Below are 72,089 nucleotides of genomic sequence, written 5' to 3' on the forward strand. Positions count from 1 at the left end.
TTTCGCTGATCCGGTGATTGACTTTTCTGGAACTTCATTTGAGAACTTGCTTTTCTGCATTTGGAACTTTGCACTCTTTTAACCTTTTATCATGTCTCTACTTGGAGATGCACCAGTTGAAGCTGTTTTTGACCTGAAGCAATTGGATAGTTATAACAAGGCTCAGCTAAAGCAGTTTTGTAAAAATGTTGGTTGTCCCATTAAGAGCTCTTCCAAGAATGAGCTGAAAAAGGCGCTGAGGGCCTGGGTGACAACCAGAAGCACCGGAGGGCACACTGAGGATGAGGAGGATGAGGATGAGGAGAGAGAGCAATCAGTACAGAATGGTATATTGGGGGGGGCTGTTATTCCCAGGGAAGGAGTCTCTAGGGCAAGTAGCAGTGTATCCTCCAAGGGTCTGACACCTGAAGAGTTACAGGACAGACAGGCAGAGAGGGAGTACCAATTGGAGTTGAAAAAGCTCAGTTTAGAGATGGAACAGAGAAAGCTGGCCATTGAGGAAAGGAAGTTAGCCATGGCTCATGAGCTCAGTTTAAAAGAGATAGATCAGAGGAGTCAGTCCAGTAGAGATGGTGGCAGCAATCCTACAGTGCAGCCTGAGAGAAGGGTACACATCCCAAAAGACCTTGTGAGGGATTATAAGAGGGATGATGATATCTGCTTGTGGTTCAAGGGTTATGAGTCAGCTCTCCACATGAACCTGGTCCCTGAAGCTCATTGGGGGGCAGCCCTGTGGAAGCATTTTGAGGCAGAGGGGAGGGAGACACTGACAGCCTTAGGGGATGCTCAGGATCTCACCTACCCTGTCATGAAGGAGGCCTTACTTACCAGGTATGGTCTCACCCCTGAGCAGTACAAGGAGAAGTGTAGATCCTACAAGAGAAAGGAATCCCAAACATGGTTGGAATGTGTTGATTCTTTTTGCAGGTCACTGGATGGTTGGGTGAAGGGCAGTAAGGTAAACACGTATGAGGGGCTTTACAATTTAATTGCTTGGGAGCACTTGTACAGTTTATGTTTTCCAGAGCTGCGCCAGCACCTCATTAATAGCAAGCTGACTGACCCCAGGAAGCTTGCACAGGAAGCAGACCGCTGGGAGAGCACCAGGGTCCAAAAGAGGTATGGGGGAGACCACGCCAAGGGTGGGCAGGGTCCCTCTCAGAAGAAAGGGGGGGGTAAGGGCAAACAGGGGGAGTTCTCTAAAGGGCCCCAAACTGATTCCCAGGGTAAGGATTCCCAACCCCCCAGTGAAAAGAAGCCATGGTTGTCCAAAGGGAAGCCAGTGGCAGGTGGTCCCCCACGTAAGTGCCATGCATGTGACCAGGTGGGTCATGTGAGGGGGGACCCCAAATGCCCCAGAAGTACACCGGCACCCACTGGTGCACCGTCCCAGGGTTTGGCCAGTGTAGCGCTTGGGGAGGAGTTGGTTTCAGGTGGGTGGGAACCAGCAGAAATGACCCTTGTCTCACTAGGGGACAGTGAGATGGTCCAGAGAAACCTAGTGCCTGATAACACTAAGAAGTACAGGCAATGGGTGACCATCAATGGACAGAGGGTAGAGGCTCTGAGAGACACAGGAGCCAGTGTGACTACAGTGAGGAGTCACCTGGTGTCTGAAGAGCAGATTGATCCCCGGGTACTTCACCAAGTAGTTGCGGTAGACAACTCTGAGCGCCTCTGCAGAGTGGCGCAGGTTCCCTTTGAATGGGGGGGGTCTCAGGTGCCTCAGGAAAAGTAGCTGTGAGTCCAACCATGCCTGTTGATTGTTTGCTGGGCAACGACCTGGAGGATTCCCCTTGGAAGGAGGTGGAACACAGGTCTCACTTGGAGATGTTGGGTCTGCCTGGGTGGGTATGCGTATCCACCCGGTCTATGGCAGCCAATCAGGGTAGTCAAGAGCCCCTGGAGCCTGAAACAGTGGCCCAGGGGACCGCCAAGAAGAGGAAGGGCAGGGGGCGCGGGAAACCGGCCCCAGAAGTTCCCACGGTCCGGGAGGAGGCAGAGCCTGAGGGTGATGCCCCGGAGCCTAGAGGGGAACAGGTGGCTGAACTGGGGGAGGTCCCTGAGCTGTCACAGTGGCAGCAGGAAGGGGGACCCACCAGGGAAGCATTCTGCACAGCGCAGAAGGAGTGCCCTACTCTTGAGGGGCTGCGGCAGCAGGCTGCAGCCCAGGCGGATGGCGAGGCGCCAGGTACTCACCTGATTTACTGGGAGGATGGCCTCCTGTATAGTGAGCCTAAGGTTCCTGAGCCTAGGTCAGCTCGTATGCTGGTGGTACCCCAGTGCTTCAGGGCCTTCCTACTGGGTTTGGCTCATGATGTGCCTTTGGCAGGACATCTAGGGCAGGACAAGACAAGAGGCTTGTCTCCCACTTTTACTGGCCCTTGATGCACAAGCAGTCAGCTGCTTATTGTAGGTCTTGTCAGACTTGTCAGGCAAGTGGCAAGAGTGGGGGGAAATGCAAAGCTCCCCTCCAACCTTTACCTGTAGTCAGTACTCCCTTTGAAAGGGTAGGAATTGACATTGTGGGGCCTCTGGATCCCAAGACAGCCATGGGCAACAGGTTCATCCTGGTCTTGGTGGACCATGCCACGCGGTACCCAGAAGCCATTCCTCTAAGGACGGTCACTGCCCCCGTGGTGGGACGTGCCTTGAGGGGAGTTTTTACCCGTATGGGGTTCCCCAAGGAGGTGGTATCTGATAGGGGTACAAACTTCATATCCACTTATATGAAGTCTCTGTGGAAGGTGTGTGGGGTAACCTACAAGTTCACCACCCCTTACCACCCCCAAAGTAATGGTCTGGTTGAGAGATTCAACCGCACCTTGAAAGGCATGATTCAGGGCCTGTCAGAGCCCTTGAGGCGTAAGTGGGACGTCCTCTTGCCATGCCTTCTGTTCGCTTACAGGGAGGTGCCTCAAAAGGGACTTGGCTTTAGCCCCTTTGAGCTCATCTATGGCCACCCTGTGAGGGGACCGCTCAGACTGGTGAAGGAGGCTTTGGAGAAAGCTCCTAGTAAACCACCCCAGGATGTATTTAGCTACATGCTGGCACTAAGAAACCAGACTGCCCGCTTCAGGAGTCTCGCTCAGGAGAACCTGGAAGCAAACCAGGAGGATATGAAACGGTGGTACGACCAGAATGCCACTCTGGTTGAGTTTCAGCCTGGACAAAAAGTGTGGGTCATGGCACCAGTGGAGCCTAGGGCTCTCCAAGATAAGTGGACTGGGCCTTTTGAGGTGGTGGAAAGAAAGAGCGAGGTCACCTATCTGGTAGACTTGCAATCCCCCAGGAACCCTTTGAGGGTCCTACATGTCAACCGCCTCAAACCACACTTTGAGCGAACTGAGCTATCCATGCTCCTAGCGACAGATGACGGGGTGGAGGAAGAGAGTGAGCCTCTTCCTGACCTCCTGTCTGCAGGAGAGAAAGATGGGTCTGTGGAGGGAGTGATCCTCTCCCCCTCCCTGACTGAGGAACAGCAGAGGGACTGTCGCCACGTGCTGGGACAGTTCGCCTCGCTGTTTTCCCTGATCCCAGGAGTCACACACCTGTGCACACATGATGTGGACACTGGGGACAGTACACCTGTTAAACATAAGGTTTACAGGGTGACTGACAGGGTCAGGGCTTGCATTAAGGAGGAAGTCTCCAAAATGTTAACCCTAGGGGTTATTGAGCGCTCCAGCAGTCCTTGGGCCAGCCCAGTGGTCTTGGTCCCAAAGGCTGCTGCTCCTGGTGCCACTCCAGAACTTAGGTTCTGTGTGGACTACCGGGGTCTCAATGCGGTCAGCAAGACTGACGCACACCCCATCCCCCGAGCTGATGAGCTCATTGATCGGTTAGGAGCTGCCAAGTACCTCAGTACGTTTGATTTAACATCTGGGTACTGGTAGATTGCCTTAACTGAGGGGGCAAAGGAGAGGTCAGCATTCTCTACCCCAGATGGGCATTTCCACTTCAATGTGATGCCCTTTGGGATGAAGAACGCTCCTGCCACCTTTCAGAGGTTGGTCAACCAGGTGTTGGCAGGACTGGATGAGTTCAGTGCTGCCTACCTGGATGACATTGCTGTGTTTGGTTCCACATGGGAGGAACACCTGCAACACATCTGGAGAGTGTTGGAGGCCCTGCAGAAGGCAGGCCTCACTATTAAGGCGAGCAAGTGCCAAATGGGGCAGGGTTCTGTGGTGTACTTAGGACACCAGGTGGGGAGTGGCCAGGTGGCACCCCTACAGCCTAAGATTGATACAATTCTGGCTTGGGAGCCTCCCAAGACCCAGACTGAAGTGAGAGTCTTTTTAGGTCTCACAGGATATTACCGGAGGTTTGTTAAGGGATATGGTACCATTGTTACCCCCTTAACTGAGTTGACTTCCAAGAAGCAACCCAAGAAAGTGATCTGGACAGAGGCTTGCCAGAACGCTTTTGATGCCCTGAAGGCTGCCATGTGCACAGCACCTGTGCTGCAGGCACCTGACTACTCCAAGGAGTTTGTTGTGCAAACAGACGCCTCAGAGCATGGAATTGGAGCAGTACTCTCACAGCTTAATGAAGAGGGCCTAAATCAACCCGTAGCCTTCATTAGCAGGAGGTTACTACCCAGGGAACGTAGGTGGAGTGCCATAGAACGCGAAGCGTTTGCTGTGGTCTGGGCACTGAAGAAGCTAAGACCCTACTTGTTTGGGACTCACTTCCGAGTTCAGACCGACCACAGGCCCCTCAGATGGTTAATGCAGATGAGGGGTGAGAATCCAAAACTGTTGAGGTGGTCCATTTCCCTACAGGGGATGGACTTTACGGTGGAACATCGTCCTGGTACAGAGCACGCCAATGCTGATGGTCTGTCCAGGTTCTTCCGCCTTAGTGATGAGAACTCCCATGAGGTTGGGTAGTTGCTCCCCACTTTTAGCTGGGGGGGACACGTGTTAGACTTTTCACCCTTGGCGTGGTCTCCCTTAACTTTTTGCCTCTGTTTCCCAGGTTGTTGATGTGTGCTGGACTCTGAGTTTATTGTGCTTGTTACTCTGGGCACTTTACCACTGCTAACCAGTGCTAAAGTGCAAGTGCTCCTGTTTAAAATATGTACGTAATTGGTTCTCCATGATTGCCATATTTGTTTTACTGTTAAGTCCCTAGTAAAGTGCACTAGAGGTGCCCAGGGCCTGTAAATCAAATGCTACTAGTGGGCCTGCAGCACTGGTTGTGCCACCCACATAAGTAGCTCTGTAATCATGTCTCAGACCTGCCACTGCAGTTTCTGTGTGTGTATTTTTACACTGTAAATTCGACTTGGCAAGTGTACCCACTTGCCAGGCCTAAACCTTCCCTTTTCTTACATGTAAGGCACCCCTAAGGTAGGCCCTAGGTAGCCCCAAGGACAGGGTGCAGTGTATGGATAAGGTAGGACATATAGTAATGTGGTTTATATGTCCTGACAGTGAAATACTGCTAAATTCGTTTTTCACTGTTGCAAGGACTGTCTCTCTCATAGGATAATATGGGGGCTACCTTTAAATATGATTAAAGCGTAGATTCCCCTAGAGAGTAGATGGACATGTGGAGTTTGGGGTCCCTGAGCTCACAATTTAAAAATACATCTTTTAGTAAAGTTGATTTTAAGATTGTGCGTTTGAAAATGCCACTTTTAGAAAGTGAGCATTTTCTTGCTTAAACCATTCTGTGACTCTGCCTTGTTTGTGGATTCCCTGTTTGGGTCAGTTGACAGTTGGGTTGTTTTTCACCTCACACCAGACAGTGACACAAAGGGAGCTGGGGTGTAACCTGCATTTCCTGATTAGCCATCTCTGCTAGGAGGGAGGGGTGGAGTGGTCACTCTCATCTGAAAGGACTGTGCCTGCCTCTAACAATGCCGGCTCCAACCCCCTGGTGTGTGTCTGAGGCCTTGCCTGGGCAAGGCAGGATTTCACAAGTAGGTGTGAGTCCCCTTTGAAGAAAGGTGACTTCAAAGACTAAAATGGGTAAAAGAAGGGCACCCAAATCTACAGACTTTAGAAACACTTCTGGAATCAAGAGGAACCTCTGCCTGGAAAAGAGCTGTTAGCTGAGGAGGAAGTGCTGCCCTGCCTGTGACTGTGCTTTGTGGAGCTTTCCTGCAGTGCTGCTTCTGCCAGAGTAAGAGGGCAAAGACTGGACTTTGTGTGCCTTCCATCTTGAGAAGAAATCTCCAAGGGCTTGATCTAGAGCTTGCCTCCTGTTGTTTGAAGTCTCAGGGACAGCAAAGACTTCTCTCTGCCAGCACCTGGAGTCTCTGGAGAGACTCCTACTCTGCCCTGTGGTGCCCATCCAGTTCCTGGGACCCTGAAAGGAGAAGCTGGCAGCCTAAAGACAAGAAAATCCACGCACAGAGCGCCTTGCGTGGAAAAGATCGACGCAAATCCGATCTGCGGCTGAAAAACGACGTGCCGCCCGCTCCGCAGCTGAGAAACGACGCTCGCAGGAAACGTGACCGAAGAATCGACGCACGGAGCAGGAGAAACGACGCGCAGCATCGCTGACGGAGGCTGGGAGATCACAACCTGCGCGGCTGGACCTTCGACTCATTGTGCGGCTGGATTTTTGACTCGAGTACCGCCGTGCGGAGTTATTTTCGACGCACGCCCGCCCGTGCGGGGTTATTTTTGACGCACACCAGGTACATTTTCATTCTAGCAGCGATAGTGTGTTTTTAAAACTACTTAAAGACTCTTTTTGATTTTTAATTAATAACTTGACTTGTGTATGGTGGATTTTTGTCGTTTTGGTCTTGTTTTGTTTAGATAAATATTTCCTATTTTTCTAAACCTGTGTTGTGTCATTTTGTAGTGTTTTCATTAAGTTACTGTGTGTGTTGGTACAAATACTTTACGCCTAGCACTCTGAGGTTAAGCCTACTGCTCTGCCAAGCTACCAAGGGGGTAAGCAGGGGTTAGCTGAGGGTGATTCTCTTTTAACCTGACTAGAGTGAGGGTCTTTGCTTGAACAGGGGGCAACCTGACTGTCAACCAAGGACCCCATTTCTAACAGTATCATTGGAGTATATGAGGTATTTGTACTCATGGTTTGAGGAGTCAAGACTCCCAAACCTGCTTGCTGCATTGCCTCAAGAGGTGCCCCTATTGGACTGAGGTCCATTAAGGGTCTTGATCGCTCAGAAACCTGACCTCCCTGGGCCATTATTTGTGGAGTTCTAATAGACCCTCCTCTTATGGCTTCATGGGTCATGACTCCCTGTTCACATGTCCTTGTTCTCTCTTGGGCATATAACGGTAGTGGGGGACCAACAGTGATAGGTAGTGATATTGCGGCAGGTGTCTGACCTGATCCCAGGCTTCTAGGAGCTTCAACACCATAGGTCTGCTCTAATAATCCCGGTGCAGGTTCTTTCAAAGGACCCGCTACTGGGTTATACCCCGGTATCAGTTGTGGTGGTTGTGACACTAACTGTGGGGTTGACTCGATCTGAACCAATCTTGGTTTTGTATTTATCGGGTCTGGCGGCACCACCAAGTTCGTAGTAGTCTCGAGTACTGGAACATCGGGATAAATTCTTTTTATCTGTGGTGGAGGTTGTAACTGTATCGGTACGTCTGGTGCAGTAGGTACACTGTCACCATTCTGTATCAAAGCTGTATCACTAGTCTGTACTGTATCAGTAACTCCCTTCTCCTGTGTCTGGTTCCCAGGATCCAAGCTAGTGCTCGGAACATTGTCACTCACCGCATAAGGTGGTGGTCGGTCATGCAGTAACCTATCCATAAACTCCTCATCCTCTGAATCATCCTCTTCTTCCCAGGTCCTTTTTTATTCTTTAACTTTGTCTGAGTCTTTGTTAGTTTTGCAAGAAGCTTTCTTTCCCTGTGTCTCTTATCCCTGTGTTTAACGCTGGAAACAGCTTTAACCCATCTACGATTCCCCGTCTCCACATCTTATTCTCGTTATCCCATCTTGCTTCTGCATACGATTTCTCTGCTCTTGTCAATCTCCTGTGAAACCTTTCCTGCCTATGTTTAAGAGCCATCAGATCCCAGATCGCTAGAGCCTTGTATTGTGCCGGTCTCGGAGGTGGTTTCTGTGTACTTAACATCCACCTTACGTTTTCTAATACCTTTTGATTGAACGTCCCATGTTCCGGAAACGCTAGACACCCTTCTTTTTCTGTCAACTTGCGCCATTGTTTTAACCACAAACAAGGTGCAACACCTTTTTCCTCCATAACTGTATAAGCTGGAGTACCCTCGGGCGGTGTAGATTCCCCATCTGTTGCAACGATGTACACATCTCCCCTCAAATCGCTTTTGAATGCCTTAACAAAATTCATTTTATTTTAGATTTAATCAGGAAACGGCTTAGTTCCCAGGACACTCTTCACCTGCCCTTTGCTCACCCTATTGCCTCTCACGAACGGCAGCCAATCCGTGCGCGACCCCTCTCAACATCTGACCTATCCCAGCGCGGCACCACTGACGTCACACTCATACACACTGCAGCTGACAAAGTCTTGCGGCTTGTCCACACCTCACTAACTTCTTATAACTCATGCAAACTAATGCGATTTATTGCAGACACCTTAAATGACAATACAAATCTGCCAATTTACTACAGGAAGGGTAACACATTCGCTTCAGAACTTTACAGAGATTTCACTTGAAGCCTCGGCCGCTACTCTCTCCTTCTCAGTTCCCTCATACGCAAGCAGAATTCGACCCGCAAATCCTACTCTCGACTTGTCAATGACTCCTTCTAGTGCACTTTAGAACTTGTCAAATCTCCATCGAAGGTTTCACACATACGTTGTGACACAAACTTCACTTGTCAACCACACCCGATTGACCTATTAAATCGCACAGATTACAACATAAACCATATTTTTCATCCTACTCCGGAGTCTTAGACCTCAACAGGCCTGTACCTTCACCAACCACGTGGATAATTTTGAACAATAAGCGCTGTATTCACATGAAGTACGCCGACTTCCCTACTCTCATACTGTGGAGTACGCCCACTCCTGCTAAACGACACTTATTTTGGCCTAAATACACACACTCTTCACAATCTCCTGCAAGAGGCATAAGCTTTGAGCAAGCGCAAAGACCCTAACCACACATACTATGGCGCCGAGAACATTCCCAACTCATCTTAGGCAGGCTCAGAGATCCCAGGAAAGCCCATGGTGAACCTAGCCACTCATCGTTTTGCCAAATTTCATTATCACAGAAAACAAAATTAACAATGAAAACTCCATCCTAGGGCCCCCAAGGGCCAAACCGTCGCTCTGCTACCAGAACTGCTAACGCGTCCGTCTATGTTAAATTATACACATCAGGACTCCTTTTAGGTCGATGAACCTTTTGACCCAGTGGTGAGTCTCCGTAAGACGAAATTACCAACCATCAACATATATTTCACAAAACCCATTAAAGAATCTTCGACGCATTCATTTGTTTTCTGACTCAAATAACCACACCTCGAAAGAAGAATTTGTGAATTTTATTCCCTATTGATTACAATCTAATAATAAACGTCTTATTCTTAAAACCAAGAAGCATAAAAGCATAATCACAAAGTGGCAATCATGATGAACTTTCAACAATGCGATGATCAGAATCATAGAATAGATATGTTAGAAGAGAATAGACCATAGTGCATGATAAACAACAGAATATCAGTCCAGCATAGCTACATGTCAGTCACGTCAGTTCCGTCCGTCAAATGAATACCTCATCTAACCTCAGATTAGTATTAGCATGTTGGGCTTCATGCAAAACAATTTAGAACATCAATTTGGAAAACATCTAACTAAGATACCTAATTAAACATACAGCAGTTGGTACCTAGAAAGAAAGGCATATAGATTCTGTTAGCATTAATAATTACCCTCCTCGAGTTAAGTCAGCATACAAGATCAGTCTTCGTCTTCAGGACATCAGATGGTTCACCGTCAATCTATCTAAATGGAATCAAGGGACACTCTCCTCATATGGAGGAAAGTATAATAGGGCGGGTCATGGGCTATGATAATTTTATCTAAGTCTCAAATCACCAAATAGAGTGACAGAGTTTCTGGATGCAATTGATGTCATCTCTTCCTAACTGAACTTCGTCTCTTGTGTCATGAGTTTTTATCCCTTTTTCCATAATACATTCCCCTAAAATTCTATTGGTTATTAACTACACCCCATCATTGGTAACCAATCAAATTATTCATTAAGTAATGCATTTGTTATTTCTTGATATTGAATTGTCTTTCAATTGGTCTTCATAATCAGCATTTTTCGTAGGTGGTACGTCGGGGGTTACTTCACCATCTTGGCACACGTCTCGGGTCAGGAGTTCATTTCCCCTCGTCTCATCGTCCTTGAGAGTGTCCATTACTGTTTCGAAGCACATATCTTTTATACTAAAAACTGCTAGCATGCGGATGGGAAGATTTCTTCATGTTTCAAATTAATACAGAAAGAACAATAGCTGGGTCATAGTCATTTGCGAGTCCGCACACAGAAAAAGCAGGAAAAATAAGCTTTGAATGAGAGTTACACGGCTAGTTCGCAACTCATGCTAACTTAAGACATACACGTTTTAATGAATACAGTTTTGATTGTAATAATGCATATATCTTATTATTATTATTATTATTCAACATTAGTGTTCATAAATGAGTAAATCTTCACGTTTATTAATGCATTTTATTTATTATTTATTAATATTGCTTTGCCAAATGTAAGTGTTTCATGCCTATATGATATTTATACTACGCTCTCTCAGTGGCTTTTCAAATGTGACTTTTTCGGCTGCCATTTTGATACCCATGAGTTCCGATTCCTCAAAGTTAACCAAGGTTGGTTATGTGATTCTAGAGTATGCATTGACTTTGTAAAGAAGTGAAAGTTTGCTCACTGCAGTGATACTTATATTGGTTTCTATATATCTAAAAAGGTCTCCAGTCCCTGAAACGCTGATAAGCTCAGGGATGAATTGCTCCTCTCCTGAAGGAATATACCATATAACAGGATTCTCCAATAAGTAGCTTGTGAGCTACTGGTAGAACTCCAGCTCTCTGTGAGTAGCTCTGCTTTATACAGCACAGTCTACCAATCTAGACGTTTTTGGTTGGTTTTATTATTCATTTTTTTCCAAAAATGAAAGCATGTGAGAGGCCAATGTGTGTTGTAGGCCAATATTTAAAGAAAAATGACTGAATTTCTAAAATATATTTAAAGCTGACACATGAGTGATAAACCATGTGTCATTGGGGAGACCTAATAGTAATATTATTACCTTGGTGTCAGGGCCTTTGCAGCTATTGCTGTTATGTAGTGCCTTGGTAGAGGTATTAGCAATTAATAAAGCCTTTTTTGCATTGCTGCTGGCAACAATGTTTGATGCAGGGAGATGATTACTGCTAGCAATATTGCATGAATTAGCCACTAGTGTATTCTTGTCTGATGTGGTCATTATGACATAACTAATAATATTAATAGCTGGAAATGATTTTCATTGACGTTCTGTAGCTCTTATTACAGAAAAGGTAGGAGATCCCTGCTATATACTGATGGACGACCATGTATAGGGTTAACGGCCTGATATAATTTAGACCTTGTTACGTCACATGTGAAGTCTAGTTTACGTTATGCATCTTTTCTTTGCTGCTAGAGATAAAACAGTAAAGAAATCAGTCACAATCTACACCTTTATTCGAATGCAACCTCTTGCCGCATTAGTGGGCTCGATTTTCCATCGTTTGAGGTTTGCTGAGTTCTGTCACAGTTCACGTCAAACAGTTATCTGACAATGCGCATACCTATGCCATTTAGCAAATATATACATATGCTTTTATGATTGGCAGAGCTATTAACTGTAAGCAAAATTAGGCATACGAGAACTGGCAGACTTCGGGATTGTGACAGTAGCAGGCTGTTGTCATTGGAGGGCTTCTACTGTGACACATCCTCCTTCTTCTGCAGACTTCAGGGAATTAAGAGATATCTGCACTTCACAAAGCTGACTCATGACTTCCTGATCTGCTGAGAGGAGCCCGACGGGACTGTACGCAGCTGCTTCTGACATTATCTATTGCTTCCATTAAAGTGTCCATTAACGTATGATGGAAGTAATGTTGTTGAAAGTAAAATATTGGTGTACGCAGAAGTGCTTTAGCATTGCTTTAAAGTAAATTTCATGTTAATTTTAAAGTTTACTGAAACCTCCAATGTTTCCGTTTTTGTAATGTGCTGTCACTGAGTACACTGGTTTTAGTGCGCGTCAAAGAATATAAATTATTAGTCATAATTCTCTTGCTCAGAACCAACTCAGCAAACCCCCTGCTTTCCCTGTGTTACACCAATTAATCAGAGGATACAATAATTTCCGGCCTGATGATAATTTGGCAAATGACCTCTCAATGAACTATATATTGAACTAAGCAATCCTCGAAAATCCTTCCCATCGAATATACCAGATGTTAGTATGTCATAGGGAGTGTCGCGGTTTAGTATGTGATTTTGTACACATCTTAGTCAGTACGTGGGCGGTATACCCAGCGCACACACTCATGTTTCACATTTAGCCCAAAGGGGAGAAAAAACATACGACCTGCTATCAAAAACGTGTGTCCATAAAACCTTGCTAAACAAAGCAAAGCATTGAACAGTGAACCGAAATTAAAATAGCATCACACTGCCGTTGCGCATTCTACCAAAAAAAAGACCGAAGTGCTCCCCGAAACAGATTGAACTGAAACTTGACCTTCTGTGTACCACTGTTACAGCCTATTCAGGAGAACGCCTGAATACCTTCATGTTTTCCTGTGAAATCAGACAAAAGGTCAGAATAGTATGAGTGGAAACAACAATTACTGAACACAACACTAGTGCATTCCAACTAGGTGCAAAGCACCAAAACCTCAACACAGCTTTGGATGCTTTGCCAGACCTCAGGTAGAGAAGAAAATGAATACATAGGGAGAGGCTTTAGGTCAGCTTCCTTCAGCCATTCCTTACTGAAGTGTCATCAATATTTTAGATCAGCCCAACAGAAATAGAGTGGGCCAATAGTTCAGCCATAGCTTTGTCTGAAGTATCTATCATTCATATTTTGGATCTACCCACAAGAATGTCACTCAGTATTTTGAGTGTCAGTCATTGTGAGTGGTGCCATGCTGTATGTTCATGTCTGAGTCCACATATGGAAGGGGCGATAATTTAACAAGCAAAGGAGTCCTTACCAGGCAGCAGTGCAATGCATCATGGATGCATCATTTGGTGTTCCTTAAAGGGGCTATGTACTCTGTCAGGCTTACTGGCCCATATGTGATGAGGGCCTCAGAAAACAGTGTGTATTGATACATCAAGGCACGTCTATGATAACGGAGTCAACTCTGAGATTACAGTAGATGTTGGTGACTAAGGTCACTCAATTGGATATCAAGGATGGTGTTTGCGTTACTTGAAGATAGTTTGGGGTCTCTCAGATGTTGTTATTGCACCCAGGAGTCTCTCTTTGTTTTTCATTTGGTGGTCACACTAATGTCATAGGAAAAAAGCACACAGGCCTTTGAATCGGATTTAGTATAGGGCAGTTGCAATATGAGGCTATGGGTCACTACTCAGTTTAGACAAAAAATGCGGTACTTACACATCAAAGATAATGCAAACCGCAGTAGCACCGAATACATCATTCACCTATGATGCTCATCAGTGATCTAATCATCAGAAGAGAATGTCATTCTTTTTAAACATAAAGCTGAACGAAAAAGAAACTAGAAGATGCAGAAGGTAACGAAGAGAAAATGCAATCAGTGATAAAGGAATATTGGCTAAACAACAACACAGAATCTACAATGCTCCAAGCAAACAGGCCAAAATATTTCACTACTCTGATTGCATCTCAAGTGCTACATGGTCAACCAAAAAGCAACTCTAATTAGTCTCTGATTTTTGTAACCCAGTCTGCATCACAGCAGGAACGAAACACATGCAGCATCTCTCTAACTCCTTTGCAGACACTTCATCAAAAAACAGATAATATTGACTTGGAGTTTCTCCTAAAAAACAGACATTGACTGGTTTCCACTGCCAATACCCCAAATCATGGTAACACACAGCCAAACTATGGATTCATTACCCCCAACTATAAGAGCCGCAGATAACTTTCTTGTCTTCTGAAAACTACTCAAGAGTTGGCTCTTTCCTTCATAACCACCTTATTCAAACTACTATGGACTGCATATGCCTATGTTGATAAATATTCTTTTCAGATTATATGTATATTTCTATTTATTTATAGTTTCTTTAGAAAATATGTATTGCTACTATGTCATAACAATAAAATACACACACACTCATTAAACCTGTTTGACTAAGTATTTTTTACCCATGATTCTAAATATGTATTGTATGTGCATATGTGTGTGTATTCATGTGTGTGTATACATATGTATGTATGTATGTGTATATGTTATTTCTGTGCTTGGCATGTTCGTGGATCATTGCATGGCTCCTGGGTGGGTTGTTATACTAGATATCTATGAATTCCTGCTCTCATCTTATCACACTTATCTACTCATCACTCTTATGTCATGTCTCTATTAAACTATACTCCATTCCCACTCTGACTCATCTCAAATCCCTTCTACCACTTTCATCTCCTAAATATCTCTGCCTAAGCTCTTCCCTCCGCTTCCACATCTAACTCACCAAACCTCACTCTACTACTGTGACCTCCCACACAACCCTACTAAATTCTCCTGCATTTATCTCACCCTGCTACTATGCTCTCCCTAACCCTTCCACATACTCTTCCCCCTCCGCCCCCCTTTAATCATCCCAAGACTTTGGTTTGAGTAAATGAAGGATATACTCCCAATTAACACTTCTGGATTTCTTTCCTCCTCCACCCCTCCATTACCCCAGTCAATCTAACTAACAAACTCTCATATCCGCGGCTCAAATTAACTCATAATAATACTAACACTGTACTCATTATTTAACTATACTAATCCATCACTAATTCTTGTTGGGTTCCAGAGTAGCGTGCTACTCATCAAAAAGCGCTTCAACGCCTCGTCAGGGGTAGTAAGCGCTATATAAATATGATTACAATACAATACAATACATCACAACTTGATATAAGCTTCTTCAAATCCCTAATGATAAAAGGAACCAAATGAACTAATGAGATCGATGGTCAGGATTTTCATCAGACCTATGCTCATCAGACACATTCAAAAGCATCCTCATTTCTTTCCTGCCATCATAATAGCCAGGGAGATAATTGATTCCACTTTTTGAACCGGAGTGTCCCAAACGACCTAAAAACATACTACATTAAGACCATCATAAAAGGACTTAATTGGTCTCCCATGACAAAAGACAGACTAGTACCCAACAGATCAGTCATACATGTGCGAAGAAGGAAGTGTCTCTCTTGTTGCTGTTTGAATAGTAAAATACAGCAATGATCAGGGTTCAGTAGGCCGCTCTGGCCCATGGACCTGATGCCACTGCTTCTATTGCACCAATGAAATGTATACCACTGATTAAGAAGGCAGCTATGTTTCAAATCTCTACATTACTTGAACAAAAAATGTTTTTGAACAAAATCCTCTGAGATAGACAAACAAGATTTAGGCCTGAATTAAGTATAAAATCTGCCCTGTCCTATCTGGGATGCCCACATGAACACCATTCCTTCTAATGGACTCACTGCATTACTTCTACTCAACCTATCAGCATTTGATACTGTAGACCACATGCTACTAATACCAAGAATGAGCAACTATGGACATCCCTTAGAGCCCAAATCCTGAAGTCACCCTGCACTGCTCAACCTGATTCACATCTTAGGTGGGGTACCCCAAGGGCCACATTCACACCATATTTGTCGATGTATATTTGTCCCAAGTTCTTATACAACTCCCTCAAACTCACCAGCAACAACTAACCTGAAAACAACCAGATCATCTTAGTCTTACCTCATTCTTCCTTCATCTCTGCTCTTGTATTGCTGAATGTATCTTGGAAGTAGACCATTGGATGTACAGAATAAACGCAAGCGCAACTCCTGCTAAAGAGAAACACTTGTGTGGATTAAGGTAAAACTACATCTCTACATCTACATGAGAGAAAAATGACCCCAACCACATCAATTTAAGTGAAAAACTTGGGTTGATCATGTGATCAAATCTCTCACGCCAAACCCAAGACAACAAATGTGACTAAATGTATTTTTTATACAATTATTACATATCTTCTATTACATATGCTCTTCCCAAAGGTTATGGGATGCCATGTGCTGACGTGTTAGTTTTCTGTACATACTTTCTATAGATCTCAATTGAAAACTACAAACAAAAAAGAATCCTACAGTCAAACAAGTTCTAAACTCGACCAATAGGAGCTCACAATACTGTGCCCTAAATGTATTGAACTAGCTATCAGTTGCAAGGAAAATCTCCTTCGCAGCTCTCTACATTGCTGAGTTTGATACACAGAATAGGAAAACTCTTACTACAATCCAAACTCAATATCTACAGGTGAAAGAAACACAGCTGATCCTGAATTGATACACTCTTGATCATTTTAGTCTTTCCAGATGAAGCTCTTTCTCTCTTTAAATTTTTTTAAAATGGAAGCTCTGTAATATACTTCCAAAGTGAGTATCATCAGTCACTTATAATTCAGGAAAGCAGTAAAGACTTGGATGTTCTCAAATGCTGGAAATAATTGATTTAAATGCTACAATTCTTACAGGTTTGTATACACAACCAGCAAGACTGTTCTTTATTATCTTCTATAAATGTCAATTAATGTTTATGACTCAAATGCATGATTGTGATACACATTTGAAACCTAGGTCTGAGTTGGTCAAAACAAAAACTTCATAGGAGACTCATCAACCAATACTCTTCTGATCATCCACAAGTAGACACTTACTAGATTCTCCAAAAAGCACTTTGGGGATTTTTGAGTACTGAAGAGGCATACCACTCTATATAAATGTTAGAATACAAGACATTACAACCTCTACTAATTATCCTTATTGAAACCTGACTGATATAAGTTCTCGTGTCTAATCAGAATTGCTTGACCTACCTGAATATTGTAGGTACTGCCTGCATAGAATAAAGAAAGCAAGGTCCAGATTTTAGTAATTCAGAAAATCTCCATAAAACACAGGTGTCTTATGCAACAACTAATGTGCAACTTTCCAATGTTTATCTATTGAATAAAACAATTTGACACAGCCCTTATCGAACTCCATGTCACCTGCCAAATATCTAGTGACAAAAAACATTTGTGAAAGAACGAATTGAACTTCTCATTTAATTGCTATTTACTATAGAGAGTTTTGTTGCCTTGGGGGACTTCAATCTCCACCAGGTTGTCGTAAATACTGCACAGTATTGCTTCTTTTTTCTTGCATATGTGGACACTTTTCTCACTTATGTTCATCTCCCAAGTTCACAATAATTCTAAATTCCGGACCACCTCATCATGAAAGAAAGAGGTCATTATGATCCATTTTCCATACATTTCTTTTTGGTTATACATTTTCCTCATCCATCTCTCTATAAATTCCTCAAAGTTGTAACCACTGATCAACAAAGAAAACACAATCGGCATTGACACTCCCATACAAGACTGAAGTAGCTCACATATTATAATCAAAATCTTCAGAGAAAGAAGTCAACAATCTTACAGATATTTGTATAGGTGGCTAGCCCATGACAGAAAAATTGATCATGTGGCAAAATAAGCCAGCTGGAGTTTGATAGAGATTTTGAAGGTAACTTACAAATATTCCTGTCCTTAAAGGAGCAATTGCATGCTTTATAAAACTTTAGGTATTGTTTTCTTTGTATTACCTTGAAAGATCTTGATGCTGTATTTTAATTTCCTCTGTCTATTTTGCAGTCAAACGTAATTAATATGCTTTACAGGCAGAGAAAACAGATGATTTCACAATATTGTTTCTGCACTTGATAAGACTCCTACTTCATATTGGTGTAATCAGAGGCAGGCATGTAGAAATGTTGACAAAGCGCATCTGTCAAATTAGTATTTGTCCCCATAAGTATGTTCTGACCACATTGTAGTAATGTTTTAAATATTGTATTCAAAGTTTGCTGTGCATAAGTACAAGTTACGTAAACTCTATACAAGTGAAAACTGAAATGTATTATGAAACTAATCTAGGTAATTGCACTCTATCTTTAAAAACATTAATTGAACAACCAACATCATCATTCTTTGGCTCCATTTCCAATCTACAAACAGGCTACTGTTAAAAACCTAGGCTAATTGCAGAGGAATATACACCTGCAGCATGCTGTCTTTTATTGAAGGCATTTGGGGGACATGAATGCTCTTGTACAATGAATACGAACATTTACTCGGAAAGCGAAATATCCAATACAAGGGAAGCAGCCTTCATCTTGCCTAAGAACCGAAAATAAAATCACAAAACCTTGTACTGCTAGCATTGTATTTTATGTGTGTACATCATGTAGATATGGAGTAGCATGCATATGACAAGAAATCCATCTATAGGTATAACCACCATATTTTGTTTTCAGTTATGGAGGTAGTGCTTAGGGCGCCCTTTTAGTAGAGTAATTTTACTGGAGGTGGATACAAATTTTACGGACAACAGAGATGGAACAACGAAAACACAGCCTTTGAAAGTATGCATTGATATTAATATAAAAAATATGAAATGTATAACAAATCATGCATCCCAACCCACATATTAAAGCATACAAGATGACAGAAGCAAATTAAGGCAAAGGGTTAAGGAAAACTTAGAAAAGAAATTAAGAAACGGAAAACGATGTCAAAATAGTACATGAAATGCAGCTGCTATCCAGACACAAAATAATTAGAGTTAAATAGAAGGAATTCTATTGGTTTAAAAGATTTTTGTGTGACTGTTTCACACACAGACCTATTTTGCATCCAAACTCGTTCCATCCTCAAAGGGTGTTCCACAAAGCTCAGTAGTCTCCTGGTAACTTTTAATATTTACGTTGCCATCCTAGCTATCATCATAAAACTATTTCAATACCTACGTCGATTATGTTTAGCTTGTTTTCAATTTCCGGAGCGTTAGCTTCAGAGCTAATGATGTCCATCAGTGCCTCCTATGAATAAGACAATGGGTGGGGATCCATACTAGCTCAAATCTACCTATGGACTAAATGGGGATACTGGTCGTTTTTGGAAATGCTGACCTTTAGAATCCGGCACACTAGCCAGTAGATGTGTGCCGATTTCCCAAACACGGCAGGATTGTCAATAATCTAGGCATTAAGGCTAATGTTGCATTCTAACTAGAGAATGTACGCTCATTTACATTAAAAAAAATATTAACCTGCTTCAGCTATGAATGCCAATAGCATTCGGTAGCAATAGATAACAGATCTTTAAACGCTCTCCAAATTTTTCAAAATCAAACTGCTAGACAGGCGTTTAATGTCTATGCAGTCTCCAATTCAATTTAAATTTTGTTCAAACCCCGCTAGCTCGCTATTCGTGCAAGGAACTATTTTAAAGGGATCTGTCTCGTACATAAATCTTTCTTTGGCATATCAGAGATTTCTTTTTGCAAACGCGTATGCCAGAGTATTTCATTTCCACGAAAGGAGAACGTTTTAAGTACTTGCAGCTTCCTTATGGAATTCTCTTCCCTTAAATCTGAGGAATACCCAAAGTACTCTCATTTAAGAAATAAACTGTAAACATATCTTTGTTTTCACGCTGACGCATACTGAGCCACAGTTTGAATCATTCTAGTTCAGTTTTCTTCTTACCAACTATTAACTTGATTGCTATTTTGTAACCCCTATAAAAGACATCTAACATAACATTACATAAAATAGTAAAAACTACCAGGAAAATACATTTCATAATTAATGCAAAAAAATTAAATAATAAAAAAAAGAATGGCAAGTGCTATCAATGAAATATATTATTAACCAGTCAACTCTCTTTTTCTCCATCTACTGGAATCACAGCCACATCTTCAGACCATCCCACTTCCTGATCAGCCTTCCTCCTCTCTCTTTGTTTTTTCCATCGTTCCATCCTTCCTTCTGCAACTGCCTGCTCATACTTGGGGCCTGATTTTGAGTTTGGCGACTAGGGGACCGCCACAACAGACGTGGTGGTCCGACCGCTGCAGTGTTGGCGGTCCAACGGCCATATTACGATACATGCGGTTACATAGACGAAAGACCACTATGGTCCTGCCCACACCACCTGCAAATCTAGAACGTCATGTTGGTGAGATAGGCCAATGCGTCTATCTGAGGGTGAGCCGCATGTCCAACTACCATCCCAATCACAATGTTGCTTTCTACTGACGAGAGTGTGGCGGTCCACACACTACACTTGAGCAGGTGGAAACTGAGGATATAAGGCTGTAAGCAGCGTCACACATCATGTGTCGCCATGGAGCCAATCCTTTATATCCTGCAGCTATTTCTGCTGCTTAATGGTGAACAAAATCCGCATTGTCGTGGATGCAACCAACAATAAGCCAAACACCTACCCATTCCCTCCAACTCCACAGCAAATCAAAAGACTGCCTTTGAGGGGGTATGTGGGCTCAGCCCTGTGGACCAAATATATGCCAGGTACCCCGACTTGGAGTTGTACACAATGTATGTCCCAATCACAGCCCCATTGTACTCTCTTTGGCTGAGTCAGTAACACTGCACCACCACACTCTACAAAACTTGATATGTGTGCACATCCCAGTTTCAGGGATAGTGATGTGTTCATAACAGTGTGTCACACAACAGCAAATCCACATCAATATCACACCTATAAATTGAAGTGACACCCTCACATTGTTCACATGCTGTGGCCTGTCATGACAGAAGATATACATCTGCATGGATGTGTCATTGAACCCAAACACATCTTCCTTACACAATCCTTGTAATGGACTCACACATATCACCCACATTGTAAGAGAGTGTAAGGTAAATGGGATGCAGAATAATTTGTGTGACAAATATCCAAAGCACACAATGTAAACAATCACTGCAGAGTAGGGATGACAGCTTCAGGGGCACCCCAGGAAGGCTGCTACCCTGGGCCACATTTCACTTTGCACATACCTCAAAAATACTATTTGCACAGGAACTGTGGCCTGATAAATATCAGGACAAACCAATAGTATAACCAAGTGTTATGTCCATGTGGTAAATGTGTAAGTGCAAGTCTAGCAAGCAAATACACCAGTAACAGCATGGCTCACACATTTAGATAAAGTAGGTGTAAGTTACACACATTAAAATGGACACATGTCCATTCAAATGTATAGGAATGTGTTTGTTTGTTACACACATTAAAATGGACACATGTCCATTCAAATGTATAGGAATTTGTTTGTTGAACACTCTCCATGTGTGAACAAACAAACCTCTAGCTTGCATACATTAAACAAATGTCCAATCTACATCAGGGGGAAAATAGAACCTAATAGATGTTTCCATTGGTCATAAGAAATACTTACCATAACAAACAACACCCAATGCAATGGCAACCCAATTGGATTACATCCCAAACACCCATCCATTGAACATTTCCCCTTGTCCTGGGTGACTCCAGCACTGGTTCCAAAGTGAGATCTTACCAACCTCATCAAATGGGTCATCAATCTGGTCACAACAGACACAACTGTGGTCATATATCACAAATTATTCATGAACATCAAAAAGGTAGAGAAGTATTGGCAGGACCAATGTGTAGCAAAGCAAACAACTGAACTCTATTTACAACACTCCAAAAATGGAGAAAAGGTGAATGGCCAGTCCTTAGTAAAAAGTGTGCTGAGTACACTGCTGTGCCCCAAAACCAGCCTCACAAATCACTGCTGCAGGAACCTCCACAGGAAGGGGCATTTAGTGGGCATTTCAGGCGCTTCAATGATCACCTTTGGGTGGGGTGGGGCTTTGGATGGGTGGGTTTGGCCTTGGGAGGGGTGGGCTTCACTTTGGGAAGGTTTCTTTTTGGGTGGAGTATGGCTGGATCCAGTGGGCAGGTGTCACAGGGAGGACTTGGACATGGAAGGGATGGGTTAGGGTGTGGATAGGGTCTTTTTGGCTTTGGGATGGAGGTTCACAGGGAAAAGGGCAAGGCCAAACAAGAAACTTCCTTTGGGAAAATAGAGGGGTGTACTGGAACGATAAGGGGTTGGGAGGTTGAGGAAGTGCTTGTGTCAGCCTTGGATTTTGATGTTGTTGGTGCTGGTGTGTGTGTGTCTGAAGTATACTTGTGCTTTGTTGGTATCTGCTGCATGTGTGAGTGTGGGTGTTTGTGACTTTTGGTGGGCTGTGACATGGATGTGATGGGTAAGGTGGGAGTGGTGGATGTGTCTGTCTGGGTAAGAGTGCTGTCTGGAGGTATGGTATAAGTGGGGGCTGTGTCTGTGGGTGTTGGGGTGGTGTCTGGGGATTCAGTGGATATGGTGGCTGTGGGTATTGGGTGGTGTCTGGGGGTATGGTGGAAGTGGTGGTGCTGTTTGTGGGTTGTTTGGTGGTGTTTGGTGGTATGGTGGATGTGGTGGCTGTGTCTGTGGGAGTTGGGTGGTGTCTTGGGGTATGGTGAATGTGATATCTGTGTCTATGGGCGTTGGGGTGGTGTCTGGGGGCATGGTGAATGTGATGGTGGTTGTGAGTGGGGTGAGTGACTGTTGAGTGCTTGAGTGTTTGTGTTTATGTGTGCTGCTTGTCACTGTTTAAGGTGTGTAAGTGCTTATGTGTGAGTGTGGTTTGGACAGGTATGGCAATAGGGAATTGGATGGGGAAGTGAAAGGAGGAGGGGAAGGTTTGTGGATGGTTGAAGCCTGCCATGAGGGAGGAGGCCAGAGCTTGAAAAGATCTCTGTAGGGCAGACATAACACTGTGAATGTCCTCCAGGTATGCAACTATCTGCTGGAGCTGGGTGCCCTGCACCTGGATGGCATTCTGAATGGCAGTCTGACCCACATAGATGGGGGGTCCATAGTCTCCTCACTCAGGGCAGCAGAGATAACAGGGGCAGGGGTGCCTGGCACGAAGGAGGCGGCTACACTCTTGGGGGAACAGGCCCAGCCAACTGGGTGGGAAGCAACAGGGCGGGTGGAGATAGAACTGGGGTGGTGGACAAGGCTGGAGCAGATGTAGGTGCTGAGTGTTCCACCACCACTAGGGAGTGTCCACTGAAGGCCAGCTCGGAAGAAGATGATGCGATCTCCTCCGTGGCACTTCCCCCACCCTCTGGGCCACTGGGTCCATCCAAGTCTGATGTTTCCTGACCGGAGGTACCATGGGCAGCTGCTTCCCCACTGAAGTCGGCCCTATCTCCTCCACTTGCCTGTGATGATGCTGAAAGTTCGAATACAAGTAGGGTCAGTCCAAGTGCCCGAACACACTTGAACAACAGCTTTGATTACAAAACATTTCCATAATGTACAGTCGCCCATAGCCACAAGGTCCTCCAAAGTGCTTTCAACATTTGCAATACCACATGCATGCATGCTACATGAACTGTAAACATTTGCACACAGGAAAATCAGAATCACAGACAACTTCCATTGCATGAGTAAAGTTCAATCACAATACCCATGGATCAACTAGGAGACCTCGTCATCTTGAATGGAATGGCTCTTGCAGCACCCCTCACTAACCTGTTGGCATAAAGTATAAAGGCAATGCTAAGGACATTCTCACAGATTCCACACAAGGTCCTGAAATCAGCAAATGTTCATATACATAATTCCACATCATGATGAAGTGATGGAAAAATAATCCAGCCATGTCGCAGGAAGAAGTACAGTAGCCCGAAGAAGGTGACATGGAAACACCCATGTCACACTGTAAAAACTAACCCATGGTAACTTCACAATATGTACATTGTCTAAATAGTCTAATGGAAGTTGTACTAATGTTGCTTTACTAGATATCACATCTTGCACAGAAAAAGAAACTGGAGACAATCTGGTCAAAATATCTGGGAAATTTGTCTACAAATATCCACAGCACAATGAATCAACTAGTTGTAGGGAAATCACTTGTTTCAATTTGTTTGGCTAAGAACACCCTTCTAACATTGCATAGCTTAAAGGCAATAGTCCATTGAATGTTCTTGTCGCTCTGGGAATCTCCAATATCTGAAGAGGGCCTTTAACATGTTTCTAAATGGGAAGGCACATCGCTCTACCTTTTTGGTCATTCAAACATAGATTCCACTGGATTAATGAATGTACACACTCACACATGATTCCAACATTTCTGCATGTCACTCCCTGATGCATGCCAACAGTCAGATAATGAACCTTCAACATTTGGCATGTGCAAAGCACTTAGCCAAATAGTTCAACATCAATGGCATGACAATCCACAATGTGAGTAAGTAGTGTAGGTCTAACTGACGTCCTTCACTGCTTCTGCAATTATTCCTGATAAATGACAATGGGTCAGGGTATGTATGACCCAAAAAGCAACGTTGACACACTCCTGTCTGTGGTACCACATGAACCCCCTAGTATACAACTATAAGATTTTTTGCCTTGCACACATATGTGATTGAATGAGGCATCATCCCATGAAGACAAGTAGATTATGTATGAAACAGTAGAGGAAATGAAATTGCTAGGGTGCAAGGTACACGTTGGGCATAAATACTGATGCCAACAGTGACGTTACCCAAATCATTTAGCTGTACATTCCCTGCTTACCAGGGAAAAGTACTGCTCAGTGACTGCACATAAAGGATAATGTATCCTGTGTCACATGTATGATGGCCACCATCACATGAGAGTAGTAAGGCACCAACACTCTTGATATACTGAAGACAAGTGGCCTGGATAGATGGCAATATACTCTCCTGAGCAGACACATGGCTGAGTACAGTGATTTATTACCTCATGTTTTTTAATGTTGGGGCTGACACACTGAAGGCAAGTGGACTGTTGCGTACAAATGACACCCACAACATGAAACAACATGAGACGATTGACCACTGCCCTCAGCCATGTGTCTGGTAGTGGACTGTACTATATTGTGTCCCAGGTCACTAGGACAAGAGGTAAGGCTCATCACCATACACCAACTACCATAACTCATCTTGTGTATCGCACATTGGCAATCTCCAATAGTTGTGGGGAGATGGCTGCCCCTAACACACCAACCTGGCAAAGAAACACGTATGAATCTGCCCAGGACTCACCCCTTTGTAACGGCTGTGCTCCCCTCAAACACCTATCAAACAGGGGGTAGGCTGCCACCGGTATGTGGCCCATCGGGGGGGGGGGGTCAGGGTCTGGGGTGCGCACCACCCATGTTGGGAGGACAACACCAGCTGGACCTCTGCGATATTCATGGTCCTGACACCTTTTTTGACAGTGAATGCTCTGCTAGGGATAGACCCCCTCGGGTCAACACCTTTCGGGCCACTGCTCTCAAAATCCCTTGCTTCTGATGGGCGTTGATCTGTATGGATGCAATAGACAAATGAAGAAGTCACAATTACACTTTTTAAGGGTAACTGATAGTTTAACACACATTTAGGAAACACCTAGCACAAGCATTTTGTAATTGTCAGCACACACCTTGTGTAAAGCACACATGGATATAAGTACAGGGACATAAATGCACACTTTTGGAGTCATCTGTGGACTATCCGCAAACCTTGCCAAGGCCTACCCTGAATAAGCAGCCCACTGACATTGTATAGCCCAGGGATAAGCAACATGTACTGTGATGTGAGCAACTAGAAAATACAATGCACCATTGTGACCTTCTGAAGGGTAAACTACGTGTGCATGATTGTACAGACACCTTTGCATCCAGGCACATTGACTTGCTGAACACGGTCCATACGGGCAACTACAATGGTATAGACTACACCGTAAGGCTTATATGACTATCAAAGGGCTGGAAAGGGTGTCACTGAATGCTTCTTCTCTGTGGATGTGTGAAAATGTGGTCTACATAATAGAGTCTCATTCCACTTCTGAGTGGGATTGTGAGGCACTCCTACTGAGATGGCACTCAACATACCAAGGTATGTTTGGTCTGATTGGTTGCATATACCAAGCTAGTGATTCACATGTCATGATCTCCTCTGCATTAAACAACTATCTGCTCTGTGGGTTTGTAACTTGTGCAATAGGCCTGTACTATACAAACATGACTTCTGGAAAGGTGACAACAGATGTGTGGGAGTAAAGGGCCTGTCATTACAAAATGGCAAACATTGACAATAAGGATGAGTGGAAATAAGTACCACGTCAGGTGGTTACCTCTGTTCCCATTCCTAAGTGGTCAATGTAAAAGCATGCAGTCCAAATATTGCTTCTGAAGACTAATTTTGGCCACATAAAGCATCAGAAGGTCTACAGGGAGTGGGCTAAGTGCCTCAGTTGCATAGCCACAGTTACTGTGCACCAGCCTGGGCTATGTCACATACTGTAAAAAGGCTTTGATCAGCCTTGCTCTCTGCAGTCTTCTCATACAGAACCCACATGGCAACACATATCCATCACTTTTATGTGTGACAGTACATCCTGTGGTCATCTTATATGTGAGCTCAGCGTTGTGTGGCACTCTGAAAGGCTTAGTGAGTTTTACATTAGTCTCATACCACAGTTTGTCAATGCATGATCTGGGCATTTGTGGGACTTTACACATTGCTAACAATATCCTCAACTGACTCTAATAGTATACTTACACAGCTCATGCTGTAATGAAAACACATTTATTGTGTTATTTACTATTATCAGAATATCAGATATATCATTGTTTGGCTGTAAAGTTTACTTTGCATAGATACTTGAATGCAACACAAGGAGGATCTAGGGCTTATCACACACCACACAACACAATGGGCATTTGAAATACTCAGAGTGCAAGGCTCCGCAATCCACAACCTGTAGATTCTATGTATGAACCACAGATTGTGACTACAGGCACCCAAGTAATTCACTGGGACTCAGAGGCCCATTTTAGCCTCTGAGTAAGGAAAGGATGATTTTGAACAGTCATACATGCAGGTTAGCTAGTTACCTGTTCTTCTGGTAAGCCATAGAGCTTACTATACAGAGGAAGGACTTCTTTAACAAGTTTCTCCAGCTCCTCTGGAAAGAAGTCAAGGGCCCTTTCACTTGCTTGGCCTTGCATGGTTGCTTCCAGAGGCAGCATACAGCAGCTGAAGTGGTGGAGGTGTTAATAGCTGCAGTGTCAGGAGGCAAGTGTCTTATTTCCCAACCCACTGTGTACATGTATGCCACGTATGCAGTCATCACTATCGGGAGACACAGCCATTGGGCCTCGACCTTCACAGTCAATAACGTTAGCCTTTGGCGGTGTCAGCAATGGTTGGAACTACCCACTGTGCGGTCTAATGAACAAGGTCAGGCACCCTCTACCTGTTTTGGCAGTTGAAACCACAGTTTTGGTGACTGTTAATGTGTCACAACATCTATTAATGTGTAGTAACATCTCAATAGATGTGAAGCTACCTTGATATGTAGATTCTCCTACACAATCATCAGTGTAGAGCGTTGCTGGTTACAGATGCCATATAACTGTGGTGCACTGTACCCTGCCTGTGACAGTATTTTTGGTGGTCAGAACATACGTTACATTATCAAGGGGCACAAGAGGAGCAGATAAGTGTGTTATGTGTACATATTTGTTGTAGACACATGGGTATCATAGCCAGACCCTGAATAGTAGACAGTTTTGATGTGTAATGGGTGTAATGTATTTCCAGTGAGTAATGTTTTGTCACATGACTTTGGTCTTACCCATCAGGTATGTTGGTCTGGACACAGTGACTAATGCTCCAACTCATCTCATTCCACAAATAGGTACCCTGAGAGAAGGAGGATGCAACAACCTCCAGTCTACCATCCATTTCCAGACCTCCAGACCATGGAAGAACGTGACATAATAAAGCAGTTCTGTCTGTAATAGGCAAACAATCCAAGATCTATGTAGTCAGTTGGAGCCATATATAATGCTTAAAAACAAAATCCAACATGTATGTCACCCATTGCGCGACTCATGGCAGTATTACACTTCCTGGCCACAGGGTCATTTCAATATACAGTGGCTATATCTGGTGGTATGTCAAAACCTATGTTCAGTGGTGTTTTAAAAGACGTGTTATGAGCAAAGATGAAACACATTGACAGCTATATCAGGTTCCTCACACGTGAGGATTTAGCCAATGTGAAGGTTGACTTCTATGGATCTGGTCATCTCCCACATGTTGTGGGAGCCATTGATGGCACTCATATTACCTTGGTGCCCCTGCATGCCAGTGAACAAGTCTATCCCAACAGGAAGCACTTTCATTCAATCAATTTGCAAGTTGTCTTCTTGTCAGATCTATACAGTTCAAATGTCTGTGCCTGGTTCCCAGGTTCAGCCAATGATTCCTTTTTTATGTGGAACAGCACCATATCCTAGCTGATGTCACAGTTGCAACTGGAGAGAGCCTGGCTTTTTGGTAAGTTACATCTATCATGATCTTGTGTGCGCAAAGTCTGGCGCTACAATGAGGAAGTTTGTGACTTGTGGCACTTATGTCTCATTACAAAACAGGAGACTCAGCATATCCCAACTGTCTTTCAACACTGCTGAGCAATCCAACTATGACAGGGAAAGTCCGCTTCAATGAGGCCCATTGAAGAACACGGCAGCCAGTTGAGTGGGCTTTTGGGCTCCTGAAGGCCAGATCTCACTGTCTGGACAAGACTGAGGGAGCCCTCCTCTACTCACCCGGGAAGGCGTGTCAGATCACTGTGGCATGCTCCATAATATCACTATGCAAAGAAACATCCCTTACATCTCAGAGGAGGGGGAGCCTGCGGTGCCACTGGGTGAGAATCTGAAAATGACAAATGAAGTTGATAGTGAAGAGGAAGGAGCTGACTTGCGACATGATCAACAGCGTCTTCTCATGAGTTTAAGTGTGTCATGAGATGTCATGACTTTGACTGTAAAATTAACTCTTGTTGTTATGATGTGAGGAGTATATTTGTGGTAAAAGTTCAGAAGCTGAAGCTCTGGCAAACACAGGCAAAGTGTGTCTGATGAGAAATCTTTTGACACAATCACATTTTGGAGATGTTGCTTTGTTTGTGTGAGATTCATAACATGAACTGCATTCTTCAAATGTTTACTATGTGAATTGTGTTATATGTATTATTCCATACCTATACACCTTGTTTTCGCGTTTGTTCAGGTGCCTTCACCATGACATCTTCATTGGGACATTTTCGAGTTGTGACATTGGCAGGTATATGTTGCTGTTCGGCCTTTCAAAGTGGAGATGGATTGTTCCTGGAACTGCAGTTCACAGACTTTGGGTGTACAAGACCTGTGCCAAGACAGCTTGCACAGTGATAGGATGGACATTTTGAAAACTCCTTTGGACTTGTTCCTTGTCGTGTGGTGGACCTGATGAATCATGTATGTCATCATGTGGTCAGAAAATATGTAGTCTTAGGCGAAATTCATGTTAGTTTCCCTTCAGGTTGGCTAAACACTATTTTTGTATGAACTATATGTACCTGTTGATGTGCTTCATCATTGTAGGCCAAAGTGCCTGTGGCACAAAACTGGAATTTGTTTGCGTCATACCACCAGCACTGGATTGTAATGACCCTGTGAACAGAAACTATTGTAATGCCATCCATCCATCTGAGTCTTGCACCATATGATATTGGATTCCTTTTGTAAGGTAGGTGATATGGCTTCAGCTGATAATATCAACCAATTTCATATTTGCCTGTTCTACAGGACAACTTCTGATATATCCCTTCCTTCTATGGTCTGAAGGTCTGTACCTGTAAATTTGATCAATTACCCATGTATAATTTGCTATGTTTCAGACATATAGACAGCCTATGAGTTGAACAATGTAATACAATGTTTTCTTTGCCAAGACACTTGTATGTATGTGTTTGTGTGGAATGGTTATAATCTTGAGCTGGACACTGTGTACATGCAACATATCCCTGCTTTCACAAGTAGTGATGACGCAGAAAAAGAAGGTCCGACATATATTCATGTATACCGTGCAATCGAAAACACATAATGAAGTGTGATTTTAGTAAAATAAATAATGTACGAGGGAAATTGTGCCCTCGGGGTAGTTCGCCATCATTATAAACAAGCTTTATTAATCACAAAGTATTAAAATTTTACTAATCCGTCATAATCGCAAATGTATGCCATGATTTCTTGTTTGAATACTGTTTTGCTTAGCTTAAATTTAGTACAGGCTTTGGCCTAGTTGCTTGGTTTCAAATTCTAACTGCGTGATTCTTTTTTTTCCTTGAATTAATGAAATATATTCTTGCTTGAAGTTGTATTTTTCCAGTAGAAACTGGCTGGTACACTTATCTCCAAGATTTCGTGCTAGGCCGGTTACATCCCCTTTGATACAAGGTCAGTCTCTGCAGGTGCGGACAATGGAGGTACAGATAGTAAAATAATTGGCAAACCATGATACAATTTGTGTTCCAAGGCTCCAAGGACAGTGTATGCATAAATGGGCGCTAGTAAAAGACAATTTTTGATTGGACAATTTGAAGCCAACCTATGAACCCTCCAATGGAAGACCCTACAGAATTTGGAATGTTTCTTACTTAAACCCACCGGACAAAGAGAAGTCAGCCATTTTCCTCGATGCCAGTTTGAAGCCTGATGCCAGACTCCATTTTGGATGACACCCTGATGCCCTTTTCTCTATCTGAGAGAAAGAGACTTTAAGAATTCTCACCCTAGAGACTTTAACTTTGATTTGCCCCCGTCTTGCCCATGCAGTAACTTTGCCCTATTCTCCTTGCCGCTGCAAGGAAGCCTGCCCTTAACTTTGCCCCTTTTGAAATTTGCCCCATGCTGATCAACCGGTACCTGAAGGACGAAGACTTTTCTTGAATGCTGATTGTATTTGGTAAATATGAAAGGATAAATGTATTATGCATTGTGTTTTTCCTTTTGGGTACTGTCGCGTGGGCTCTCATTATCCTAAATGAGACTACTGGATTTCTAGGCAGCAGGATCGATAACGGTGTGGGGGACTGAGTCTGACCCACGCGTAAGGAACTCTGTCACCCTAAATCCGGTTGTTGCTCCGGCTGACTAGCAGTGCCTCATTTCTCCCACGGGGAAGAGATGATTGGGCAGCCGAGCGCATGACATCTATGGAACTTCTCAGGGAAGTCGTGGTCACTCAGATCCAAACCAACTCTCTCATTCACAATATGGTCTCATATACAAATGACAAAGACAGTATAAGTTTTATATAATGTTTTAATAAAACAACTGTATTTTAGATATTAAGGCGTGAGCCGCAATAACCAGAACAATACAACATAGTAGGATTGATATAGTAACCAGGAGAGTAAAACATAAGAATAACGCTATCATAATTCCTAACCGTTTCTACTCTCCCTCTGCTTGTTCTATTTAGAGCACAGCATGTTAAGCTTCTAGCTTGCCTTTCTGTATCACTAGGGAGACGGACACACTCATACCTGAGCAAAGGCCTGTGATCTGGTTCAGCATCTGCAACGAGGCAGTCAGTGTCTAGTTGTGGTTCCCTGGTCGGAATCTCCCTCTTGCATGTATTGGGACAAGGAAGTGATTTTATAACTAACATGTCATTGTGATCACAAAATGGTCCTACGCAGGAATGGCAAGTCTAGACTCCTACCACGTCTATCGGCAATGTACCAGACTGTATCCTTGACTAAAGCACAGAGTGAATATGTTATGAAGAACTCCAGTGCCGAAGTAGGCAAAACAGTGTGATATCAATAAAAAACAACACCGTAGAACTGGCTATTCCGTAAAATAACAGTACGAAGCCTAATAGAAAGCATTTAGAGTAAAGTGCACAGAGGCTCTAAGCTGTTAGAAAATGAATAAAATATATTTAGGGCAAAGTGCACAGAGGCCTAAGGCCTGAAGCTAATGCGCAAAATATACGTAAAACTGACCACACTACAGTACCAACTGCTACTTTGATAGGATCCTAGCTAGAAGTTTTCCAAATTTGTGTTGACTAAATTCGTTTTGCATGAAGTCCCACATGCCAATGCTAATTAGAGGTTAGTCGAGGTTTTCATTCAATGTATCATGAAGAATTGAAATCTTGTTATGCTGACCGAATGTATGCAATTAGTCAAATACAGTTAGTCACATTGGTGATTTGCATTGCTATAACAGAGTGTATCATCATTCAGATTTTACGTAGATTGCGTTTCTTCCGCCGTTATGGACAGCTAGTAATGTTCATATACATATATCAATTGGTCTTGAGACATATATATATCGTGCTAGCTTTGTTAATATAGGGAAATAAATTCACTAACTTTTAATAAACTGGTGTGGGTATTCATGACTGAAAGGTCATGGTGCGCCGAAATACCAACTGTTATTGATTTCTGATGTGTTATATTGATCTATTAATTGAGTATTGATTACCGATTAAAACAGTTATTGATTATTGATCTGAGTGACTCGACTATTGAGGATGAGGAGAGCCCGACTCGGTTAAAAGATTCACCGACCTCCAACGTGTCCAGGTACAGGTAATTTATAAGGGCTGGACGCGTTATCAGTAGATGGTAGCAGAGATTGATGGTTTAGCCCTTTGGGACCCCATCCGAACAATAGACAGAGTCAGGTTAGAATTTTCTTTGATAAAACAAGTTGGAGAGATGATGATGCCCTAAGTCCCCGATGACTTTCCCGGGATCTCGGAGCTTGCGAATGAGGAACATGCAGGTATGAGAACGGTCTCAGCGTTTCTAGTGACGGTATGAGTGAAGTTAGGGTTTCGCGCTTGCACAGCTTATCGCCGCAGATTAATTGAGAAGTTTGGGAGGATTTAAGGAGTTAAAAGATATTAGAGGAGTGTTCCTCCAAAGGTGTGAGAGTAGGGAAGTCGTCGAACTTCACGTGTGTGTAGCGCTTTGAGCAGAAAATTGTCCACGTGGTTGTTGTTGTTGAGACGGGCCCTGCGAGGTCAAGAGACTCCGGAGTATGTTGAAAAGTGTATGTGACACTTGTTTGATGTTGTGATCTGGTCAGGTTTAATAGGTTGATCGGGCGTGGTCAACAAGTCGGTATGAATGTTGCAGAGTGAAAGAAAACTTCGACTTTGAGATTTGACGAATTCTAAAGTGCACTAGAATAGTTCATTGATCAGTTGAGAGTAAAGTTTGTGGGTCAAATTTTTCTTGCGAAAGTGGGAAACCGAGAAAGATGGAATAACTGCTGAGGCTAGTGAAAAATCCCTAAGGTTTCTGAAGCGATTGTAGTACCTTTCCTGTAGTAAACCGACAGATCTGTTTTATTCTTTTGGTTAAGTGCTCGCGTTATATTGCAGAAATTAGTTTATGAGTGAAGCCGAATGAAAAGAGGACAAGCCGCAGGACTTTGTCAGCCACAGTGTGTGAGTGTGACGTCACTAGGAGCTGCGCTGGGATAGGTCGGTTGGTGAGTAGGGTCGCGCACGGATTGGACGCAGTCCGTGAAGCGCAATTGGAAGGGGAAAGGCAAGCGAAGAGTATTCCGGGAATTAAAGTCACTTATTGATTACATATTTTAGAAAAACAGAAGACGGAAAGATGAAATTTTTCAAAGCATTTAAGAGTGCCATGAGGGGAGACGTTTATATTAAAGCAAATGTGGGAGAAGAGACACCGCCTGAGGGTACACCAGCTTACATCGTCATTGAAGAAAAGGGTGTAGCGCCATGTCTATGGTTAAAACAATGGTGTAAATTAACAGAGAAACATGGAAGTGTAGCGTTCCCTATCCATGGGTCGTTTAACCTAAGGGTTTTAGAAAATCTGAGATTTGCGCTATACGACATGAAAGTACCTCCAAGGCCAGCACAGTTTGAGGCATTAGCAATTTGGGAGCTAATAGCTAGAAACCAACAACAAAAGAAATTTGAGACAAGAATAAGAAAAGTAGAAAAGACACTAGCGGATGCTAGATGGGACAGCACACAAAAGGTTTGGAGATCAGACGTATTGCAGGGAATTAAATTGTTTCCAGCGATTGCAGAGGAAGCGGAGACGGAAGGAAGGAAAGCCACCTGTAAGACAAACAGGAGTCAGTCCAGAGAGGGAGAGGGCAATAGAAATTCGAAAAGGGGAGACGAGTCAGATGATGAGGAGTTCATTATACAATTGCTGAATGATCGCCCACCACCATACGTGGAAAGCGAAAAAGGCTCAAGTATTAGTACTGCCCCTCCAGAACCAATACAGGGTAATGTAACACCAAATTTGAGAATATCTCAAAGGCCGAGCAGCTCTAACATGCCTTTCTCACCACGAATACCACGGATTCAGAGAATGTACCCAGACGTGCCAATATTGAAACCTGCTGATAACTATCAGCCACAGGTTCAAAGGCTCTGTTGCGATGAGCCTAATGTGGGAATGACTTCCGATTCAATGGCGCAGGGAGGACAAAACTATCGGAGACCGACATTGATTCAAGCTGAATCAACACAGTTCTCGATGCCCCAAAAGCAAACGCAAGAAGCGCGAGTAGTAGAAAGCCAGTTAGGTATGCCAGCAATGATGAACCACAATGTGGGGATTAACATGCCACAGAATTCGGGGAACAGACAGAATCCAGATGCAATATCTCTACCTATCACTGTAGGTCCACCAGTACCACTGTACATACAGGCAAATTCAAGCACCAGCGACCAAGGGTTAATGATACAGAATGGGACAGGGAGAAGATGCATAGAAACCACTCCAGAGACAACTCCGATAGCGGCACTGCCAAATGGATCTGGGTCCTTGTCGGAATTTAGTCCAATTCCAATTTGTGCTCCGTCAACCGTGGTAAGGTCACATCCACCACTATTAGTACCGTTAACCTCACAGACTGAAACATTACAGAAACCGTCGATGGCAGTTGATGTAACTGCTACATTGATGGGACTGAACGCGCAACAGTTGACACAATGGTTCAACAGCCTGAACTCCCCACAGAATACATCAAGTGGGAAGGGAGAAGAATACCTGAATAAAATAAGGTTGGGTATGGAGGCAGATGAACTGGTAAAGGGAACAATGGGTTTGAACAGATTGGAATCATACACAGAGGAAGAACTGAGATACATGTGCCCTAGGATTACAAGAGAAGTGAGCAACATACATAAGAAATTACAAGAAATTGCAGACAGAAACGAGATCGATATAGGTAAGACCAAACATCTAAGCAGAAGTTACAGGTTAGACTTTGAGACAAAAGATTTTCAAAACATGAGATCCGCAGGGATGAAAACACACCTTAAAGAGATACTGCAGAGTGCACAGGTTTGGAGATGTTTAGACAAGTGGGAAAGCAGGTGGGTCAAGAAAAAGGATAAAAAGAAGGAAAATACTTCAGAACGAAGTGAGAAAAAACAACAGAATGACGATCTGATAACCATGTTACCAATGAGAGAGACAGCAGGGGGAAAACTTGTGCATGTACCATGGCACAGGTGCGATATTCAATCCTTTACGGATGACTTTCCCAAATTAAGAGAGAAGCCGATTGAGTGGTATCAACAAACGGATAGATTTGTGAAACTCGCGAAGTGTCTCTGGGAAGACCTGAATACCTTATTTGAAATTGTGGTTCCGGCAGATTTGTGGGAAGATTGTAAAAGGGCTGTAGGTTGGCCGACGAGTGAACCAGAGAGAGATAGGGACACAGGTGCGCCATCACCTATGGTAATGAGTTTGTACCACAAGTTGATCGAGCACTTGAAAACCAAGGTTGCGTCGAAAAATGTGGATTGGCAAAGGATTGACAGGACCGCTCAAGAGATTAAAAAATCTATACATGCGTATTATGAGAGGTTGTTGAAAGCGTTTAAAAATTACAGTGGCACGGAAATGATTGAGCCAAAGGACATGCTCCATTTTGTGTTCAGGTTTGTGGAAGGGCTGAGACCCGAAATTAGCCAGATGATTAAATCGCACTTGATTTGTTGGCAGTCAAAGTCGATCGATGAAGTGTTGAATTATGCAAAATACTGCAGTGATGAGATTGAGACAAAGCAGAAAAGATTGAAGGAAAAGGTGATGGTGATGCAGCTCAGAGCAGCTCAGACAGGTTTACAAGGTTTGCAAGGTTTTCAACAACAGATGCCGCAGCAGCAGCAACAGGGAAATGCTATGTTTCAGCCGCAGATGAGAGGCAGAGGTCGAGGAGGTTTTGTGAATAATGGTCCTGATTTGAATACCGTTATGATTCCAAATGGTATACAGGCAATGAAGAAGGTGATGCCATGTCACACGTGCGGAATCGTCGGGCATTGGAAACGGGAGTGCCCAATGATGGTGCAGGAAGGTGTAGGTCAGCAAAACAATGATGTCAATGCATTTCAGACTATGAGAGGACCGAAACTGAGAGGTCCGAACCCAAATTTTCAAAACAATATGAACCAGATGCAGGGTCTACAACCCATGCAACCACAACAGGTGCAAATGCCTCGTGTGCAAATGACACAATTGCAGCCAATGCAACAGCAGTTTCCTATGGTACCTAATCAGCAAATGCAAATACCCTTAGCACCAATGAATCAGCAACAAGCAATGCTTCCTCAACAGGTCACGGGTCAGGGAATGAGTCAAAATGACACAGTACACCAATTCCCACTACACAGCGAGAATGGAATAAACGATGCATGGGAGAATGAAAGTTCAGATGAGGAGGGAAATTGTGTGCTTGCAGCATCTTTGGAAGTTGATCAAAAGGGTCCGTATGTAGAGGGAAGAGTTATGGGTCATCGAGTTTCATTCTTGGTTGACACAGGAGCTACACGTTCCACTGTCAGGAGCATTGAGGTACCAAATCTGCCACTTTCAGGGAGAACAGTTCAAGTAGTGGGAGTAGCAAACAGGTACCTGACGAACCCAATCACAGACCCAGTACAAGTCAGAATTGGTAACTATCAAGGGTCACATAATTTTGTGGTATGTGACTCAAGCCCGATATCACTGTTAGGGAGAGATCTATTGTGCAAATTGGGATGTTCAATTATGTGTTCGAACGATGGAATTAGAATTCAGACGAGCAGTGATGGGGAAGAAGAGGACAGTGTAGAAGGGGATGAGATGGAGACTGCCAATGAAGAGTATCCTCTGATTACCCTTTTTCCGATGATCACTGAAGCAGATATTCCAGCTGAGTTACAGGAAACAGTCGGAAAAGAAGTGTGGTATATGACATGAAAAGAGGTGGGATTGGTGAAAGGAGTGGAACCAGTGAAAGTGACTGTAAAACCCAATGTAACCTTTCCCCAGACCCCACAGTACCATATGGCACAAGACACCCTCATGAAAGTCGCCCAACTCATTGATGAGTTTGTAAAGCAGGGAGTACTGAAAGAAGTGTTAAGCAGTCCATGTAATTCACCAATTATGGGACTAATAAAGCCAAGTGGAAAGGTACGAATTGTGCAGGACTTGAGGAAAATAAATGACATAATAATTAAATGCTGCCCTGTAGTACCAAATCCAGCTGTGATAATGTTTCAAGTCCCTTGCGATGCCGAGTGGTTCTCAGTCATCGACTTGTCACAAGCATTCTTTTCGGTGCCTCTTCATGAGGACAGCCAATTTCTCTTTTGTTTCAAATTCTTAGACAGAGTTTACAGTTGGTGTCGAATTCCTCAAGGGTTTTCGGAGTCACCGTCAATTTTCAATCAGATTCTAAAGAAAGACTTGGAAGCGTTAGAATTGCCATTCGAGTCAACCCTAGTACAGTACATTGATGACTTACTGATTGCATCCAAGACAGAAAGTGACTGCACAGCCGACACCATTGCCCTATTGAACCATTTGGGAAGGAATGGACACAAGGTGTCTCCTTCAAAATTACAGTTCTGTCAGAAGAAAGTGAAATATTTGGGTCACCAAATAGAGAAAGGGTCACGGAGAATAATGAAGGAAAGAATAACAAGTGTACTTCAAATGAGTCCACCAAAGACGAGGAGGGAGGTGAGGAAGTTTTTGGGAATGGTGAGTTACTGTCGCCAATGGATTCCCAACTTCTCCACCCTCGCAAAACCTTTACTGGAACTGACCCAGAAGGATGCATTGGATGAAATTGAGCTGAAAGGAGATGAGATGGATGCTTTTATTGAATTGAAAGAATGCATGTGCAGGGCTCCAGCTTTAGGTATGCCTGACTACACAAAGCCTTTCACATTGTTTTGTCATGAACGTGATGCATGTTCCTTGTCTGTCTTGACCCAAGCCCATGGTGGCGTAAACAGACCGGTAGCATATTTTTCAGCTACTTTGGATCCGGTCGCAGCAGCACTGCCAGGGTGCTTGCGTGCCGTAGCCGCAGTTGGTATCAGCCTCACACAGAGTGAAGGAATAGTGATGGGACACCCTTTAACAGTCATGGTCCCTCACTCAGTCGAGATACTTTTGACACGTTCCCGAACACAGCACATGACTGGTGCTAGACTCACAAGGTACGAAACAATAATTCTGGGATCACCTAATGTGCAGCTGAAAAGGTGCACTACGTTGAATCCAGCAACCTTGTTTCCCAGTGAAAATGCTGAAATTGAGAACGCTGAAGACATCGAGCACGACTGCCTTCAGGTGACTGAATTTTGCACCAAACCAAGACCTGATATCAAAGATACCCGATTGGAAGAAAATGATAAAATTATTTTTGTTGATGGTTCATGTTTAAGAGATGCACTGGGTGTATTGAAAGCAGGGTACGCTGTATGCACAGTAACAGGTGTTTTGGAAGCATCTTGGCTCCAAGGAGTTTACTCTGCACAGGTAGCAAAATTGGTAGCCCTTACTAGAGCTTGCCAACTATCTGCATTGATAAAAGTTACCATTTACACTGACAGTCAGTACGGGTTTGGAATAGTGCATGATTTCGGACAATTGTGGTCACAGAGAGGCTTCATGACCTCTTCAGGATCGCCAGTGAAAAATGGCGAAAGAATAAAAGAATTGTTACATGCCATCCAACTACCAGGAGAAGTAGCAGTGGTAAAATGCAGTGCACATTCGAAGGGACAGGATTATGTTTCTCTGGGAAATGGATATGCGGATCAAGTCGCAAGGTTTTGCGCATTGAACTGTATATTGCTTAGGGAGGAATGGAATTCGATAAGTGAACCAGAACTCGAACCAAGCGAAATATTTGCTCTAAAGGTGATAGATACGATGGACGAATTGAAATCCTTACAGAATGATGTCAGTGAGGATGAGAAACTTTCGTGGACCAAATCACAATGTGTAAAGAGACTAGATGAATTATGGGTTTCAAGTGAAGGGAAATTCGTTCTTCCAAATAGCCTTTTGACACAGATAGCCAGGTTTTACCATGGACAAGCTCATCTTGGGAGGGATGCCATGATTAGGTTGTTCAAAACTGATTGGTTTAACCCCAAATTCCGTCAAGTTGCTGAAGCAGTTTGCCACCGTTGCGTCATTTGCCAACAGATGAACGCAGGGAAGGGAACCGTAGTAAATTTGAGCCACATTGGAAGAGCAGGGGGTCCATTCAGCAGGATGCAAATGGACTTCATTGAGATGCCTGTGCATGGAGGCTTGAAGTATGTGTTGGTGGTTGTGTGCATTTTTAGTCACTGGATGGAAGCATACCCTACACGCAGAAATGACAGTCTCACAGTTGCAAAACTACTCTTGAGAGAGTTAATACCACGTTTCGGATTCCCGATCTCTTTAGAATCAGATAGGGGAAGTCACTTCAATAATGAAGTAATAAAATTGCTTTGTGCAGCACTGAACATTGAGCAAAAGCTGCATTGTAGCTACCGCCCTGAAGCATCAGGTCTAGTGGAGCAAATGAATGGCACATTGAAATCGAGAATGGCGAAAATATGTGCATCAACAAACTTGAAATGGCCTGACGCATTGCCTTTGGTACTAATGTCAATGAGAAACACCCCTGACAGAAAGACTGGACTGTCCCCACATGAGATTCTCATGGGCAGAGCTATGAGACTTCCAGCAGTTCCTGCAAATGCGCTTTTGAATATTACAGATGATATGGTGTTAGACTACTGCAAAGGTCTAGCTGATGTGGTTCGATCTTTCTCCCACCAGGTGGAGGCAACCACCTTGCCACCGATCCAAGGTCCAGGACACGCCCTGAAAGCAGGTGACTGGGTCGTGATAAAGAAGCACGTGAGGAAGTCGTGTTTGGAACCCCGTTGGAAAGGACCTTTCCAAGTGATTTTGACGACTACCACCGCTGTGAAGTGTGCGGGAGTTCCCAACTGGATTCACGCCAGTCACACAAAGAGGGTTTTGTGTCCCACAGATGAGGAAGTTGAAGCGCTGAAGTTACCAGTATCTGATAACAAAGTACTAAGCGCTGAGGCAGAGCGAAACAGAACTAGAAGCGAACAAGCAGAAATAGAGGAGGGAGAAATATTTTCTGAGGACGAAGCCACTGATTCACTTGGGGAAGACCAAGGAGGAGCCTCAGACAGCGACGAAGCAGCTGAAGGTAACAAAGAGCCTGAAGCAGTTGAAAGTGACAAAGAGCCTGAAGAAAGTAACGGTGACAAAGGGCTCGAAACAGGTGAAGAAGCAGGAGAGCCTGATCAGAGGAGGGCTTGCCCAGAAGCAGACGATACAGAAAAAGAAAAGGAAAACCTGATTGACTCCCCAGAAGGAGGGGACAAGGCAGAACAGAACGAAACTGCTCAAACTTCTTCAGAAGAGATCGCAGGTCCATCAAGTGGACACAGTGCAAAAAGAAGACCAAGCATATCGCCAGTAAAACTAAGAACTAGAGAAACGTTGAACGACAGTGAAGGGCCAAGAGTGAAAGAGAAAAGAAAGGAAGTGTCTGTTGTAGTACTAACACCAAGTGAAGAAAAGGACTTGGCCAAAGAGGAAAGTATCAGTGAGAAAGAATCAAAGGGAGATGCAAAGTTGAAAAGAAAAAGGATACCAAGCAGGAGGTATTCCGGTCCGGAGTGGGCGTACGTAGCCAATAACGATTGGTCAGACAAATTCGTATCCCTCAGTCTTGAGAACGAGGAGGCAGAACTTCATTTTGGAAGTAAAAACTTTATGGACTCTGTTGATTGAAACCATTGATAACTTAATTGACTTTTCAACCGGCTAAGACATTGCTAACTTGATTGACTTTGAAACCGATTTTGAGACAACTCTGCTAACCGATAAGAGACTAAGCTGCTAAAGAAAACTGTGTGAACATTGAACTCGTTCAGCTTTGTAAATACCTGCAAACACGCTTTGATAAAGTGTCTTCAGCTTTCTGATTCTATACAGATCATGACTAGCTTCACTACACAGGGGCGTAAAATGAAGTATTGTAAATACATGTGTATAGGCTTAATAACCGCATGCGTACTAATAATCGTAGCAATAGTTCTTGGAATGCATGGTAAAAGTGAGAGTGAGACGAATGATGCTTCTACTTCTAAACCTATTATCGTTACTGAACTAACAGATCTGAAGAGACTCGAGCAAGACGAGAGACACTTGCATGATAAGAAGGAACTTTCATCTAACGTTTTCTATCTCTTACTGAGTGAATATGTTGAGACCATGGATGCGAAAGATTGTTATGTGTGTACACAAATACCTACCTCAGTAGTGGAGGGGGTAACGTATCACAGCATGCCTCTTACGTATGGAATTACATGTAGTATAGTAGCTTCCAGATTTTATGCTCAAAAGGACATTCACTATTTCTATACTAATTATGATGTTACTTTTGCATATGTCCCCATAATAGGGCACCTAAGCAAGATAGCTCGAGATTATTATGCCAAATTAATGAGGGAATTCTTCGAACCGATGTCACCTTTTCACACAGCTCACGCACATAGAGAGAAACTTACATGCTTGCTTTCACCAGTAGAAATAGAATTTTTAGACCGCACTGATGATAGGAAGAATGAAATGAAGGAGAAATTAGAGAGGGAATTACACGAAAGGACGTCTGTAGATAATTATGCTTTTGCTGCAATAAAGACACAAGGGAAAATAGCTTTAGATACATTGCATGTAGGAAGATTTTGTATACATAGATTTCCATCATATTATGACACAGTTTTTGTGGGAACGAGTGAATGTAAACATACATATGCATTTCAATCTAAGTGGACGTTCATGCTGAATGGACAAGACCCAGTTATTCCTGGAGTGTATTATATTTGTGGACTCAACGCCTATTATCGTCTTCCTAAAGGATGGTATGGGAGGTGTTATTTGGGAATAGTGTTCCCAAAGGTTTACCAACTAGACGACTTAAAGAAATTACCAAGGCTGTCTGAATCACATCGTGTTCAGAAAAGGGAGACAGCTTATGGCGTGGTAGGAGACATATTTGGAACATTGATTCCTTCAGTAGGAGTCATATTGAATTCGATCAAAATACGAAAGTTGTCTACTATTGTGGATAACATGCTGACAAAGTTTTCAGGAGCTATAATCCTGATGGATGCTGAACTCGCTGCAGAAAGAGCTATGACTCTTCAAAATCGGCTTGCCTTAGACATTCTTTTAGCAAAGGATGGCGGCGTTTGCAAAATGCTTGGCACGCGTCACTGTTGTACATATATACCAGACAACAGTGGAAAAATTAGAACGATGCTTACAAATTTAACTAAAGAAAGTGTAGATTTACAGGAATTGAAAGAACCCGGAGTTTGGGAGAAAGTTGGAAAAGGATTTGCTTCCGTGGGAAATTGGCTCAGCAACGTTTGGAACGGATTGTTACTAAAAATAGTAAAGGGAATATTGATAATATTAATTTGTTTATTAGGCTCTTGGGGAATATGGAAAGCTTTCAAAATGTTAAAAGCAAGGAACAAAAGAAAAAGAGAAGAGAAAATAGAGAACAAAATGGTGGAAATATATAGGGAGAAGTCAAAAGGGACTAAAAGAAAAAGGGAATTGACTGAAGTGCCAAATTACTATACAGAATTTTAATGGAATACAATTTGTGGGTAGATTTGATGTGATGACATAATTAGTCATCAGAGGAGGGATTGATGACGCAGAAAAAGAAGGTCCGACATATATTCATGTATACCGTGCAATCGAAAACACATAATGAAGTGTGATTTTAGTAAAAGAAATAATGTACGAGGGAAATTGTGCCCTCGGGGTAGTTCGCCATCATTATAAACGAGCTTTATTAATCACGAAGTATTAAAATTGTACTAATCCGTCATAATCGCAAATGTATGCCATGATTTCTTGTTTGAATACTGTTTTGCTTAGCTTAAATTTAGTACAGGCTTTGGCCTAGTTGCTTGGTTTCAAATTCTAACTGCGTGATTCTTTTTTTTCCTTGAATTAATGAAATATATTCTTGCTTGAAGTTGTATTTTTCCAGTAGAAACTGGCTGGTACACTTATCTCCAAGGTTTTGTGCTAGGCCGGTTACATCCCCTTTGATACAAGGTCAGTCTCTGCAGGTGCGGACAATGGAGGTACAGATAGTAAAATAATTGGCAAACCATGATACAATTTGTGTTCCAAGGCTCCAAGGACAGTGTATGCATAAATGGGCGCTAGTAAAAGGCAATTTTTGATTGGACAATTTGAAGCCAACCTATGAACCCTCCAATGGAAGACCCTACAGAATTTGGAATGTTTCTTACTTAAACCCACCGGACAAAGAGAAGTCAGCCATTTTCCTCGATGCCAGTTTGAAGCCTGATGCCAGACTCCATTTTGGACGACACCCTGATGCCCTTTTCTCTATCTGAGAGAAAGAGACTTTAAGAATTCTCACCCTAGAGACTTTAACTTTGATTTGCCCCCGTCTTGCCCATGCAGTAACTTTGCCCTATTCTCCTTGCCGCTGCAAGGAAGCCTGCCCTTAACTTTGCCCCTTTTGAAATTTGCCCCATGCTGATCAACCGGTACCTGAAGGACGAAGACTTTTCTTGAATGCTGATTGTATTTGGTAAATATGAAAGGATAAATGTATTATGCATTGTGTTTTTCCTTTTAGGTACCAACTGCTACTTTGATAGGATCCTAGCTAGAAGTTTTCCAAATTTGTGTTGACTAAATTCGTTTTGCATGAAGTCCCACATGCCAATGCTAATTAGAGGTTAGTCGAGGTTTTCATTCAATGTATCATGAAGAATTGAAATCTTGTTATGCTGACCGAATGTATGCAATTAGTCAAATACAGTTAGTCACATTGGTGATTTGCATTGCCATAACAGAGTGTATCATCATTCAGATTTTACGTAGATTGCGTTTCTTCCGCCGTTATGGACAGCTAGTAATGTTCATATACATATATCAATTGGTCTTGAGACATATATATATATCGTGCTAGCTTTGTTAATATAGGGAAATAAATTCACTAACTTTTAATAAACTGGTGTGGGTATTCATGACTGAAAGGTCATGGTGCGCCGAAATACCAACTGTTATTGATTTCTGATGTGTTATATTGATCTATTAATTGAGTATTGATTACCGATTACAACAGTTATTGATTATTGATCTGAGTGACTCGACTATTGAGGATGAGGAGAGCCCGACTCGGTTAAAAGATTCACCGACCTCCAACGTGTCCAGGTACAGGTAATTTATAAGGGCTGGACGCGTTATCAGTAGCTTGTTTTTTCACAAGTTTGTTTTCTCCTTTAGCACCTTAGCTTGTTTTTGGTGAATTTAATACAGTGCTAATGGTGAAAACAAACTTGTGGCAAAAAATAACATAAATGAAAAGTAAAGGGGACAGTGATGGAGAATGAAATCATAGGAGTGAATGCCACACATTTGGAAGTCCAGAGGCCAGAGTACTCCTCCCATCAGAAATGGAATGTGGTTCAGGATCAGTCCACAGAGTGAATTTGTGACACACAAAGGAGGACATTAAGAAGGTGGTTTTTTCAGGGGGTAGTTGGTCCTCTAACAGAGCCTCCCTTCCTGTGCCTGCAGCAGATGTACTTGGGCTTGATGTAGTTAGCCCACAGAAAGGGGTAGATGTTGTGGAAAAAGTCCTGCTCAGGGTTGAATGGATGTCCCTCAGCACCCCTTTTAAGGTGGCCATATTCAAATCATGGTCCTCCATTTATTGGGTCATGTCTCTCTGCAGCTGCTTGATTTCCTGGGGTTGGGTTAGACACATGGCCCATCATGCCTGGGGACTCCTAATAGACCCCAAAGACTTGACTGATGGTATCCTGGAGGTGAGTCACCCCAGTGGCCTCACTCTGCTGGCCCACAACTTCCCTCCCATGGACCGTACCCCGGGGAACCTGTGCCCTGGGCAGAGAGTGTCCTTTCCAACTGGGTCCTGGACCCTCAGTGTCAGGATTGTGGATCTGCGCTTCAGGATCCAAGACTGAGGGGGGAGGCACAAGATGGTAGCAACTGCATTAGGTACACTGGTTGGGGGACAAGTTGTCTGTGATGTTGAAGCAACTGGGGTGAGAGGTGTTGTTGCGGGCACAGTGAGACAGACTGTTGCCATCTGAAAAGGCTGCCCAAATGGGCCAGGACTGTCATTCACGTCCACATGTCCAGGAGTGTTGTCATCTCTGAGGGCTTCACCAAGAGGTGGGTTGGGAGTCTGGTTGGTGAACATTGTCGGGGCAGGTGCTGTGCCAGCTTGACCTGTTGAGAAATAGAGTACATTGTTATTGGTTGAAATGTGGAATCTACATCCAAAGGTTTTGTGTGACTGTAAGTAAAGAACTTGGACAATCATAAGTGGTATGTTTGCTGATTGTGCTATGTTACCATGGTATTGAGGTTGTTGACATGACATGTGTGAAGCTTGCAGAAACTATTAGATTCAAGCAGCTTATTAGATGTGCTGATCAGTTGCACTTTAAATAAGGGAATGAATATGACATCTCAGAAACAGTTAAGCCAAGACAGTGGAGAGGAGACATGTGTATATGACCATTCCAAGGCCTAGTTGTGTGAGATACAGGCAAACACACAACTTAGTTGTATATGTAGCTGTAGCAATCACATGAGCATTGCTGAGTCAATGTTTTAACTGCCACTACCAATCTAATGACACAGCTTGCTTTAGGAATATTTGATGTACAAACTTGGTAAGGTGTCATTCCTGTCCTCAATAGTTTCATTTGGGGATACCAGGACAAGAGCAAGCTAGGTAGACAAACATGTCACTGAATTGAGCATGATATATAGATTTCTCACTCCTATGTGAGTAAACATCATTTGAGAGGTGCACACAGGTGTATTTGGACACATTTGTTTTGGTGGTTGGTGGTTCAGGCTGCATATATTGTAATACGGCGGTCTTCGGTGCAGCAGTCTTTTTGGGACCACCACCTCAGCCGTCCAGAGGTTGACTGCCAAACTCGTAATCAGGCCCCTAATTACTGCTCTCACCAGTGATGGGCTGCTATTGTTTTTTCTGTTTTATCTACCTATTGTGCTCTGAACACCTTGGGAGCCCCTTTTAGAGATATCATTGCATTTTGTTTACTGATGTGGTTCATCTTTGTCACCATTATTATAACTTTCTTATGTTATTGTTGTGCTTCTTTTCTTTTAATTACTTTTGTAAGTTATGGGTTCTTCCACTCCGTTATGCTTCTTCAAGGCACTTCTAGGCCTGGTTTGCAGTTAATAAAAATAAAGTAAATTACTTTGAAAATGTAATGTAAAAATCTAAAATTACATTAAAACACAAATATCTAAAATTAAATATCATAGATATTGAAATATATTTCCAAACAGAAATTATAGTGAAACATGCTACTTTAAAAACAATGCAAAATGCAAACAATTTAAAAATATTAAAGAGCATTGCATGAAATTGATTGTAACCTAGGCAATCGATGCAGGTGGCTTTTGAAAACCAATAGATGAAAATATCACTTTCACTTACAAAAAATGATTGAAGTTTAGGGTATTTACAGTTCACAAAGGTTGTGAATTTTAGAAATCCCTTAGACTTGTTATAAAGTTGTAGAAGAAAGCTTCACACACTCATAATTTTGGAGCTCAGGTTTGCGTACAAGTTTCAGGGTTGCCCTGATCAAGATTTTTACCTTTGTATTCAGAACCTTATATCAAATGAAACAAATGTTGGCATGATCAACCCGGACGGAATATCTAATTTGAGTTCTACAAATCAAACACCATACTCACTTCCTGTTCAAAGTGAAGGTTTTAAAGGCAGTTTTACTTTGCCAAGGATCTTGAATTTTACCCTGTTACCCTGTCCACTTTGGGAACAACTAATCTTTGCTTCATCCAATGCAGACCTAGAGTTGTCAACCGCTTTTCAGTCCTTCGTAGATAGAACAAAGGAAGAACATTAAAATAAAGATTCCTGTGGAAAAACATATTGTAGGCTGCCAATATGGGCTGACTACAATTCTTCTGGAAAGGACATTCACCAGGGCTGTAACCGGTTAAGTCTTGGCCTCCAGTACTAGAGACTTTAACTCGCCAACCCAGTCCCTCCAAGTAAGTCTTGATCAAAGGTATTTGAGTCCACTCTAAGATTCTAGCAATCACTTATTTTATAATCCAATACAGATCAACATTGTTCTATGGGATAATAGTGCATTCTCTAAGCCACAGCTTGTAGGACTAAAAGGCAGCAGCGTGAAAGCAAAACATTTATAGTAGACATTAAGCTCAATATTCCTGTTGCCCAAGACTAAACTGGTTGCAGCCCTTCCAAATTAATCCTTATTTTAATGTTCTTCCTTTGTTCCATCCATGAAGAATTGAAAAGTCAATGTAATTTTTTAATGACAAATCTAGGTCTGCATTGAATAGGGAAAACATTTCCTGTCCAAATGTTGAAATGTTTGTAATAAAATTATAAACTTAGCGTCTTGTTTGGTTTGTTTTCACTTTTCTTAAATAATAAAAAGGCGGCTGAGAGAAGTGCTTCTCTATAAATGCACAGAGATTCATATATTGTTACAGAAACTAGCTTTTCTGCAGCTGCTTACAGGCTCATTGAAAGCCCTGCAGTGACTCTGGTGCAGTAATAAAGCCCTTAGCATTACTGATGCTGCTATATAACGCCATTTTCAATGCTCTTTTATTGGAGCATCACGATGACTGCCTAGGTAACAGTGAATAAATGCAATGAATAGTCATGCACCAGTTTCCACAGTTGGTCCCCACATTCTATGTTTGTCTGGAATTTTCTAGAACTCATGATGGGAACATACGAGATGTTCAGGTTTAAAAAAAAACTCATAATATTGATTCAGTTGGAATATCAAGAGACTATCAGCACTAATACAGATCTGGTAATTGTTTCAAATTATCTTCTAAATAAAGAGCCTTCCATCACAAGGGTGAATAAAGCCTTTCATGCTGGGAGAGATTATGGCCCTCATAATGAAGATGGTGAGATGCCCCGCCGCCAACCATGCCGGCGGTCAACAAAAGACCGCCAGTGTTGGCGACCAGCATCCAGCCAAATAATGACGCATAGTGGCTCACCGCCAGAGATGGCAGTGAGGCCCGCCATGCGCCATGCTGGCGGTCATTGGTGGGGGTAGATGCTGTTCCACCCTCACCTCCACATCACTCCCTACACCGCCACGCCTATTATGAAGCAGTTTTAGGCTTGGCGGTGTATGGAGAGGCGGCGATGGTGGTGGAGCAGCATCCAGGGAGCCCGTTCCCTTCTGGAGTAGTGCAACGGATAAGGTAAGTGCTGTCCAAGAGGGAAGGGGGAGGTGGGGTGGGTCTGTGGGTGTATGGGGGTGTGCGTGGATGTCTGTAAGGGGGGTGTCCAGTCTGAATGTGCTCACAGTCGGCTCGGCGGTGGACTGTGGCCTGGCGGTGGGTGGTAGATCAGACTATGGCGGTCTGGGCCGCCATGCCATTGGCGTTAATGACCGCCACGTTCGTAATGACCACCTATGTTTGAACAATTACCTGTTCGAGGAATAAGGGGGTTACAAGGAGATGGGGATTTGTTGCAAGTAAAGGATGCAATTGAATCTACATTAGAAATCCTGTGAGGCTTTGGAAGACTGGTTGTTGGAGGCGGCACGTTGTGGTTGGCTGAGGTGAAGCCCTAGACAGGCAGAAGCTACCACTCCCGTCAGGGGTAGGTGATTACACTGACTATATAACCTGCACTCACCTTTGGGTAACTTGGCACAGAGCAGTCAGGCTTATCACAGTGGTGATGTGTAAACCATTGGCACAGTACTACCACAAATACACTGAGGCCCTGATTTATACTTTTTGACCCAAATCTGCACTAGCACAGGTTTGTGTCAAAAAGTTTACCGCCGGCTACCGCCATTCCTAGACGCCAGCCAGGCATCGTATTTAAGGAATGACACTAGCCAGTGCTAAGGCCCGGTCAGCGCCAAAAGAAATGACACTAACTGGGCAGGGGAGGCATAGGGAAGACTGGGTGCTGTGTGTCAAAGAATGACGCTAGAATGACGCTAATCAGGTTAGCGCCAAAAATATTGACTCTAACCTGACAGGCGTAATTTTTTGATGCCCAACCCCCATGGACATGACTCCTATCTTAGCAAAGACAGAAGTCATGCCCACCTGCCCACCTGACTTTTTTCCACTGGGCATGGCCATTGGGAACAGTGCCATATAGGGGGTCCCAAGTTAGGCCCCCCTATGGCACTTAGAATTTTTTTTTTTAACACTTACCTGGACTTACCTTGGATGGGTCCCCCATCATTGGGTGTTCTCCAGGGGTGGGTGAGCGTGCCAGGGGGTGTCCCTGGGTGCAGGAAAGGGCATCTGTAGACTGCTTCCATAGTCTCCGACCATGGAAATTATCCGACAGGTCCCCTAACACCTGCCATGACCCAGGCGTTAAATAATGGCACTAAACAGGCTTTGCTCAGTTATTTAAGGCCCTCCTCCTCCCGTGCGTCATTTTTGCACAGGAGGATAAATAAGGTGCAAAGGCCTTAGAGTCATTCTTTGCCCAGGAACACCTACCTTGCATCTCATTGACGCAAGGTAGGTTTCCAAGGTAAAAAAATGATGTTAACTCCTATATTTTGACGCTAGACCCATCTAGCGTCAAAATATAAATATGGAGTTAAGTTTGTGCTGGATTTGCGCAAAGAAAATTACGCAAATCCGGCGCAAACAGAGTATAAATATGCCCCTGAGTGTCACATAAGATACTTCACAGGAGGTGAATGGAAATAAAGTTTGTATTCCGCACACACATTAATTAACACAACATGAAAATCATGTAAATCTCTGCATACATCACATTTAGAAATGTCATTAGCAGTACTAGGCCCATCTGTGTTAAAACAACATTAGCAGTAAGTACACGGATAGAAATAGAAAACCAATACTTTCCCTACCAGCACCCTCATGCGGTGCCAACACGCTGTCAGCACGAGACCGACCCTAGTTATTTCCCCAACTCCAATGTCACACGATTCTAGGCCACACAGGTAAAACCCAATGTCAACTGTGACAGTCCTCGGACCAAGAAACAGTGCGTAAGCCACACTGCCGTCACTCCCACTCACTCGCTCTGCACCACTATATGGTACTACGGATATCAGGCATGCCAGCATAACATGCACTCGCTCACACTCGCTCCAAACACCCTCATTTGGTGCACTGATATCCAGCAGGCTAGTCACCACTGCACTCGTAGACCTCCCTTTGGGTCCCAACCTTCCTCAATTCTCCAACCAATTCCTACTGCCCCACCCCATCAAGAGCTGGAGATGATAGAACCCTTTCCCCAGACTCTAGGCCAATAGTGACCAGAATTACACTTATTCAGGATCCAGGGACAAAGGTGAGGGGGAAGCAAAGAGATAACAGCTGATCAGGCAATAGTCAACAAATGTAGATCTAGCTACCACTCGGGGAGTTCACTCAGGGGTCTCCCCACCGTGCCTTCTGGCACAGACACCGGTCTGCGAAGCACAGAGGGAGGGTCACTCTGGTACACACTCTGTTCATAGTGGCACTCAGCCCAGTCAGGCGCTTCAATAATCAGATAGTTACCAAATCTGCATCCCCATGGAATGAGGCATAATATCTGGTGCACAATGACTTGAGTCGCACCAGAAAATTCTGGATACACACAAAAAGTTACCAATGCCGTATCTCCCTGAAATGAGGCACAATGTCTAGTGCGTGATGACTTGATTCGCACCAGGCAAATCCGATCACAGAAAGAAAGTTACCAATGCCGTACCTCCCTGGAATGAGGCACAGCATCTGATGGGCTATGACTTGAGTCTTACCAGACAAATCTAGTCACACACAGAGATGCACGTTCAGTGGTGCCACACAAGGTAGAATGTGACACTGCTCTGGGTATGCCCACACCTCTAAGGGTTGCAACCAGTGAATCAGACACCACACACAATAAGCTTGCTGTCAGGTGTTGCAAGAGAGAAATGTGGTACGCTCGACAAAGGCGGGCCATGCAGGTCCCGCAACCAGTGAATTTGTTCACTACTAACCAGTCTCTTATGTGTGTTGTGGCCCCACAATAAGGGGCCACACTTCTTGAAAGTGGGCAGTACTCGGAAGGCTCTACACTAGACAAATCCAGTCTCCAGGTGCAATACTTGTTTCAATGCTCACACTGCTGCTACCAGGTGATGTCAAGCAGACAATGTAGGCACTTAAGAGGACACACTTAAGAGGGCACCGCTCTCCATATGACACAGGTAGAAGATGTAGATCCCTCACTGGAGGTCTTTGATGCCCCTGAGACATCAGGCTGAGAACAGGGGGCAAGCCAACAAGTCCTTGGAGAGCACACTTCAGAGTACCCCACACCAGCAACCAGTTTGCCCAGGCCAGCCACGATGCAGGAAGAGTGCACGGTCCCTTCCTAAGGGGGTAATTACTCCTCATACACAACAGGTTCTTCTGGCAGTGTGCACCACATTCCTGCAAGAGTATCTCTACTTTGCTGCAGTGGGGCATCAATAGTTATACTGTAGTGTGCCTTTGAAGTTGGGGGAAGTGCAAAGGGTTCCTCTTTGAACCAAAGATGTCTCTCCTAAACTTCAGTCCTGTCTGCCAGGGGGCTGGGTAATGCAGATCTTGATCTTTAGAGGGGCCATGATCTGGCTCCGAGAGGCCAAGTGTCAGAACCTCATCCTCCAAGCCTATCCAGCTTGGCCCACAAATGACAGAGGTCTTTGTTACAGTTGTGCACCCACGTTTTATAGCCATCACTGGGGAATTCACAGATGTGCTCCTCCATCCCTCAGTGTGATCTCAAGTCAAATTAAAAAGCACATAAATGCCCTCATTATGACATTGGCGGTAAATGCCGCTTACCGCCATGCTGACGGCTGCCAACATACCACCCCGGTAGCGGATATCCGTTCACCATATTATCACACATACATATCAATCCAACAGAATACAGCAACATACACAAATCGGCAAGAATAAAGGTCAGTGATAAAGTGGCTGTCCCAACAGAACAACGCCCATCACATTATGACCCACAAATCACCACGGTAGACATTCAACAGCAGTAAACCATTTGCAGGACATACTGCCGGGCACAGAATGGACACCCACATACAAAACAACACTACATTGGACAATACCAAATACACATATCTGACACCCATACACACACCCACACCACTATAAAACACACACCCACATTACCCGTAACCCCTTACAAACAGCAATTGCAACCAGGAGACTGAGAAGAAGGGCACAGAGACAACTAGACACACACACCACTTGTACCCATACACCACTCATGGACTCCACCTCACTCACCCTACCACACCCATCACACAACACCTTGTCCACCTTGAACTGCCATTGCTCCCCTTCCTATGGCCCTGTGGGCATTGCACCTGTGCTACAAACAGACTCGAACAATACCCTGGACTTGCACTTTCCCCTCTATTTCTTATCACTACAACAAACACCTTGGAAAAAACTCGACTACTAGTATTTCATGTATTGAAAAATTGTATTGATGGGAAGAGCTACATCCATTGCAAATGTACTGTACATAGTGAAAGCAGGACATTGTTGTCATATCACCAACATCTGTAAAATGATAATCCATAGGTGACAGTAAGTAGAGGTAACAAGTGGGTGATGCCAGTATGCCAATGCCACACAGGATACACCAGTAGCCATACAAATGTGCCTCACCTGTGTGTCATTGGAAGTACTGATGGATAACTGATGTTCTGTTGTCCACATCCTCATCCTCAGCCTCCTCATCCTCACTGTCCTCAGGGTCCACTGCTGCCACAGAGGCATCTCCAGTCACCTCCTCCTGCAGAAAAGGTACATGGCGTCTGAGGGCCAGGTTGTGCAACATGCAGCATGCCACTACTATCTGGCAGACCTTCTCGGGTGAGCATCACAGGAATCCACCTGTCAGATGGAGGCACCTGAACCTGTCCTTCAGGAGGCCGAAGGTCCGCTCAATGACCCTTCTGGTTCGCCCATGTGCTTCATTATAACGTTCTTCAGCCCTTGTCCTGGTATTCCTCACAGGGGTCAGCAGCCACAATAGATTTGGGTAGCCAAAGCCACGTGCAGGCATTGAGGGACAACAGTTAGACACACTATCCTATTAGGTTAACATCAGAGGCATACACTAACGTACACCGGGTTGGGACAAAGGCTCACCTATAAGCCACACCCTGTGCCTTTGTAGTTGGGCCATCACATTTGGGATGCTGCTATTTTTCAGGGCAAAAGTATCATGCACCGACCCAGGATATTTAGCATTGACGTGGGAGATGTACTGGTCCACCAGGCCCACCATCTGCGCATTCATGGAGTGGAAACTTTTACGATTCCTGTACAGCTGTTCATTCTGGTGGGGGGGGGACAAACGCAATATGTGTCCCATGAATCACACCAATAATATTGGGGATATGTCCCATTGCATAGAATTCGGCCTTCACTGTGGCCAAATCTTCCACCTGTGGAAAAGCAATGTAACTGCACATGTGTTTTACCAGGGCAGACAACACTGTTGCCAGAACAAGTGAAAACATTGGCTGTGACATTCCTACTGCCAAGCCCACTGTAACTTGGAAAGAACCAGTTGCCAGGAAATGGAGCACTGACAGAACTTACTTGTACACAGGAGGGGATTCCAGTTGGATGACGGATAGCTGATATCATGTCAGGCTCCAACTGGGCACCCAGCTCTTTGATTGTGGCCCAGTCCAGTCTATAGGTGAGTAGAATGTGCCTGTCCTCCAGTGTAGCTAAGTCCCCCAGGGGTCTGTACACAGGGGTATGTCTCCATCTCCTATTCATCCTCAGTGGTAGGTATCTAAGGGACACAAGAGTGTGTAGGCTGTCACAATTTGAACACCTAAACCACAACAGCAGTCCACATTGGGCAATTACATATTGGGACAGAGTAAATTTCAAAGTATGTGCCTATTTATCCTGTGACACAGCAATTATTGATAGGACTGTTCACCCCCCCTGAAATGGCAACCGCCTGTCCTGAGTGGATGGAGGTAGTTCCGGCAGACGGTAGGCGTTGTGGCGGTAGGCGGTCGTAAAGCGCTGTGCAATTCCTCATTGGATAATATTGGGCTTTGTAGAGTACAGTGGCCAATGGGGCTGTACGCCAGCGGTGACTGTGTCCACCGTTGTGTACATGACCGCCATTTTCTAAATCATTCCTCACTTGTTTCCTAACCTTCACCAGGAGAAGACATACACTGCATGTGGTGCTGTGATCTGTGTCTGGAACCTATCATGGCCCATGTGACAGGGGAAAGGGCGCTTGAGGGAATCACAGCAGCCACAAGGAGGTGAGTACAGTGGATAGCATTACAATTTTTGTCTGGTGGGGTGGTATCCGGGTGGTGGTTGTGTGTTGGTGGGTGCCCCTAAGGCCAGGCCAGACATTGCAGGGTAGGTCCTCTGACGGGTGATGGTTGCATGGCAAATACAGGTAACCTAGCTTGTTAGTAGTCACTTCCAGACAGGGCATCGTGGGTCCCAGGTGTGCTGCAGTTGGCGGTGTGTGCTACTCATCATGCCTTGGTGACTAGCCATATCACTGGTGGTGCAATGCATATTGCGTAGGCCTGTTCCCTGTATTTGAGGGTGCTGTGTACGCCAACGGTGGCAGTGGTGCAGTCATTGACCAAGTGTATCCTTTGTCTCTCCCCCTTTCTTGTTTTGTCATTCTGTGCTTGTATGTATTAGCATCATCTGGCAGAGGAACAGGGGCATAGGTGACAGAGGGAGCTGCATCCCACATGACCATGGAGGCAGAGTCCACTGACCCCAAGGGAACAAGTGGGATGGAGGGCCAGGTTAGCACCATGGCAGGGACTTAAGGGGACAACAGAGACTCTGATACATCCTCCGATGGGAGTTCCCTGGTGGCGGAGGACACCTCTGTGACCACCCCAGCTGCAGGTATAGCCACCACTCCCGTACCAGCACCACCCTCCCAGTAGCCCCTCAGCGATTTGCCTGTGTCCGCTCACCCAGGAGGGTGGGCATCTCCTTCGCCCCAGGCACCTCAGGCCCTGCCCCAGTTAGCCCTGCTGCCCTGAGTGAGGAGGCTATTTACCTCCTGAGATCCATCTCTGTAGGGCAGCCAACCATTGTGAATGCCATCCAGGGGCTGGCATCCCAGATGCAGCAATGCAATGCATTCCTGGAGGGCATTCACTGTGGATTGGCAGCCCAACAGAGATCGATTCAGGCTCTGGCCTCCTCTCTGATGGCAGCCACTGGACCTGTTTCTACCATCCCCCCTCCAACTACCACTTCCCAGTCCCAATTCCATCAACCCCAACCCATCCCAAGCACACATACAGATGAGCATTCACACAAGGCAGCACACAAGAGTGGCACAAGCAAACACAAACACCACACTTCATCCCACAGGCACTCACAGAAACACCATACAGTTGCACACATGACAACATGCACTTCCTCCACTGTCTTCCCCTCCTCCAGCTCCCTCACAGTCACGTCCACACTCACACCTGCATGCACTACTTCTACATCCATTATCAGCATCACCACACAAAGCAGAACACACACCTCAATGGCAGACACCTCCACAACAACCATGCACGTGTCCCCTGTGTCCTCTCCCACCGTGTTTGTCCCCCCCTCCTAATGCACACAAATGTAAGCCCTCACACACCCAACAGCCATTCACCTCACATCAGCATACAGCCCATGCACCTGCTCCCAAATCCAGCAGAAATACACCTCCAACAACCACTCCCTCATCCTCCACTCCCATTACTCCTCCCTCCTCCCACCCCAACATCCCTAAAAAGCTTTTCCCTTCCCAAATTGACCTTTTCCCTACCCCTCCTACCTCTCCTGCATGTATGGACAGGGTAACAAGGATGCAGCCCAGCACCTCAGCCAAAGAGTCCACAGGGACAGTGGTAGCACCACCTACTCGTGGTGGTAAGGATACCAGACTACAACACAGAAGGGGAACGAGCCTGCACCACCATGGAAGAGTGTGAAGAGTCCTGCACCACCAGGAAGAGTGTGAAGAGTCTTGTACCACCAGGGAAGAGTGTGAAGAGTCCTGCACCACCAGGGAAGAGTGTGAAGAGTCTTGCACCACCAGGGAAGAGTGTGAAGAGTCTTGCACCACCAAGGAAAAGTGTGAAGGGGCCTGTACCAGCTGTGAAGAAGGGGAAGGGTCATGCACCAGCTGTGAAGAAGGGGAAGGAGCCTGCACCACCAGGCAGAGAGGGGAAGAGCCCATCCACCTCTGCCAGGAAGGGTAAGGGATCCACGACCCATGGACAAGAGGAGACAAGGCACTCTACACCTGCGGAAGCTGTCAGGCTAACACCACCACCACCACCACCAGCTGTCACAGGGCCCTCACTGCCAGCTGTGGAAGTGCAGCCATCAGGGAGTGCAGGGTCTGCCCAGGAGGTTCCTCCAACCACAACCACAAAGCAGCCATCAGGGAGTGCAGGGTTTGCCCAGGAGGCTCCTCCAACCACCACAACAATGCAGCCATCAGGGAGTGCGGGGTCTGCCAAGGAGGCTTCTCCAACCACCACCACAATGTAGCTATCTGACAGAGCAGGGGCTGCCCAGGAGGCTCCGCAAACCACCAGCACAATGCAGCTATCGGACAGTGCAGGGGCTGCCCATGAGGCTCTGCCAACCACCACCAAAGTGCAGCCGTCACCACCAGTGGACCCCATGTAGGCCACCCTCCAGGGGCTGTTGTGTGGGCTGTCCCCTCCAGAACCAGTGGGCAAGTCACCCACTTCAGAGACTGTGGCCTTGCACTCCCCAGGACAAAGCAATGGGCCTGTTGCCCCCTCCAGAACCAGTGGAGAAGTTCCCGTATTTGGCTGAGGTGCCCTACCCACTCCCCCGAGGCGCCTTCCCGCTTGCAAAATGGTGCCCATGTAGTGTTCTCTCCAGCTGTGTCAGGAAACAGGTTGGGCCTTGGACTGTGCCCTGTGGCCTTGTGTGCCCTCATGACTTTGGACTGGGCATTGGCCCTTCATGGACATTTGTATATATTTGGTTTGAGTAGTGGATTTTGCTATGCTAATACATTGTCATTACTCCAGAATTATGGTCCGTGTTTTCTTATGCTGTGTGTCATGTGCCATTGGTTTAAGTGTGCAGCTGGTTGTGCGTATGGTGTGTGTGTGTGTTAAGTGTGTGTTGTATGTGTATGTGTGTTTCTTTCTCATTTTCCTCCTTCCCTCCCTTGTGTGCTAGACGGCTATACTCACTGTCATTGTCTTCGTCGGCATTGGTGTTCCAGGTGGAGCATGACGTAGAAGATCATCGGGAAGACTTGCAGTTCGGGTTCCATGGTGGCATGGTTCTTCCCTGTGTCTCCAATGGTGAGTCCTTTCACTCCAGAGCTCTGTTTCCACCAGGCTTTTGATGGCGTTGGAACCGCCCCGGAAAAGGTGGCGGTTTCCGGTCTCATAATATGGTGGGCAGTACTTTGTCTCCTGCCTGGCTGTTGTTGACTACCACGTGGTGACTGTTGTTTCCGCTGTGGCGATTGGTGTGGTACATTGGCTGTGTATGGGAGTTATCACTGCCATGGTCATAATTTGGCGGTACTTACCGCCAACCTGTTGGGGCTATTACTGCCACTTTATCACTCACCCCCAGGGTCGTAATGAGTGCCAAAGTGTTTTAGGCCAGAGAAATGTCCACTTTCTAGAAGTGGCATTTCTCCTTGTTTATTGACAAAACCACTTTTACCATAGAAAGGTGTTTGTCAAGACAAATTTAATGATAATGAACAACCTACGGCTGCTCTGCTGCAATCTACTGTTGCAGCTCGGAATAATTGTAACACTTCCCCCATGTTAACCTATGGGCAGAGCTGGTCTCCTATGCCGAGAAAAAACACATGGGTATTCTTCGCTCTTTGAGCATTCGTGCCCTTGCGCACATACAAGCCTGTATTGGCAGGCTGGACAGGTGTTTAAAAACACCAAGAGTCAAGTGAGCACATGGGTCTGCTAAGTCACGCTAATGACATGTTTAAAGTGCTATATGTACTAGTGCTCACACCTAGGGCTGCTAGGACAATCTGAATACATATTTATAACCCATTAGGCCTGCTACAACAGGCTGGATACAGGTTTAAAGCACCATAGGTGCTAGTGCGCACACCCAGGCCTGTTATGACAGGCTGGATACATATTTAAACATGCCATAGCAACATGTGTGAACCGAGGCTTGCCATGACAGGCCCAGCACATGTTTGGCATGTGCGCACACACTGGCCAGTGCCACTTCCTCGGATATGTAGGAAGGTGCTCCCACTTCTGTACTGCATTGACAGGTGGAAAGGGCCCAGGCCCCAAAGGTCACCAGATTGGGAATCAGTAAAAACTTATGAGCTGACCCCTCTGGATTGGGACAACCCACGTGGGGGTTCTTCCCTACCAGGCCTGGGGCACCCATGGGTACATGCCCAGCCTCCCACCTACCACCTGCCCCTCCCTTCGTAGGGTGCTCTAGATTTAGAAGAGGGTCCCCTCTGGATTGGCTACAGACTTAGTAGTGCTAGTTCTAAGCCCAAGCGCAACTGCACCTCCACAGGCCTGCATTGGTAGGCCTGCTACATGCTTCAAAGGCTAGTTTAGTTTGTGGCGCACTCAGTGAAACATTCCACTGGTAGCCAGAGCTGTACCTGCTCCAGATATGTGGTGTACCTTTTTTTACAGGACCCTACAGTGAACCAATCACATAAGTGCCCCCTCCTATCATGTGTAGGCAGGGCTCACACACATTTTCACTGCAGTACAGTGGAAATGCGCCCAGAGTCCTAAGGCCAAGGAAAGAAAGTCAGCACCCTTGGCAAATGGACCGGGAAGGAGCTTGACTACAGACCCCCAGCTACCAACAATGCAGGAAGGCCACCTCTGCATCAGACGTGCCCAGAGGCGCTTAAGTTGAACATCAGTTCACGCTGCACAGAAAACCTTGGCAAATGGACCGGGGGAAGCCTGACTACAGCCCCCAGAAACCAATGCATCAGGAGGCCCACTTGGTGCAGAGACCCTCCATTTCTGGATGTTTTTATTACTCACCATGTGGCAGCCACCCCATCTAAATCTGGCCAAGCTTAGGGTGGCCTGATGATAATTACTGCAGCAACATTAGTAGAATATAAGGTAAAAGAACTGGCCAACTACCCCTATTTTAAGTTTCTTTTACTTTCATTTGGAAAGTCTCTGGACTTAATATTGGTTAATTTACATTATATTATCTTCAAACCTGCAGTCACAGAGATCATTGATGAGTTGGAGGATACTTTTCTCAGGGCTTTGAGCAACATAAGGAGAGACGCTTTGATTATGTGGTGGGTGACTTTAATATTGAAACCTGTGGCTTCTGCTCTTCTACTGTATGTGGTATTTGTGATGAGTTTGAAAATCCATTGACACACTTTAATCATACCCCGGACGGTGATGCACTAAATAGAGTAGTATGGTATTTGCTCAAGATTTTAGGAGCCAGAGGCTTTCTCAGACCCCATCATTTACTGGGTTAGGGGAGGGCTCCTTTATAGATCATATACTAGTTTAGAAGGAGCTGTCATCATATCTGCAGCGTGGAAGACTCTAACATCATGTATCAGAGATCACAATCCCTTAATGTTGGAGGTTCATGCCTACTGCTGCTCGAAGAACCCAAGAATTTCACATTAGCTTCAATAAAATTAAAGGGATAAGTATTTGCTGGGGGAAAATAGATAAGGAGACTTTTTACTGACATTTATTTACACATAAGCAATTTGAGATTAATCAGATTCTCCACAAGGATTCCTATCCCCATGAAGTTATCGAGACTTTTATTAATCTTAAGGAGTTCATGACTGAGAATCTGTCTAAAACTCCTAGTAACAAAATGTCTAGTCCCAGGTAGTTTAATACTGCCTGTACGAAAGCCTATAAAACGTTGAAGCTGGTGCTGAATAAATGTCACTGAGACAGGTCAGGCATAGTGGAGGCAAGGAAAATCTAGAAGGAAGCTTTGAGGAGAAGGGAAGTTGAGATAAAAGAAAAGGCCTGGGAGAATCTAAGGTTAACTAGTGAGAGTAAAGTCTTGCGGGCATTTTGGCAAGTTGTGAACTCCCATGGTCTTTTGGGAGATCCGGCTCCAAAGGTTGATTGTTTGGTCTCCAGGGTCAACTGTCTTTGGACCTAAGTCCCAGTTTGATATTTCTAATGAGAGGATACAATTAACTAAATTAAGGTAGCTGATGTCCTTTTATCAATTAATAGCTCTCCGGCCGAGGAAAGCCCCTGATCCACATCAGATTCTGATCGGTGTTTTTAAATCTAATGTCCAGTTCTGCGGACCCCTAGTTATTAAGGTGTTGAGATGTGCTATCTGTGGCCTGCTAGTTCACATGTGGAAGGAGGCCACGATTGTGCCAATGTTTCAGAAGGGGGATAAGAGGCACCCTCAATGCTATTGTCCAATTTCACTTTTGGATATCTTGGCAGAATCGAACAGGCCTTAAATTTGTCCCTTATTGCGCAAAAGTACACCAAAGGAAAAAAGGCAGTGTGCACCTTGCTTTCATGGATGTGACTTGCTCTTTCGACTCTGTGGACTGTTCTAAGCAATGGGTAGTGATGTTTTTCTTGGGCATAGATAGCCCTATTGTTTCCTTCTTCCAAAGGTTACATGAGGGTACTATAGCAAGAGTTAGCTATTTAAGATAGAGTGACCTTACAGAAGATTTTTCAATAGTTTCTGGGGTAAGACAGGGCTGTGTCCTGGCACCATTTCTTTTCCTGATTTAAATGAATGGCTTTGCAGACTTTTAACTGGAGTTGGGGCTGACATTCCTAATGTCGGTTTACAGGAAATACCAGTCGTACTTTACGCCAATGTCTCTGTCTTGATAGCCTGGACAGTGAATGGTCTTCTGCCTCTGTCAGATGCCTTTCATTCATTTATGGATAAATTCGGCCTATCAATTAACCGTCCCAAGTTATTTATAATGAAATGCGGACCCTAACTAACTAAGTCAAGGAAGTTTTTCCTTGAAGGGGAAGAAATTAAGAAAACCCCTCTGTTGGAAAATGGGTTATTGGTAGGGCAGGTAGGTACCTACACCTAGCAACAAGCCACTAACCTCCATCTAGGTAAAGTTAGGTCTCAGTAAATTAATCCCAGCTCAACCCTTGGTAGCTTGGCAACGAGCGTCAAGGCTTAACTTAGGAGACAAAGTGTAAAGCATTCAAATATCACAAAACAGTAATTAAATAAAACACAGGAAACAGTTTAAAAATCCAAAACCAATTTATAAAAATAGTTTATATTTTTATCTTTAAAATGACACAAACATGATTAAAATCGGTTCAGGGGAACCGGAGATATGAATTTTTAAAGAATTATTACTTTTCTAGCGCTTAGAAACAAAAAGCGCCAATCGGGTCATCTGGTTGCACCTCGACCGGGGCAAAGTCAAACTTTCAGGCCGACCGCGATGGAGCCCTGCTCGGCTACAGGTCGCGGGAGGCCTCGGTTAAAAAGTTACCTTCTGACTTAGTCTTTATTTTGAAGTTTTTCTTCACCGGGACGAACCTGCCAGTTGAATCCGACCTCCTGGAGCCCTTGTCCGGATACGCGATGTGGGTTTCCTCGGTGGAGACTTTTACCTTCGGACTTAGTCGTTTTTTCGAGATGAAAATCCTTCGACCGGGGTAAACCTGGATCTTGATCCGACGTCCATGGAGCCCTTCTAGGATACAATGGCTGGGAGGTCCCGGTCAACTTTTTACGTTCGGACTTAGTCTCTTTTTCGCATGTTTTTCTTTACCGGGACGAACCACGAAGTCAGGCCGGGTCGCGGTTGAGGCAAGCCGGCTAGAATTTCCGTGGCGGGTCGGTCCCTCTCTGGAGCTTTTTTACAAAATTTGTCAAATCTTCTCCAAACTTCTGGGGCTTCACCCAGATGTTCTTTTAAGGTTCTTTTGGGGTCCACAGCTCACCCCAAGGGTCCAGAAGTTCTGTGATGTCCTTGGGGGGTGCGGACTTCAACTCCCAGAATGCACCTGGCGCAAACTCCTTTTTGGCCACTGGACTGTGGTCAGCTGGTCACTTTTTCAGGAGTTGGTGCAGGGGACTCTGGATAGCAATTTTTCACCTGTAGCAACAGGGAGTCCCTCCTTGAACCAGTTGAAGCCAGGCAAAGTCCTTCTTGTGGTGAAGCCCAAGTGTGCAGCTGGTGCAGTCCTTCTGAGTGCAGGGTCCAGGTGCAGGCCAGGGGTCCAGCAGGGCAGTCCTTCTTCTCCTTAAGTTCTTTCTTCTTGAAATTTGGTGGGGATCTGAGGCGTGGGTGCAGGTCTGCCAGTTTTATCCTTGCTCCTGGGTGAAAAGCAGGGGGGCCCTGGTTCTCCAATCAGGGACAGGGTCGTCCCCCTGTGATGACCACTTCCTGGGAAGTGTGGCAAAAATCCATCCCAGAAGGCAACAGTCTCTAAAAATCCAACATGGATGAATCAGATTTTTGGAGGTTACATCTGGCTGAGCCCACCCACTGGTGTGGCTAAAAATCATAAACACACCCCTCTCCTGCCCTCTCCTAATCTAATCAAGGGGGCACCTAGCTGTCTGGGGTTGCAGGATGTGGGGGTGTTGCTGGGTGCTCCAAATGTCCTTCTCTGCCTTTGAAGACCAGTTTGGCAGCCCTCCCCCTTCCTGCCTCACCATCTGCTGAGGGGAGATTCTCTCCCCCAAGCACATTCCTTTGTGTGAAGCCAGGCCACTTCACACCTCATCAAGGCAGCCTGGCAGAAGCTGCTGCAGGCTGGCCAATCAGAGCACAGCAGCAAAAACAATGCAGAGCTGAAATTGGCAACTTTTTAGGTAAAGTCTAAACTTTTTACCTGAACAAGTTATATTAAATCCCACAACTGGAAGTTGTGGGATTTATTACAACAATTAATTTGATACCAAATTCTTGGTATGTAACATTTAAGGAGACTTTAAAATTTAAAATAAAGTCTGCCCATTCTAGCCTATGAAGGCCATTTACTTCAATGAGGGAAAAACAAATTTGGCTGTTTTTACCTCACCAGGGCTTATAAATCTATTTTTATAAAGTCCCTGCTTATAGTTACATGGCACCCAGCCCTAGGGGTACATAGGGCACACCTTAGGGGTGACTTATATGTAAAAATAAGGTAGTTTAAGACTTTGGAAGTACCTTTAATTCCAAAGTCGAATTTGCATATAACTTTAATTTAAAAGCAGCCAGCAAGGCAGGCTTGCTTTTAAAATGACACTGGGCACCTCAGCAGTGCACCTAGGTGTGCAACACCTATGCTGTGGTCCCTAAACCTACATGCCCTACCATATACTAGGGACTTATAGGTAGGTTAACTTAGCCAATTATAATTAGCCTAATTTGCATATCCATTTTACACAGAGCACAGGCCCTGGGACTGGTTAGCAGTACCCAGGGCACCATCAAAGTCAGGAAAACACCAGCAAAAAGAGGAAAATGGGGGCAAAAAGTTATGGGGCCTCTGCAATCAGCCCTGTTTTCTCACACAACCCCCCCCAGCCCACACGCCCAGGAGACTCAGCCCAACCCTGGGAGAGTCTTCCTGGCTTGTTAGGCGAGGAAGACAGTGAAGAAAACTGGCTGTCCCTTTGCAGGGCCTACTCTGCCTTATATCCTCCTGTCAGGGTCACTCCCTATGGGTAGTGAAGCCATCCCAACAGTAAAAGGACCCAACTCAAACTGAAACTTCCCTCTAGGGGGGTCTTCCTCCTTTCTCTCTGCCAACTTGGGTAGTGAGGTGCCCACCTCCCCTACTCCAAACTTTGCTAGGGCAACACCTAGCTTACCCAAAGAGGGCACCCAACACTTGAGCAACCCCACCATGACCAATAGGGTCAGGGGGCCTACTTTGCTATTGGCTTTGGGGTCTGCCTCCCAGGCCAAGTACAGTGCTGCCAGGAAGGCTAGCACCCAGCAGAGGCTACTGACAGCTGTCAGTACCCAGAACCACACCCTAAGCTCTCCACTGACAGGTGGCTGAGCTGCTTTAGGGGCAACTTTGGGGTCCTGGCACCCCTCTTGCTGTCTAGAGTGGGGGGCTACCACCTCCTGTGGCAGACACCCTCCTTCCACTCTCCCTTCTGTCAGTGCAGGGGCAACACCTTGCATCTGGACAGCTGCCTGACTACTCAGGACTTCCTTGGGGTCAGGTGAGGCCTCACCAGTGCCAACTCTGGGCTCCCCCCTTACTGGGGCAGAAGGCCCTTGGCTACCTGGAACTCTCTTTAAGAGTGGCCTACCCTTCCTTTTCTTCTTTCCTTTTCTTAGGAACCCCTGTCTCCTAACTGTAGGGACTGTCTCCCCAGGACTTTGGGTTGGGGGGGGCGCCCTGGGCGACCACCCCATCTGTGACCAGACTCACCTCTGGGAGGTCATTGCCCAGGATACAATCTAGGGGAAGGTCAGCACTGACTACCACCCTAATCCAGTCAAGGATACCCTCCCTCTCTAGGGGCACTATGGCTACAGGTTTGGAGGTGACCTCCCCTGTGGCTATCCTAATTTACTTTGTCTTTCCTGGGACATACATGTCTGGGGTCACTAACCTGTCACTCACTATAGTGTGACTGGCACAGGTGTCTCTCAGGCCAGTGGTAGGGATCCCATTCACCTGAATGGGGTGGAAGTGCCTACTTCCACCCTCAGGGATCACCAGCTTACCATCTGGTCCTGTCTCCCAGCTCAATGCTAGGAGGACTTCATCATCTGAGGAATCCTCCTCTATGGCTACACTGGACAGCCCAGTGCTAACCACCTTCTTTGGACAGGCTGCATCTCCTCTGAAGTGACCTGTCTGCTGACAGTCAAAGCAAGCCCTACTGTCCAAGAGCTTTTTTAACCCTGGGTCTCCCTGTCTCTGTTTGTCAGAGTGGGAGTGGGATTTACTCTCCTCCTTCTTAGGGTTCTGGGGTACAGAGGGAGTCTCTGTGGTGGGCTTACCACCTCCCTCCTTAGGTTTTTGGGGACCTGTCCCCCCCTTCTTGGAGTCTCCCCCCTGGGACTTGACAACCACCCTGGTTCTCAACCACTCATCAGCTGCCTCCCCTAGCTCTCTAGGGTTGGTCTGCTTAGAGTCCACTAGATGCTGGCGTAACCTTTCTTGGGTACAATTGGTCAAGATGTGCTCTCTCATGATCAGATTGTATAACCCCTCATAAGTATCTACTTTGTTACCAATAATCCAGCCCTCTAGTGCCTTTAGTGAAATGTCCACAAAGTCAACCCAAGACTGGGTACTGACCTTCTGGGTGTCCCTGAACTTCATTCTATATTGCTCTGGGGTCAGACCAAACTTCTTGGCTAAGCACCTCTTCATACTAGGGTATGAATGTGTCTCCTCCCCCCTTAAGGTCAGAAGCCTATCCCTCCCTGAGTTGGGGACCAACTCCCACAAAAGGGAACCCCAGTATTGAGGCCTAACCCTTCTCATTTGGAGTGCCCTCTCAAAGGCCCCCAGCCACTTATCTATGTCATCCCCCTCTACATAAGCAGGAACTACCCCCTTGGGTAATCTGGGGCAAACTCCCCCACCCATGGACACCTCAGCTTCTTTATCGCTGCCTCCATCTCTTTTCTATTTGTATGCCCACTTTTTCTTTTCTAGGGCCAGCTTCTCTGCTTCCAAAGCTATGTATGCTAGCTGGGCCTCCAGCTCTCTTTCTCTGATGGATGGGTTCTCTCCTCCTGAAAGGACCCCCTTCCCACCACTAGCTTTGGATCTGCCCCTAGTGACTATATTTACTGAGGACCGTTCTTCCTCGTCCTCACTTAGGGTCAGATGCCTTCCCTCCCCTGAGTGGTTAGAGCTTGCATCCTCCCTTCTTTCTCCCTCCTCTGGAGCTTCTTCTGACTCTACCTCTTGGGCCTCAGCCCATGCTGTCAGGGATGTGATCAGGATTTGCTTCCTGAGATCAGTGGTTGCAGGCAACCCTCTTTCAATACACAACCCCCTAAGCTGGACTACTGTCAGTGTGGGTAGGCTAGCCAGATCAAGCTCCATGGTTCCCTAGTTTTGTGTCAACAAAAACTTTTTGCAAAAATTGGAAACAAGAATTTAGAAAAATTAAAAAAATTCAATAATTGAAATTAATCCAAATTAAAAATTAAAAACAATTTTTGCACTAGGACAATTTAAAGGATTTTTAATTAGTTTTACCTAAAACTGTAACGTGATATTGAACACAAGTACAGGATCCCGTCGCTGCTTCCAATTATGTTGGAAAATGGGTTATTGGTAGGGCAGGTAGGTACCTACACCTAGCAACAAGCCACTAACCTCTACCTAGGTTCAGTTAGGTCTCAGTAAATTAATCCCAGCTCAACCCTTGGTAGCTTGGCAACGAGCGTCAAGGCTTAATTTAGGAGACAAAGGGGGTCATTCTGACCCTGGCGGTAATTACCGCCATGGCGGAGGTCGGCGGTAGCACCGCCAACAGGCTGCCGGTGCACCGCTGGGCATTCTGACCGCGGCGGTTCAGCCGCGGCCAGAAACGGAAAGTCGGCGGTGTCCCGCCGACTTTCCGCTGCCCTTGAGAATCCTCCATGGCGGCGGAGCGCGCTCCGCCGCCATGGGGATTCTGACACCCCCTACCGCCATCCAGTTCCTGGCGGTTCTCCCGCCGGGAACAGGATGGCGGTAGGGGGTGCCGCGGGGCCCCTGGGGGCCCCTGCAGTGCCCATGCCAAAGGCATGGGCACTGCAGGGGCCCCCGTAAGAGGGCCCCAAAAAGAATTTCAGTGTCTGCCAAGCAGACACTGAAATTCGCGACGGGTGCAACTGCACCCGTCGCACCTTCCCACACCGCCGGCTCAATTCTGAGCCGGCGTCCTCGTGGGAAGGGTGTTTCCCGCTGGGCTGGCGGGCGGACTTTCGGCAGTCGCCCGCCAGCCCAGTGGGAAAGCCAGAATGACCGCCGCGGTCTTTTGACCGCGCCGCGGTCTTTCGGCGGGAACCGCGTGGCGGGCGGCGACCGCCGTCCGCCGCGGTCAGAATGACCCCCAAAGTGTAAAGCATTCAAATATCACAAAACAGTAATTAAATAAAACACAGGAAACAGTTTAAAAATCCAAAACCAATTTATAAAAATAGTTTATATTTTTATCTTTAAAATGACACAAAAACGATTAAAATCGGTTCAGGGGAACCGGAGATATGAATTTTTAAAGAATTATTACTTTTCTAGCGCTTAGAAACAAAAAGCGCCAATCGGGTCATCTGGTTGCACCTCGACCGGGGCAAAGTCAAACTTTCAGGCCGACCGCGATGGAGCCCTGCTCGGCTACAGGTCGCGGGAGGCCTCGGTTAAAAAGTTACCTTCTGACTTAGTCTTTATTTTGAAGTTTTTCTTCACCGGGACGAACCTGCCAGTTGAATCCGACCTCCTGGAGCCCTTGTCCGGATACGCGATGTGGGTTTCCTCGGTGGAGACTTTTACCTTCGGACTTAGTCGTTTTTTCGAGATGAAAATCCTTCGACCGGGGTAAACCTGGATCTTGATCCGACGCCCATGGAGCCCTTCTCGGATACGATGGCTGGGAGGTCCCGGTCAACTTTTTACGTTCGGACTTAGTCTCTTTTTCGCATGTTTTTCTTTACCGGGACGAACCACGAAGTCAGGCCGGGTCGCGGTTGAGGCAAGCCGGCTAGAATTTCCGCGGCGGGTCGGTCCCTCTCTGGAGCTTTTTTACAAAATTTGTCAAATCTTCTCCAAACTTCTGGGGCTTCACCCAGATGTTCTTTTAAGGTTCTTTTGGGGTCCACAGCTCACCCCAAGGGTCCAGAAGTTCTGTGATGGTCCTTGGGGGGTGCGGACTTCAACTCCCAGAATGCACCTGGCGCAAACTCCTTTTTGGCCACTGGACTGTGGTCAGCTGGTCACTTTTTCAGGAGTTGGTGCAGGGGACTCTGGATAGCAATTTTTCACCTGTAGCAAACAGGGAGTCCCTCCTTGAACCAGTTGAAGCCAGGCAAAGTCCTTCTTGTGGTGAAGCCCAAGTGTGCAGCTGGTGCAGTCCTTCTGAGTGCAGGGTCCAGGTGCAGGCCAGGGGTCCAGCAGGGCAGTCCTTCTTCTCCTTAAGTTCTTTCTTCTTGAAATTTGGTGGGGATCTGAGGCGTGGGTGCAGGTCTGCCAGTTTTATCCTTGCTCCTGGGTGAAAAGCAGGGGGGCCCTGGTTCTCCAATCAGGGACAGGGTCGTCCCCCTGTGATGACCACTTCCTGGGAAGTGTGGCAAAAAACCATCCCAGAAGGCAACAGTCTCTAAAAATCCAACATGGATGAATCTGATTTTTGGAGGTTACATCTGGCTGAGCCCACCCACTGGTGTGGCTAAAAATCATAAACACACCCCTCTCCTGCCCTCTCCTAATCTAATCATAGGGGCACCTAGCTGTCTGGGGTTGCAGGATGTGGGGGTGTTCCTGGGTGCTCAAAATGTCCTTCTCTGCCTTTGAAGACCAGTTTGGCAGCCCTCCCCCTTCCTGCCTCACCATCTGCTGAGGGGAGATTCTCTCCCCCAAGCACATTCCTTTGTGTGAAGCCAGGCCACTTCACACCTCATCAAGGCAGCCTGGCAGAAGCTGCTGCAGGCTGGCCAATCAGAGCAAAGCAGCAAAAACAATGCAGAGCTGAAATTGGCAACTTTTTAGGTAAAGTCTAAACTTTTTACCTGAACAAGTTATATTAAATCCAACAACTGGAAGTTGTGGGATTTATTACAACAATTAATTTGATACCAAATTCTTGGTATGTAACATTTAAGGAGACTTTAAAATTTAAAATAAAGTCTGCCCATTCTAGCCTATGAAGGCCATTTACTTCAATGAGGGAAAAACGAATTTGGCTGTTTTTACCTCACCAGGGCTTATAAATCTATTTTTATAAAGTCCCTGCTTATAGTTACATGGCACCCAGCCCTAGGGGCACATATGGCACACCTTAGGGGTGACTTATATGTAAAAATAAGGTAGTTTAAGACTTTGGAAGTACCTTTAATTCCAAAGTCGAATTTGCATATAACTTTAATTTAAAAGCAGCCAGCAAGGCAGGCTTGCTTTTAAAATGACACTGGGCACCTCAGCAGTGCACCTAGGTGTGCACCACCTATGCTGTGGTCCCTAAACCTACATGCCCTACCATATACTAGGGACTTATAGGTAGGTTAACTTAGCCAATTATAATTAGCCTAATTTGCATATCCATTTTACACAGAGCACAGGCCCTGGGACTGGTTAGCAGTACCCAGGGCACCATCAAAGTCAGGAAAACACCAGCAAAAAGAGGAAAATGGGGGCAAAAAGTTATGGGGCCTCTGCAATCAGCCCTGTTTTCTCACACCCTCACTTTACGTATTTAGGTACTCCATTTAATCAGGATTTTAGCTGGAGGTATTTAATTAATGTTAGGGTCCTGCAAAGCCAAAGGTCGATTGAAACAGGAATTAGATTCTCAAAAAGGTTGGGTCATAAACCCGTAAGATATTTATTGTGTATGTATAAGAGCAAATATGTGCCCATTGTTATGTTTGGAGCAGGTATTTGGGGTTACATCAACTGTGTTCTCTTGCAGGTGTCTCAGAATAGGTTCATACCTAGGTTATTGGCAGTTCCGCAGAGCAAATCAACATCATTTTGCCATGTTGAGATGGGGTTGGTTTATTTAGAGCATCTTATTAAACTCCAACCCCTACTATTATGGGCACAAATTTGGAAGTACCCTGAGGCTTATCTGAGTAGAATTATTCCGACGGATTGCATGAAAATGGATAATGCCTCACATATTCTGTGGTTGAACAATAGTCGGACTAGCTGCGAGAGGTTGGGGTCACCAGCATGTTATCATAATCCCAACAGTTTATTGAGCATCCCCTTGAGTAAAATGAAAGATCTGTTTTTGAAAATGATCTACGTGACTCGTTTCTGATCTGGTTGTGAGGGAGGGAGAGGTGTTACTGCGCTTATGATAGCACGTCCTGCACTTTATTTGCTAATTATAGGAAATGAGAGTCATATGTTTTTCCTGACAGGTTTCAGCTTAACACCGTTCATTTTATAACTGGCTTTCCCACTTAGAGGAACTTGGTTTCTACGTTTACCGCCCTGTCACTGCGCAGCTTTGGCTGAGCAAGCTACAGTTTATCCTACTTTATTTTGTACATTTTATTTACCTGAGAGAAGGCGCTTTTTGCACCAACTGCTGCGGAAAGCCGGCATTAGATCATACATTGCTGTTTTTGCTTATTTGCAGGGGTTAGTAGATGAAGAGTTGAAAATGGCAGTGCTGAATTTTGTTTTACGTTTTGCAAGAAAATAGCCTATTTATTAAGAGTTTTGCACTATGTTTTCTTTTTTATATCTGTTCTTCTGGCTTTTTAGTGTTGAACGATGATTTATCTTTTTGTGACTGTTTTTATGGCTGCTTGTAGCTGAATAAAGCAAAGTTGTTGAGTCAGCAAAATTTCAGGGAAATGCCTTAATAAGGGCCATCTCCAACACTGGCCATGGCAGCTGGGGCATCATGATTACTAACTATTGAAGGTCCGTGAGACGGAGGGCACGGCGGATATTTTTGGATCATGAGTGGCAGTACGGATTTATAAGCAGATCTATTATCTTGAAAAGGTGCCCAGCAAACTTCCATGTTGTTTTAGCTAATTTGCTATAATCAGTTTGTTCACTGCATTTGGTTTCTCACTTTTGTTTTCTTGGTTTTCTTTTCTTTTCCTTTTGCCTAAACTCTGACTAGTCTTTAGCATACAATTTCAATTGATTGCTAACCACTTGTCTGAACCCTGTCTTGCATCTGAAATATTATTTAGCTTTGTTTGCTGTTTTTGCCCTCCCTCTTCCTCATTGAATTCCAGGTTTGCTTGCTCCCTGGAGTTCCACTGCTCTGACTTTGGCGTAGGATCACTTTAGCCAGCCTTTTTGAAGTCAGTATCATCACGAATCCTTCTTCCTGAGACAATTTTAGTTTGTATGAATCCTAGCGAAACTTTCTTTGTTTCTCATATTCTCAACGAGTGATGTATAGTTGAAAAAATTACAGCACCCCAGCTCCCTCTTCTGTTTCTCCCCCTATAACCTCTCCCCTCTAGAATTGAGTTCTGTTACTCATGTTAGCTCACACAGAGGTAGAGATAGATTCTTGAGATTAGGACGGATTGGCTTCAGTATCTGTTGATAAAAAAACCTGCAAAACCTGAGTTTGCCAGGTTGCTATAATCTTCAACAGGAGTTCTGAAATCAATCCATTGCAGATCATAGCACAGGCCATTACAAATATCAAGGTGCATTTAAAGACAGCTTGCAGTGAGCAACCTTATTTACTCAGTCTTCTGAACTAAATGTCTCCCACCTCTGGTAATTTCAGTAATCCAGCTCATAGTTCTGATTCTACCTTAAAAACCATGACAGCTTCGGTACTCTAAGACTCCGGGACTGTTAACCTAGCATTACCTGACAAATTCACAGGAGAACCCCAGTTTTTTGTTTTCTTTGGCTCAATGTAATCAC

Source organism: Pleurodeles waltl, chromosome 1_1, assembly GCF_031143425.1.
Source record: "Pleurodeles waltl isolate 20211129_DDA chromosome 1_1, aPleWal1.hap1.20221129, whole genome shotgun sequence".
NCBI classification, from domain to species: Eukaryota; Metazoa; Chordata; class Amphibia; order Caudata; family Salamandridae; genus Pleurodeles; species Pleurodeles waltl.